The 72,089-nt window shown below is 42.3% G+C and overlaps 1 protein-coding gene across 1 annotated transcript; it reads right to left on the reverse strand.

The window, feature by feature from the left end:
* Positions 1–7,485: 7,485 nt before the first annotated feature.
* LOC129148619 (transmembrane 4 L6 family member 4) lies at positions 7,486–31,527 on the reverse strand. The gene is made up of 5 exons (XM_054714109.1): positions 31,228–31,527; positions 30,400–30,489; positions 17,160–17,296; positions 10,570–10,744; positions 7,486–7,569 (listed from the first exon to the last, which is right to left on the reverse strand). Exons 1-5 carry the CDS (start codon positions 31,399–31,401, stop codon positions 7,552–7,554), a joined length of 594 nt encoding a protein of 197 aa, XP_054570084.1. The 5' UTR covers positions 31,402–31,527; the 3' UTR covers positions 7,486–7,551.
* Between the last annotated feature and the right edge of the window lie 40,562 nt (positions 31,528–72,089).

Here is a 72,089-nt window from a genome sequence, read left to right on the forward strand (position 1 = left end):
GTATTTCTCTCTCTCCTGCATTGATTTAAAGACACAAAATACAACACAACCAGGTACAATGCACAAGGCACTGAACAGAAATGTATTCATGATATTAATAACCTCAAATAAAGGTGACCACCAGAGAAAAGCAAATTAGAGGATAGGAGAGAAAGAAGAAGAGAAAAAAGAAAGAAAGAAAGAAGTGCAAAAATGAAATTGGGAAAAGGAAAAAAAGTAAGATATTAAAGAAAGAGAATAAGAAAGAAGAGGGGAACAAACTATATATATGGGGAGAAAACTCCAATAGAACATCCACTAATCCCAACACATGCCAGCAACAGTACCTGGAGATGAATACAATCTACAAACAACAACTAATATCAAGTGAGGCAAGGGAAAACAGAAGCAAAAAACAAACAAAAACAAAACAAACAAAAAATTAAACAAAACAATCTCACAAACAAGCATAAAAAATTGATATAATCAACAATCAAGCAAACAACAAAAGGATGGAGAGAAAAAAATTTTTTTGGATAGTGAAGACAGAAGAGAGAGGTGTGTATGGACTTGGAGCAGGGGATTGGAAATTAGATATATAAGTAGGGTGAAATGTTAACAGGGGGTAAAAAGAAGGAATTGGGAAAATCTAAAGCAGGAAAAGGGTAAGAATAACAGGACAACAAAAGGGGAAAAGTTAGGAAGAGAGTGATGGCATAAAGGTAAAGTTGAGATAGTGTAAAATGATGCTAAAGGAAAGATGAAAATAGAATGTAGAACACTAATCCCAAAGTAAAATAAAGAGAAAATAAAATGACACTTTAAAAAAAAAGTAAAATAGTAGTAGTAATAATACTGATTGAAAATAAAAATGTAATAATTAAAAAGGTAAAATCAAGTGAGGAAAAAAGAAAAAAATTAGTTTCTTAAGTAAAAGATAAAAAATTAAAAAAATGTGCAGTAGTGAAGGTCATTCACTTCCTCTACTGTTCTGTTTGGCACGCCTGTTCCTAGTCAGGACAGTATTGAAGTTCCCTGTGTTCCACTGCTCCTCAGTGTTGTAAGCCAGTCCTGATTTTTAAGCAGGCAGTATGTCTTTACTTTTTATACTCCTTTATTTGTGTCTACACAACAGTAAATTTGTGATTCAACCTCTGGGTGGCAGTGTTTCTCGATTGACCTCTGGGTCTATAGGTCCTCTTTAGCTAGTGTTTAGATTTTGTTTTCCCTGTGGCACTTAATACCAGTTTAGGGGAGTGGGTTGCCCCAGAGCTGGTTCTCTGATGGTAATTCCCCTCTCTGATCCCCAGGTTCCAGAAAAACAACTTTCCAAACACTTGAACTGGAAAACTTAAAAGTAGAGTGCTCAGATTTCAGGCATCAGGTGCTATTAGCAGGATTTCTATCCCAATTAAACTCTAATTCCGAACTCTCAACAGTCTGGACAAATTTCCCTTCATTATCTCCAAAGTTTATTTGTCACTATCCCATTTTCCTCTGCTTCAAACCAAGGTAACAAATGAAACCTTTAATTCTGATCTTCCCCACACAAGGGAACAACAAACCTCAATTGAAATAATTTCCCACCAGAAGTCACGTCCAAATACTGCGAGACTGAGGACTCTAGGGCTGACTATGCACATGCATAATAACAGGCTCACATTCTAGTGGTATGCGCCCAGGCGTCCTCCACAATCCCACAATCCTCTGGTCGCATTCTTCCGGTTTTTCTAGCTCCTCCTTAAGTGGTGTTTCCTTCAGTCACGTTGCAATGTCCAGGGCCTCTAGTTGGAGATGATTTTTCTGTTCTTTGATGTTGATAGCTGTTTACTACTTGGAATCAGTGCAGTTTCGGGAGTACTGCCGCTGCCATGAACATGTTGGTCCCAAGTGCACTCATTAAATAACCGCCCATTCAGTCCATGGCTGGTGCCATTCTGGTTTGCAATGAGAAAGGTACTGTGCTTAGCTGTTTTCCAATCGGATCTTCCTCTTCCTTCCCCAGCACACTCCAAACCTACTCCAGGCCGACCACCCCAACCCCACAGACCCTTAAGACCTTCCCCCTATTTCTTCAACTTTCCCCCATCAAACTTGCATTGCCTTACTGCTCCCTGTGGGGTGGGGCCAGCCAGGGTGAGGGGCTGTGGTGTTCTGGTCTCTGGTCATTCTGGTCGTTCCACTGTTTCAGTTGCTGGCCTTTTATTATATAGGATGGGAGTCATAAACACAGTCATGAAAACCATGGCAAGAAGATCATTTCAGGAGCAGATACCTTCCTTCAAGAGCAGTCTGTCCCTGTGCTGATGGGTAAGTATCTGCTCATGCACTTCTGTGTGCATTTGCTCAGCAACTACTACGCATGTTCTACATGCAAAGCACTACTGGTTTCCAGGAGGAAAAATGAATAGTTCTCCTCAAGCAGCATATGACTCAGCCCAGCAATTCGCAGCTATGGAGGTTTGCCCCTGGGGACACTTGCAATGTCTGGAGATATATTAATGGCACAACTGAGGAGGAGAGGCTGGGACTAGCACTGGGAGGTAGAGGCCAAGGATGCTGTGAAACAGCTCTCCCATCATTGACAGAACGATCTGGTCCCAAGTGTGAGGATGAGAACCCCTGACCTACATTAAGAAACAGTACATGCACTCACAAAACTAAAACCCCATTGCCTTCTGCAAACTGCGTGTGGTGGCTTTGTAACTTGTCAACTTGGCTAAGCCAAACTCCAGTCCCCAAGTCCCCTTTCCTCTGTTTCCTGCTGGGGTGCAGCCCGAGGGTGGCTCTATGAGCTGTGGAGGCCGAGGGAAGCAGCAGCACCTCTGGCTCAGACAAGTGCTGCCCACATGCCACCTCCCTCATGGTGTCGGGCAGCAGGTGGGCCTACAGCTCTCACCTGCCCCAGCTCCCCCAGCTTCTCTAACCGCTGGGCCAGGGATAGGTTGTGCAGCTCTGTGGCAAAGTGTTTCAGCTTCTTCAGTAGCCATGCACCTCCGAGGCCATAGGCAATAAGAACTGATGTGGGTGTCAGTTCATTCTCATGGGCTTGAGCTCATGCTTGTAGGTTACTTCTTGTTCTTGCTCTTAGACTTTACATGCACCTTCCCCAGCTGATGCTCACCCTGTGGACATACAGCTCCAGTGTCAGACGAGAAGACACATCTTTCAGAGACTATGCAACTCATTCTTGCAATTACTAAGGGCAAGTCCTTGATATGTATGTGTATAATAGTGTCCTGGTGCACGGATTCATGCACACTGAAAGGAAATTAATTAGAAGGTGGCCAATGGGACGGGACTGGGTGAGGCAGGCCAGACACACCCTAAAGCCAACCTTCCACGGCGCCGGAGCTAGGAGGGCCTCTGAGGAGTGAACGGGGTCCTTCCGGCAAGTGGGATTCCTTGGCTGGGTCTGCAGGGATTGGGCCAAAACTGGCTTTCCAACATCCCCGAAGGGGTCCCGGAGTGCGAGAGTTGTTGTCACTGCATTGAGCGTCTGCCCCCTGGTGGTCAGTGCACATCATACCTACTGGCTGGTCAGATAGTCACTTAGCCTTTTATATATACAGACTTGATCTCTGATTGAAATCTTAGTGATATGTTGTGTTTAAATCAGAGTCAGCTTATTATCGTTTCTAATACAGAACAAAAGAATTTTATAGAAAGGCAGATTATTTTTTCTCCTTGAGGTCCAATCAGTGGTCCTTTCCCATGAATTGTTCTAAATCCTGGACTTATTTTGTTCTTCCTTCCCCTCTTCATCCGCTTCCACCTCTGTCACCTCTCCCCTCTTCTTACTTTTGTCCCATCTCACCTTTCGGATGAATATACCCCATGGATTACAATATGTGCTAGATAGCAGTCTCTTCCTGCATTCACAGGTGTGTGTCAAGACAGTTACCCAGGGTTTGTTGACATGGTTTGTGTGTACTTCACGTGTGTTTTGCCTGAGAGCAACACAAAGTCCTCAGTCATCTCCTGCCACTACCTGGGTCTTAGTCCATTAAAGAAGTATGGTGCCATAATTGGGATGATCCTATTTTGTTGGGATGGTCCACCTAACCATTGGTGTTCAGGTTTGTTTGGGCTTTTTGGTCCCCCTCTGGAGATCTCCAGAGTCCTAGTGTCTTCCTTGAGCTGTTAAGAGCAGAGCTGTCCCATTCCTGGGCAGACACCTACCAGGTGGGCCTCTGGTCTTGTGCTCATGGACTCAGTAGGACTGAAGCAGAGGGAGAGTTCCACGAACGGCCCAGGTTAACGCCCAGTGCCATGTGCTCAGAGTCGGGAACCACATGCAGTTGTAGGAAACACAGTTTAAACTTCTATACTCATGAGCCTGTCATGGATCTATAAGCTCATGTCAGCCCCTCATTCAATTTGTAGCTTAGATGCCCACTTGTACTTTTTTGGCTCAGTATGGAAATCTTCTTACAGCTTATTTCAGGGCCAGGGACACTACCTTACTCAGCCTGAGGGTGCAGGAGAAATGGCGTGGGCTCTGGGCACCTCCACTGACACAGCACATCTATGAATTGCCTACTATGTGCTAGGTTCCTTGTTAGGCACTGGGGTGTAGCCTCGGATGAGATACTGTTCTTTCCTTTGTGCTTTTGTACTCCAAAATGTAGAGACACCAATCACAAACTCAAGAAAGCAATACCAAGTTAGGAACTCACATAAGAAAAATTTCTGAACAGTTTTATTACCAACCTTAGTGTGTGTGTGTGTGTGTGTGTGTGTGTGTGTGTGTGTGTATGGGAGGATCTACAAAGGAAGGGCCCATTCAACCTTATCCTTTGTTTCCTGTCTCTTCCTTCCAAGTCCTTTGATCCAATCCATGGCTAGTTATTTTCCCCAATTTTATAGAATTGCATTTGAAAAATGGCTTTTTGTGTAATAATTTATCAAAGTCGTGTGTTACTTCTTGACTTATAAAATAATGAGACTGGATTTGATGATGAATACAAACCTTCATTTCTAAAATCTACTTCAATGAAAAGCCCTAAATAAGGAAGTGATGCCCCACTCACATTCTTTTTTTAAAAAAATATATATTATATTGATTCTTCAAAGAGAGGAAGGGAGAGGGATAGAGAGTTAGAAACATCTATCAGCTGCCTCCTGCACACCTCCTACTGGGGATGTGCCTGCAACCAAGGTACATGCCTTTGACTGGAATCGAACCTGGGACCCTTCAGTCCGCAGGCTGACGCTCTATCCACTGAGCCAAACCGGCTAGGACCTCACTCACATTCTTATTTCCTCATCAAAGAACTTAGGTTGATGAGTCAGTCCCAGTGTCTGCTGTCTCTGAACTTCTGAACTTGTGTGACCCTTTAGGATTTGGCATTTACTACGTTGTATTAACATTAATCTGTAGAGTGTGAGCTCCCAGTGGGGTCTGACTCCTTTTCATCCTTGGTGCCTGCCAGTCTGTGGTCTAGTCAATGGTTGCTCACAGTGGCTAGTTTTTAGTTTAGTTTTTAGTTTTTAAAACTCAGCAGCTTTAAAAAGTAAGTAACACAAAAGATAGACATCCATGCCTCATGCCTGAGATTTCAGATGCAGTAGGTCTATGCTGGGGCTCAGGAATCATAATTTTAGGACATTTCCTGGGTGATTCTGATGATCAGCCACATTTGAGAACAAGAAGTCTAAACCGATTTGAAACTTGGTGTGTGTGTGTGTGTGTGTGTGTGTATTTACAGGTCCCTCAAGGAGACCATAATGTGTAACTGCCTGCCTTTCCTCCTTCTTCCTGTTGAGGGCCAGATTTGATCTCTAATCTCAGAGATCTCATTACAGTGAGGGCAAAATCAAAAGACGTATAACTCCTTGAGTCTTCAGTGGTGATCCCCCAGTGGCCAGCACTCAGGGGTGATTGGTAATTGCTTTGTTAACGGCTATGAGAAGCCTTGTTGTCAGTGTGCCTATGAGCTTGGCAGGTGCAGAGGTGAGACTTGCTGGCTTGTAACTTCCTCTGAGGTCCTCACTGTGGACAATCCCACAGGCCTCCTGATTTCATCCTTGGGACTTCGACATTTCTTAACCGTCCTTTTACAGATGCGGAAACTGAGACTTAGAAAGTAACTTTCACAGGATTCTATGCGGTATATGATTAAGATGAGGTTTGAACTTAAATCAACACAATGGATTTAACTCTATATTATTGCCTGACCCATAAAACTAAAGTGTTAGTGTAATAATATAACACATCTATACTAATAAAAGCCGAGGTGGCCTGCTCGTCCTCGAGCAATGCCCTCAACTCATCACAGGATGGCTGCCCCCACATCGTCACAAGATCTCCGCCCCCATGTTGTCACAAGATGGCCACCACAAGATGGCTGCCACAAGAGGGCCACCACAAGATGGCCACCACAAGATGGCCGGCAGGAGAGGGCAGTTGGGAGCAACCAGGCCTGTAAGGGAGCAGGTAGGCATCAATCAGGCCAGCATGGGAGCGGTTAGGGGGGTTCAGGCAGGCAGGCAGGTGAGTGGTTAGGAGCTAGCAGTCCCGGATTGTGAGAGGGATATCTGACTGCCGGTATAGGCCGGGATCAGGCTTAGACTGGCAGTCGGACATCCCCTGAGGGGTCCCAGATTGGAGAAGGTGCAGGCTGGGCTAAGGGACACCCTCACATGCATGAATTTTCGGCACTGGGCCTCTAGTAGAATTAATAATATCTATTATCTTAACCCTGGGCCATTGGCTGACATGTTATTACCAAAATCAACTTTTTTTTAAAATATATTTTTTTATTGATTTTTTACAGAGAGGAAGGGAGAGAGATAGAGAGCTAGAAACATCGATGAGAGAGAAACATCGATCAGCTGCCTCCTGCACACCCCCCACTGGGGATGTGCCCACAACCAAGGTACGTGCCCTTGACCGGAATCAAACCCGGGACCTTTCAGTCTGCAGGCCAACACTCTATCCACTGAGCCAAACCGGTTTTGGCACCAAAATCAATTTTTAAAACATATTTTTTTGTTTGATTAAAGGAAGCAACCTTTTGCCCCTCCTTCCAGAAACACTCACTATCTTTATTATATTACCACTGAATTAGGATTTTAACTTAACATTCATAAGGAAACCCTTACTCAAAGGAGTAGTTACAATTAATTCAAACACGTTAGCCAAAAGACACCAATTAAAATTATTTTTGACAGGTCAGTCAGTCATTCTTTTTTTCCATAAATCTTGACAACAAAAATTGGTCTTAGTTGCTCATTTTAAAGTGATTTTATCTTTTCAATTATGTTAAACTTCCAAAAAAATACTATAAACACCCATAACAAAGAAGCAGTTTGGTAGTACATGTGACATCTATTTTTCATTCTTGAAGAAAAATTGGTGAAAAATTAGCTTTTTACCTGCTCTTCAATTCTAACAGGAAGCTTATTTGAAAGATTTATAAATCTAACTTATGTGGGCATTCTGGTTTTTTATTCAAAGTTAACATAAAGCTCCAAGTTGAGCTATGATGGAAACTGACAACCCCAAAGAGAGATTACGTTGAATGTCTTCCCACATGCCATCGAGTTACAAAAAGTCATCACAGAGGTTTAAACTGGTCCATCTCCCTAGAAGGTAGAAAAAGTTAAATTAATATGACATCATTTTTTTGCCTTACTTCTCCCCTTTCCCTCCATTCTCTGTCACCTCTCTTCTCTGATTACTCCTGTCCCTCATTGATTACTTATTGGACATTTTATATTCTATTCTGACTTTGTTTCAGAGCTTTATTTAATCTCTTGACTGTGTTTAGGTTATAGGAGTTGAAGCTTCATTTTATTTTGCATCATTTATTATTAAAAATAAATTCTATAAGAAGCACAGAGAGCTCAAGTGATGCCTCTAAAGCCATAGCTAAGCAGAGGAGCCAGGATTTGAATTCAGAGATTGTGTTCCTTCTCTGGATGCTATGCTGTCCCACTGATTTTCATGCTGTTAGTAAATAACAATCAGTACAGTGTACCGAGCCTTCTAACTGTTCAAATGAATGTATATTAATCACCCCATATTAGACGCTCAGTCAACAACTTGGGAAGTTAGTTTAACAATCACGTTTTACAAAGAAACAGGTGAGGGCAACTGACTTGGCCAAGACTGCTGAGCTGGCACTCATCCCAGGCCATGGCTTGGATTTTAAAGCACATTTTTATCTCTTTCCTCTTTGGAGGACTGTGCCAGACTCAGGAATCTCTCATAAATATTTTCTGCCTGGATTAATGAATCTGCTCTGCTCACTTTCTATAGAAGTTCAGTAAAGGTGGTTGGGGTAACTATGACTCTGAGAAGTTAGGCAGCTTGTGTGAGTAATTCAACTATTAAATAACTGCTGAGAGTCCACGTCTTTCTGTTTTTCTGCCTTTCCTCAGTGACTTATTGGGGAGGAATGCTGACCTGCTCTCTGAGAGGCAAGCTAGCACCAAGAGAGGAATCCTCACCAGACTGAGTTTAACGTGCACTGAAATATTTAGTAGTGAAGCTTCACGATGTCTGCAAAATACTTTCCAATGGTTAAAAAAGAGAGAGTGATCCCAAAATGAACAACTTGTATATCCAGGTGAAAAAGATCAGGTGTATATTGCAGTATTCTCCTGAAATTTATATAGATTTGAAGTTTTCCAAATAAAAAGATGAAGAAGGAAGGAAGGAGGGAAGGCAGGAAGGAAAGGAGGAAAGGTGGGAGGGAATTTCAACAGGGTTCAATTCACCATCTACTGCCTTTTGCCTATCAATGATTTATTCATTAAAATTTCGAAAACATGGTATCTGAGTAAATGACACTCACCGAAAAGAGTCTATGTATTGACATTTACGGCTATGTTGTTATATTTATAGATAATACTCAGATTTAGTAAACTACTATCTTTTATTCAAAGAGCAGTTGTATTTTCAATAAATCTTGCAATAAAAATTTTCTATCTAAGTATAAAGTGTGAAAGCAGGAAAATAAATAATATTGGTGTTTGAAATGAAATGGCTTATTCAGAAAGCAAGAATTCATTTAGGAGGAATCACAAGATTCAAGTGCTCAATATTCTCACTGCTATCATGAAAACAATTTTGATGAATAACTAACTGGTATTTTTCTCTCCAATTGTGTGTATTGACAAAAAATTAAATACAACACAATAGAATTGAAAATTTATAGAAAAAAGTCAATAACCAGTAAAATTTACTTATAATACATACATTTTACAGTAGATTTCTGGAACTTTTTGTTTACTCTTTTATATTTTAAAATATATAATTGCTATATATTGAATAATATAAAGTAGGAAGGACAAAAATGAAAGCCTTCTTATCCACAAACAACTATTATTTAACACTTTAGTTGGATTTCCTTTAGGTCTTTTTTATGTAACGTATTTGTATTTTCTTATTTACATAATTTTATATCCTGTATACATCTATTTTGCATTTTGCTCTTTTTAAATAACACTATCTCATAAACATTAGTAATACATTTTGATAAAATCCTTTTAAGGTATGGGAAATAAAGACAATAAAAAAGGAACTCTGGGAGGATATATGAGAAATTAGGTAACATTCCCTAGGTGGAGAACTGGGGGAATTGGGTGCATAGAAGACAAGGGCAGAATGCAGCCTTCCCAACGGAATACCTCTCTATGTAGCTGTATGTGACACACACACACACACACACACACACACACACACACTCAAACTTTTGACTTATAGACATATAATGCTTGCTAAATATTTAAAGAAAATTATTTGAATCATTTAAAATTAGGGAATTATTTTTACAATATTATGTTAAGTAGATAGACGTTTATTTACTTTATTTACACAATTTCCAATTAGAGGACCAAGTTGTTTATTCCCTCCCCAACTCCTCCACCCCTACTCCCCCTACACAAATCTCAGTATTTAAATAACTTTGTCTGATCTGCTTTAGTCATTAGTTGAAATAAATGCACTGTCTTACTTCCCATAGGTTTATTTTCATATCCTTGCTGATAACTTACAATCAATTTTGAGACTAAACCATTTGTACTTTTCATTTTCCCCCACTTTAGGAATATTTCTCTCTTTTATAACAGATATCTCATCAAAAAATAGTTGTTTGTTTTTAACTGACATGTTCTGTTCTTTTACAGAGAAAATAAAATATCTTGAAGTGTGTTCTGCATACTACTTGGCAACTTTAACCCTCTCTGTAGCTCTAGTTAGGAAATGGGGAGAACATTTTAGGCCAGACTATGATGTGCTATGGCGACACATGCCCACATCCTGGGGACTTTCACATGACATCATTGCACATTTCTCTATGCATACCCAGTCCTTTGCCTCCAGGACTATGGTCAACTGAGTGTGAAGCTAAAAATTTGCATCAACTTGAGCCTGGAAATGTTAACATGCACAGAGAACAGAGTTTCTGGATCCAGCAACACAATGTCACTGTTCCTGGGTTGACAGAGGGGGCTGCCAGACAGTCCAGCCTGGCTGTGGCTTTCTGTAGCTGCAACCCTCTCCACCGTTTCATTCCATTAGTGCTGGAGGCCAGCCTTGGCTTCCCATCCTGAGGAGTAAGGACAAAGACCTCAACTTACCCTGCAGCAGTCTCCACACAGGGTCCCCAGGAGGCCGTTAACCACCTGGATGGTGCAAAGAAGCATCTGGAACACTGCTATGATGAGCAGGATGGAGAAGAGGGTCAGATTCCAGGACACCACGTTTTCGGGCTTGTGGCACTTGCTCCATAAGTCTTCATCATTGAGGTAATCCCTGTCAGGGGCATGGGAAAGAAAGGAAACAGCTGTAAAATGTAGGTAATACCTAGACTAGAAAGTCACAATAGTAATTTTTCTTTTGAAATACTTTCATCCAAAAACATAAGTGCCATAAGAAAAATATCCCATAATACCAATACTTTTTAACAACAATACCTAACATTTCTATAGACTATATTAGAGAACCAGTGTACGAAATTCGTGCAGGTGTGTGTGTGTGTGTGTGTGTGTGTGTGTGTGTGTGTATGTGTGTGTCCCTCAGCCCAGCCTGCACCCTCTCCAATCTGGGACCCCTTGAGGGATGTCTGACTGCCCATTTAGGCCAGATCCCTCTCACAATCCAGGACTGCTTGCTTGCCTGCCTCATTGCCCCTAACCACTTCTGCCTGCCAGCCTGATCACCCCCTTAACCACTCCTCTGCCACCCTGATTGACGCCTAACTAACTGCCCTCCCCTGCAGGCCTGGTCCCCCCACAACTGCCCTTCCATGCAGGCCTGATCCCCTCCAACTGCCCTTCCCTGCAGGTCTGGTTCCCCTTCCAACTGCCCTCCCTTGCAGGCCTGGTCCCCCCACAACTGACCTCCCCTGAAGGCCTGGTTCTCCCCCCTTCGCCAACTGCCCTCCCTTTCAGGCCTGGTCCCTCCCCTTCTGGCCTGATCGCCCACAACTGCCCTCCCCTGCTGGCCATCTTGTGGCAGCCATCTTGTGTCCATATGGGGGCAGCCATCTTTGGCCACATGGGGGCTGCCATCTTGTGTGTTGGAGTGACAGTCAATTTGCATATCACTCTTTTATTAGATAGGATACTAAGTGTTAGACCTTATTCTAAACATTTTAAACTATTAACTATTTTATTTCTTTTTAAAATATTTAAAAATATATTTTTTATTGATTTCAGAGATGAAAGGAAAGGGAGAGAGAGAAGGAAACATCAATGATGAGAGACAATCATTGATCGGTTGCCTCCTGCACATCCTGACCGGGAAACGAACCGTGACCTCCTGGTTTATAGGTCAATGATCAACAACTGAGCTATCCATAACTATTTTATTTCTTATAGAAGCCTTAGGCTTCTTTTATTCTATTTCACAAATAAAGACATTGAGGTACAGAGAGGTTAAGTGAGTCCCCATAGGTCACAGAGCTAAGTGACAGAGTGACCTTTGTGAGCTGACGGAGAGGATGGGTAAATTCAGTATCTATTGGGGAGCCAGGAAAATGAAGACACTCCAGGAAAAGAATCTCACCACCTGGGCTTGGTCCTACCTACTGTGATTTGTGACCACTTGGACATTTGACCACAATTCAGCCACAATTCTGCCACATCTAAGTGGCCGTCTGAAGCCATGTAAAGTATAATCATGTCACATAGTTAAAGGGGAGAGCTTGACTTTTTTAAAGGCCTAATTCTAACCAAATTGTGAATTTGACTCAAGTATATTTTTGTCAACATGTGGGAATTACACTTGCAAAAAGATTTAATTAACTAAAAGCACTAAGTAATCTGCTGCCTTAATATGTATTTTATAAAAACTTTGAAATAGGAGAACTGCAATACATTTCAAACTCTGTGTATAGGGAGTCCACTGCACGACAACGGGAGTCATGCCGTGAAGGAGGAAAGTGAAGCACGCTGTCTTCAACGCCAAACACAGGAAAACGGTCAGATCTTTGGGTCATTATCCTTCCTCTCACATTCTCAGAGCCACAGATTGGTCTGCCCCTCTTCCTTTATGCCTCCCCTATCCTCCCAAGGCTGCAATGGGAAACCATCTGCATGTGGCTACTAAGGAAACACCCACCTTATTGGTTTTAGACCTTTTTGACATGATGAATCTTTTAGTAATCACTACACATTTATTTAATACACTAGTGGCCTGGTGCATGAAATTCGTATGTGGGGGGCATCCCTCAGCCCGACCTGCACCCTCTCCAATCTGGGATCCCTCTCACAATCCAGGACCCCTGTCTCCTAACTGCTCACCTACCTGCCTGCCTGATCACCTCTAACCACTCTGCCTGCTGGCTTGCTTGCCCCCAACTTCCCCCCCTGCCAGCCTGCTCGACCCCAACTGCCCCCCCCCACCAGCCTGCTTGCCCCCAACTGCCCTCCCCTCTTGGCCTGATTGCCCCTAACCACCTCTGCCTCAGCCCTGCCACCATGGCTGTGTCTGGAAGGTCTCCCGGACTAATTAGCATATTACCCTTTTATTAGTATAGATTCCATGTAAAAACTTGAAAAATGTTTGCAATGACAGAAGATATCTTGGCATTTAACAGTTAAAAGAACAAAAGAAAGGGCATTTCCTCTTGCTTTAAAGATAAAACATTGTTCATAGCATCGATGGACCTTTCCATAAAAGCACATGTTCTAGCTGCTCACTAGCTGTGCGACTTATCTGTAAAATGGGAACAACATTATCTATGAAATCATAGAATTATTGTGATTAAATGAGTTAATACTAGTAGAGTGCTTAGGACAGTGTCTGGCATATAGTACATCTCAATAAATGCTAGTATTATTATTTCACTTAATCTGAGCTGTCTGGTCTAAAGGAAAGAGTCTGGTATTTTGGATTTCGATGGACTTGGATTTGAATACAAGCATTCCTCTCACTAGCGTGTATTCCTCATACAAGTTGCTTATCCCTTTCCCAGTGGCAGTACCAGTTTCTTCCTCTAAAAAGAGGCTAAAACCAACCTCTCAGTTGTGAGAAGTCACTGGGATACTACACTGTACGTATTGTTGTATAAGACCTCTTTTCAGTACTTACTATTTTGTAAACACTCGTCTTTCTGTTCTGCATTTCTCCATGTGGTCCTATCCCTCTTTACAGTTTTCAAACTTGATGATGACAGGGAGTTACAGGGAGACAATATTTTCCGGGCACATTTGGTAAAGAGAAGACCCTGAGATAAAGTGATTGGCAGTCCTGAGTTCCTCCCTCTTCTGAAGGTGTGTGCGGTGGGCACACTCACGTCCTGCTTGTGAAGCGATGGTCCCGTACCCAGCTCTCATGCAATCACTTCAGAGAGTGGAAAAGTCCTTTTTTAAAAGTTTTTCTACAGGTAACTGTGCCTTTAGCACCTCCTGGTGGTGAGATCAGTTCACCGGGGAACTTGGAAGCAAGGATTGAGTTTGGTGCCTGGAGTAGTCCTTTCAGTCCCACTCACAAACCACCACATGTGCGCGTCCAGGCCCTTCTCCCATCCCCCAAACTTCCAGGTTCTGAGACTCTCAGAGATGCCCAACTCTCCAACCTCATATTCCTTGGACCTGGGGGCTAGTCACGTTTCCACACTCTGTGAAGCAAGGGGAGCTGAGGCAGTGTACACCCAGTTTTACAGCATCCTGCTCTTGGGAAGGGCATTCCCATGGAGCAGCAGTAATCCATCAACATCGGAATGGAGCCGCATGGAGTTCATGCAATTCACTTCTTGCAGCTGAAGGAAGGGCAGGGGAACCCCACTGCCTCACTGGCCACTCTGCCTGGTTTTAGTCCCCTTCTGTGCTTCCCAGCATTCTGTGTCATCGTCTGGGCATCTGTCTGTCTTCTCTTCGGATTGTACACTCACAAGGACATGTCCCCTGTGTCTGTCCCCAGTTCCAGCACAGGGAGTTTCCGTAAGTAACAGCAGCTTGCACCTACTGTGCCCTGCCTGTGTTCCGGGCCCAGGGCCAGCTGCTTTACATCACCTTCCCAGCCCTAACAGGACGTGCTGCTCTCCTTGAACAAGACCTGCCATAGAGTCGCCTTCAGGAAATAGTCACCGAATGAATGAACATACACCCACCGCGGATTAAAAAGTTGAGGCTAGAAATGGAAGTGCCTGGATTTGATCTGAGGTCAGTCTGACTTCAAAGCCAATGCTCTTAACCATTACGCAAATCCCTCTATTTAAGAAAGTATATCTCCTGGGGCTATTTGAAATATGATGGATAAAATACATACATATGTCTCTAATGGTATGTTAATCAAGATTTATTCATCTTACCTAATAATAGAGTAATATGCAAATTGACCATACCTTCGCTATGCCCAAGCCACGCCCACCAGCCAATCAAGGCGAGTATGCAAATAAACCCAACCAAGATGGCTACAGCCACAGAGAGCAATGTTTCCCTGGTAACAAAGGCAGCCAAGCTTTCTGCGAGCCGTTGCAGGCCTAAGCCTCCACTCAAGGCTGTAAAGTTTCAATTATAGAAGGTAAACAAATTCAAACAGAATGGCGGCAGCCACTGAGCTGGAGAGACCAGGCCAGGATTGCCCGTGGCAATGGAAAAAGCAAAGCTTTCCCCACACCCTGGCTGGGCCCAGGCCTCCACTTAAGGCTACAAAGTTTTAATTATCGAAGGTGAATTAACCCAAACAGAAATGGCTGCCGGCTGTGGAGCATGCAGGAGGCTTGGCTCCGCTCCAGGCTAAAAAGTTTCAATTGTAGAAGGTAAATAAATTCCAGATACCAGGGCCTCACTTAGGTCACCAGGGGGCGTGGCTGGCCTGCAAACCACCACAGGCCCCTCGCTCAGGCCGCTCCACGCCCCAAGGGAACCCCCACCCTGATCAGGGACACCCTTCAGGGCAAATCAGCTGGTCCCCACTCCTGCACCAGGCCTCTATCCTATCTAATAAAAGAGTAATATGCAGATTGACCATAACTCCAACACACAATATGGCTTCCCTCATGTGGTCAAAGATCCTGCCCCCATGTGGACACAAGATGTCCACCACAAGATGACCAGCAGGGGAGGGCAGTTGGGAGGCACCCGGCCTGCAAGGGAGGACAATTGGAGGCGATCAACCCTGCAGGGGAGGGCATTTAGGGGTGACTGGGCCAGCAGAGGAGGGAAGTTGGGGCAAACAGGCTGGCAGGGGAGCAGTTAGGCATCATTCAGGCTGGCAGTGGAGTGGTTAGGGGGTGATCAGGCTGGCAAAAGGCAGAAGCGGTTAGGGTCAATCAGGAAGGCAGGCAGGTGAGCAGTTGGGAGCCAGCAGTCCTGGATTGTGAGAGGGATGTCCGACTGCCCGTTCCCACTGGGATCGGGCCTAAACGGGCAGTCGGACTTCCCTCGAGGGGTCCCAGATTGGAGAGGGTACAGGCTGGGCTGAGGGACATCCCCCCCTCCGTGCACGAATTTCGTGCACCGGACCTCTAGTATCATGATAAATCTTGATATCTTCATGTGAGTGCCTCTTCATGTGAGTGCCTGAGAAGATTGAGTTAAATCACAGAATCAATAAAGGCATAGTTACCTGTAGCAAAACTTTTAAAAAAGGAATTTTCCACTCTCTAAAGTGAGTTCATGAGAACTGGGTACGGGACCATTGCTTCACAAGCAGGGCGTGAGTGTGCCAGGGGATGTGTTTGGCCCTTAATGTACTGAGACCAATGTACTGCCTGGGAGTGTGACTTTGAGTATGTTGTGTTTCCCTTTTCCCTCTTTGTTTTAAAAAATATATTTTATTGATTTTTTACAGAGAGGAAGGGAGAGGGATAGAGTCAGAAACATCAATGAGAGAGACACTGATTCAGCTGCCTCCTGCACACCTCCTACACTGATTCAGCTGCCTCCTGCACACCTCCCGCAACCAAGGTAGGTGTGCAGGAGGCAGCTGAATCAGTGTTTTCTTATTGTCAATCCTCACCAGAGGATATTTTTTTCCATTGATTTTTAGAGAGAGTGGAAGTGATGGGGAGAGAAACACAGAGAGAAACATCAATGTGAGAGAGATACATCAATTGGTTGGCTCCCATATGTGCCCTGGGATTGCACTTGCAACGGAGATATGTACATGCCCTTGACTGGAATCAAACCCGAGACCATTCAGTCTGCAGACCAACGCTCTAACTGCTGAGCAAAACTGGCTACCACAAAAAGGAAGCATTTTACAAAGCACAGTGAAAATATAAAATGCTATTTTAAAGATTTCTCTTAACATTAACTCTCATGAAGAATCTACAATGTTTCCATTGTCAGTAGCTGTAAATTTGCACCTTAAAAATCTGTTTAGTTATAGACCATTTGGGATATTAGTGAAAGCATGTAAGCCTGTTAATGAGTAATTGTTCTTGTTTTCCACTGTTATATTTGCAATGGAAGCCAGTTCTCTCTGTTTATTAATAGTATTAGTTGTCTCGTGTATCTGCTAATAAACTTTGAATGTCAGCGGAGACACCACAAATCTTCCCTCAGGCCAGCTGAGGTGCCCTCTTTCATTATTTCTGGTCTCTGTCAAAGCAGCAGTTAGAGCTGAGATCTTGGCAGCTTCACCCCAGTACACACTCCAGCTCTGCCTCACAGAGCAGCATGCCTGAGACTTGTAAATTAAGATCACAGGACATGCATATGCAGTGTCTCCCCTTTGGCCATTTATCTGACTGTGCCCCTTGCAGGGTGTATCTTACCCGTCGTGGAAGGGATAGCCCCATGTGCTATTTTCCATGAGACATTTAGGACCCTTGTTGATGGAGATAGCTGAGATGACAAATGAGTATCCAGCACCCAAGAATCCAATAACAGCAAATATTGTGGAGGAGAACATCTGAAAGATAAGGAGACAGCCAGGTTCTTAGGTTGGTCCAGAGGTTGCTCTCAACACACCTAAGCAGCCTGTTGTTGAGCATGGTAGCTACAGGAGCTTTACAGGTAAAAGCCAGTCTTCCAGGAGATGGGGCCTCTCAGGTCTCCTAGAATGATGTAGGTGTCTCATGTCCCCTTCTTTGCCTCATGCCCATATATTTTTCACCTATTCACCAATGATTGAAGTGATATTTATGATTTGACTTGAGGCCTGGTGCACGAAATTCATGCACCGATAGGGTCCCTAGGCCTGGCTGGCAATTAGGGCCGATTGGTCAATGACCAGCAGGGCGATTGGGGGGCCCCCACTGGCAACCGCCTTGGCAGGCCAGCCAGCACCCCTCCCCCCCATGCTCTTGCCAGCCAGCCCCACCCCCTGCCACCACAGCCGGTCACCTCCCTCTCTGGGGTGACTAGTGGGGACAACTGACAGGGCAATCGTAGGGCCCCCACTGGCACCCATCTTGATTGGCCTGGGACCTGCAGGCTGGAGGAAGCTCCTGCGTAGGACATCTGCCCCCTGGTGGTCAGTGCACTTCATAGTGACCAGTCGTTCCACTGCTTTCCCGATCGTCCCTCAGGAGCAGGGGGAGGTGGAGAAGCCTACAGCGGTGATTGGGGCTGGCAGCTGCTGCTCACACCCACTGACGGTGCAGAGCGATCAGGACTGGTGCCGGACACCAGCAGTGGGTGCGAGCAGCAGCTCTGGCACCAGCTGCAGGTGTGAGCAGAGCTGTTGCCAACAGCAGGTGCGAGTGGGGCCATCGATGGCATATGAGAGGCAGCTGCTGGCCCCGATTGCCCCTCAGGAGCAAGGGGAAATGGAGAAGCCCTGAGAGGTGATCAGGGCCAGTGCTGGGCACCAGCAGCAGTGAGAACAGGGCTGGTGCCAGCAGCAGGTGTGAGCACTGGGTGGGACTGCGGCGTGTGGGAGCAAAGAATTTTCAGTAACCACCAGAGGCTCGCCCCGATGACAGTGACCGGTGCCCTGCCTTGGTCTGGCGCCACTGCTCACCTGCACCACCATCCCGCCATGGCCAAGGCCTGCCACGTTCTGCACTCTGCCACCTGTTGCCAATGCCCACCATGTTCTGTGTGTGCCCCCTGGTGGTCAGCACACGTCATAACGACTGATTGTTCAGTTGTTCTGCCATTTGGTCTATTTGCATATTAGCCTTTTATTATATAGAGCTCTCAGAGGCCCAGTGCACAAAATTTGTGCATGGGGTGTTCCCTCAGCCCAGCCTGCACCCTCTCCAATCTGGGACCCCTTGGGGATGTCTGACATCCCTCTCACAATCCTGGACTGCTGGCTCCTAATCGCTCACCTGCCTGCCTGTTTGCCCCTAACTGTCCCCCCTGCTGCCCCCAACTGCCCCCCTTTGCCAGCCTAGTTGCCCTTCAATGCCCCCCTAGCCAGCTTAATTGCCCCAACTTCCCCCCATGCCGGCCTGGTCGCCCCTAACTGTCCCCCCCCCAACTGGCCTGGTCACCTCTTACTGCCCCCCTGCCAGCCTGGTTGCTCCTAACTACCCCCCCACCACTGGCCTGCCCCTCTACTGGCCTGGTTGCCCCCTTACAGTCCCCCCGCTGGCCTGGTCATGCCACGTGGCCTGCTTGTTCAGTTGTTTGGTCGTCCCTCACTAACCCCCTGCCAGCCTGGTTGTAGGCAGCCATCTTGTGAGGGTATGATGGTCAGTTTGCATATTACCTCTTTATTATATAGGATACTCTTGAACCAAGGTTTTCAATCTTAAGTATAGAATCTCCTTTACAGGGCTAATATGGAAAACAAGTCTATTATAGAATCAAAGAATATTACAATTTAAAATGATCTTAAAAGTTTTCTGGTTTAATAATTTCACAGAGACTAAGTCACTGTATGGTCTTAATGAGCCAGGAAGGTTTCTGCTTATGAGAGAGATAGTAGAAGTCTAAAAATGCTCATTGGTCACAGTTACATTCATTGAGGTTAGAAAGATTGAGTCCAATCTCTCTTCCATTTGGTAGCAGACTTTAAAATATTTGGACATTTTAGCCGAAACCGGTTTGGCTCAGTGGATAGAGCATCGGCCTGCGGACTCAAGGGTCCCGGGTTCGATTCTGGTCAAGGGCATGTACCTTGGTTGCGGGCACATCCCCAGTGGGAGGTGTGCAGGAGGCAGCTGGTCGATGTTTCTCTCTCATCGATGTTTCTAACTCTCTATCCCTCTCTCTTCCTCTCTGTAGAAAATCAATAAAAATATTTGGACATTTTATATCTTAAATAAGCATATTTTATATTTTACATCACTTTCCTCCTTCTGCCCTCTGAAAGTTTTTTTTGGGTTAAACAAACCCAAAAATTCTAGTTAATTTACCTGTTTTATATGACAAAGATTACTTTGTAAAAAGTTGATTGCACTAACAGCTTTATTTTTTTAAATGTAAAGTCAAAAAATTATACAGTATGAAAGGCATAAAAAAAAAGTCCTAGAGCTCAGTCAGGCAAACTGTCTCTTACAGATGGAAAGTATTAGGCCCGGAGACACAATGTCCATTCTAAACAGCAATAAGAGAGTAGCATGGAAATATCAATAATTTTGGAAACAGAGGTGGAAAATGATCACTTCTGTTACTTTGGTGACATGAAGGGACAGTGCCAAGTATAAGACTTTTTTCCCCTTAAAAATAATTTTTATTTACAGTTGATGTACACTATTATAATAGTTTCCGGTATACAACATAGTGATTAGACCTTTATATAGCTTATTAAGTGATCACCCCAATAAATCTTGTACCCATCTAACACCATACATAGTTATTACAATATTTTCTTTAACTCAACATATTTAAACTTTTATAATTTCAAAATATAATGAATATAAAAATTATAAATAGTATATTTTACATTCTTCTTTTTGCACTAATTCTTTGAAATCTGTAGTATATTTCATACTTATAGTACATCTCAATTTAGATTAGCCACATTTCCTATGCCCAACAGCCACATGTGGATATGGCCATTGTATTGGGCAACATAGTTTAGCAGGTGTCCTCAAACTACGGCCCGCGGGCCACATGTGGGTGTTTTGCCGTTTTTTTTTTTTTTTTTTTTTTACTTCAAAATAAGATATGTGCAGTGTGCATAGGAATTTGTTCATAGTTTTTTTAAAACTATAGTCCGGCCCTCCAATGGTCTGAGGGACAGTGAATTGGCCCCCTGTTAATAAAGTTTGAGGACCCCTGGTTTAGAACATTTGAAAGTAGATTTTTTTTGTAGTAAAAGTTAAATAAATGCATGGATATGATCGGCACTGATTTTATGACGTGGATGAAAAGGGGGCACTGTAACAAAGCTAATTGAAAGTAACCTCACAGGGTGATTTCATCATAAATTTCTAACTGGGCAGGTGATAGTGGGTAGTCCTGCACCCCTGGCCTATAAAAGGTTTATCTTCCCCTTAACCAAGCCCCACCCATCTTCATGTGCATCTAGGTTAACGCACCTTGGAAATACCTCTTTTCAGACCCTTGTAGGTGGAACCATCCTCAAGGGAGCATCTAATCTTGTTAACTAGCCTGAAACCTAATCATGGAGATTTCTCTGCCTTGCTTTCTTCTACCTTCATGCAATCTTCCTTATGTTCCCTTCTTAATTCCAAATGCATAAAAGAACCTGCAAAATGATCATTATTTGGAGCACTTGAGATCTTGCTTCCTGGCTTAAAAGAAGTCTTATAAATATTCTGTTCAGGTATGGATGTTCTCACAACAACAGTGATTATGATTACTCTCAGGAGGGAATGTAATGTAATAGAGGAGAGGAACAGTGACTCTCAATTGAATCAGTAATGATTTATTTCTTTATAAAAGTATCTAAAGAAAATAAGGCATTGAGTTATAACTTCATTAAACTACAGGTGGCATGTTCTGGTTTTATATTCCAGTTTAAATTTCTTACTTAAAATGAATAAAACAACCACCCCAAACTGACTTTTCATAATGTTTCCAGAGGAAACACATGAAGCAAGGTACACTTTATGTTATTTTGCAGTAAGTAATTCTAAGTTTAGAAGTCTTTAAAAATTGCCAAATTCATTACTCAGAGATAGAGCCAGTCTTAAAACCAGTATGGAATAACTAATTTTTCATGGGTTTCAATATACAAATTTTTTTATGTTAAAATAAAAATTATTAAGATCAAGTTGAAGGAGAGAACCAAGAAGGTGCCTTAGATAAATGCTGGTACTTGTAGCCTCCCATAAGCACATAAAATTACAACTAGAACACAGAACAACCATCATTCCAAATTACCTGAAATCTGGCTGAATAGAAATCCTACAACTACAGAAGTAAAGAAGAAAGCACATTGAGAATGGTAGGAGGGGCGGAGGGGGAAATGGGCTGGTTCAACACCCATGTGTGGTATTTTTTTTAATTAGGAGGGATGTCTAGGATGTGGAGGTATCCCATGAGAAGCAATGAGTCCCAGCTCCACACCAAACCCTCATCCCAGGTTTCCAAAGCTGGGAAGAGAAGTCCCCATAACTTCAGGCTGTAAAAACCAGCAGGGATTATGGCTGAGTGACACAGAGGTTGCTGGAAACCCAGGCAGTTCCTCTTAAAGGGCCAGTGCATGAATTTACATGGCCCCAATTCCCTCTGAGCTCCAGTGCTGGGGCAGTGGCTTGGGGCGGGGGGAGGAGACAGAAACATATGGGGAGGAACTGAACTGTCTGACATCAAAGCAAGAACTTGGGGCAGCTTTCTCCCAGACAGGGGTGCTCTCAGGGGTCATTGTTCCTGTGCTGAGACCTCCTCATAGTAGAGCTGACTGGCAGGCACCATATCCGAGTCCACATCAACCTGGCTCATACTGTTTGCTCTGCTCTGGTGATTCACTGAGACCCTGTCCTGCCCAATTTGCAGCCCTACCTAAGCTTTTTGCAGCTATTTTTCCATATGAATAGCCTGTCCTGGCTCAGGCTTCTGACCTTTATAAAAATCTCTCAAACAAGTAGCAACTGGCATCAGTGTGCCCCATACCTCTCAATAAGAGACCCCAGGCCTGACATTAGCAGCAGCCTGCCTTGCTTCACAGCTTGGCCTCTACTGGGAACTTCCAAGTCCACCAGACGTAGCAGCCATCTGCAGGTCGCTCTGAAGCTCCTGAAAGGTGACTCCAAACAGGACACAGGCAGTGGCTGACTTTTCCTTTCCAGAGGGGCCCTAGAGCCTATGTGTCTGATGGACAGCTTCAGACCATGCCAGATTATAATTCAACACACCCACGAGCAACACAGTCAAGGGACAGACTCAGTGAGCACCAAAGCCCCAATGAAGCCAGTCCTGCTCCATAGGGGTGTCTCCTGCATAGTAGCTCTTCCACTGTAGTCACAGCTGGTCTTCACAGCCAATTGGCCTGGGGGTCAATCTCTCCCAGTGATGCCAAAAGAAATCAAGGCTCAATTACAATAAAACAGTGCACAAGGTCACACCTAGAATGCCCAGCTCAGGTGACTGGGGAGGCTGAGCCACTGGGCCCTACACATAAGGTCACACTATCAATTCCAGGAGACATAGCAGCTCTACTTAATACATAGAAACAAACAGGAGCAGTCAAAATGCAGAGACAAAGGAAAAGAACAGAATGAGAGAACAGAAGCAATCTCTAGAAAAAGAACTAAATTAAATGCAAACAAGCAAACTACTAAATACAGAGTTCAAAAAAATGTTTATAAGGATGCTTAAGGTACTCAGTGAGAATTTCAAGGACTTAGTGAGAATTTCAAGGAAATTAGTGAGAACATCAAAGTTATGAAAAAAGACCAATTAGAAATGAAGGTTATACTAATTGAAATGAAGAATAATTTACAGGGAAGCAACAGTAGAGTAGAGAATGCTGAGAATCCAATCAGCAATTTGAAATATGAGGAATCAGAAAACACCCAATCAGAAGAGCAAAAGGGAAAAATGATGCAAAAATATGGAGCTAGTGTAAGGAAACTCTGGGACAACTTCAAGTGAACCAACATTCACATCATGAGACTGCCAGGAGGAGAAGAGAGAGAGCAAGATATTGAAAATCCATTTGAAAAAATAATGACAGAAACTTCCCCTACTGGATGAAATATACAGACTTACAAGTCCAGGAAGCACAGGAAGTACCAAACAAGAGGGACCCAAAGAGGCCCACACCAAGACACATCATAATTAAAATGCCATAGGTTAAAGACAAAGATGGAATCTTAAAAGCAGCAAGAGAAAAACAGTTAGTTACCCACAAGGGAGCACCCATATGACTGTCAGCTGATTTCTCAATAGAAACTTTACAGGTCAGAAGGGAATAGCAAGAAATATTCAAAGTGATGAATAGCAAGGACCTAAAACCAAGATTACTCTATGCAGCAAAGCTATCATTCACAGACAAGGAAAAGCTAAAGGAGTTCATCACCACAAAAAGAGGATTACATGAAATGCTGAAGGAAGGAAGGAAGGAAGGAAGGAAGGAAGGAAGGAAGGAAGGAAGGAAGGAAGGAAGGAAGGAAGAAGAAGGAGGAGGAGGAGGAGGAGGAGGAGGAGAAGAAGAAGAAGAAGAAGAAGAAGAAGAAGAAGAAGAAGAAGAAGAAGAAGAAGAAGAAGAAGAAGAAAGATGATGAAGATGAAGACAGGCTTAAAAATACTAGTATGAACAATAAAATGGCCATAAATACATATCAACAATTGAATCTAAAAATCAAAATAAACGAACAAGGAATCTAATGGAAAAAAAAAAAAAGAACTGATGAATAAAATAGAACCAGAGGCATGGAAACACGGAACAGACTGATGAATCTTAGAAGAAAGGGGACTGGAGGGGGGAAGAGATTAACCAAAGAACTTATATGCATATATGCATTACCTATGGACATAGACAATAGGGTGGTGAGGGTTTGGAGTGGGGCAGAAACTGGGTGGAAGGGGACATTGCGGGGAAAGAGAGGGACATCTGAATACTCTTAACAATAAAGACTTAAAAAAAATCAAGGTGAATATGTTAGGAACAGACACTTGAATTATCTTTTAAAATAAACAGGCAGCAAGCTTGGAATATCTCTGGAAGAAGACACAATAATTGACAGCAGTGGTAATCTATGTGGGCTGTGGGAGTGGAGGGGAAGCCAGAGTTGGGAGCCAGGAATGGAAGGCCTCCTTTGTAGTGTTTGTACTATGGAAATGATTTTACTCATCTAAATGAATAAATACTAAGGAGGGCCACTACACTGTAGTGGTAATGGGCATGAATGACTTGCAGACTCATCAGGATGTGAATCCTGGTTACTCCCTTATGACCTTGACAAGTTAATCTTTCTGAGGCCTCCATTTCCATTCTGTAAAATAGGTTCAATAATAAGTACCTGCCTGAGGGAGACCATAATATGTAAGATCATCTAATCAATAGTGAATGGGATATCAAAGGTACATACTCTAGAAAATCAAATAATCCCAAGTGGGCTACTGGGTAATGCCCAGTACTTTTAATGATAGGACTCCCAGAAATTTCTTTTGCCTATTTCCAAATTTCGGATAATTTCCCATGTAATTAGAAAGCATTTGATAAATGCCATTATTATCCTATATAATGAAAGGCTAATATGCAAATTGTACCCTCGACCAGGAGTTTGACCTGAAGTTCGACAGGGAATTTGACCGGGGGCTGGGCTGGCCAGCCAACCTCCCGTGCCCCTCCCCCTGGCTGTCCTGGCCTGATGGGCCCCGATTGGGGTGGGCCGGCTGGACCCCACCCATGCACGAATTCATGCTCTGGGCCTCTAGTATTGTAATATTTCTATTAACATATCCTCACACATTCTTGTTTTCCACAAATACAGAGAGAATAACTCTGGGCAAAAAAATAAAAGTAAACCAGCTCACTCTCTTATGGTTGTTCAACACACCTATCCTGTCCACATTGATAAAAATGTGTTTATGCATCTGCTGTAAACTTGAAATGGAAATAAAGATGCCTTCTAATCAGATGCTTTCTAATTCACCACTTGTCAGCTCTAAGACCTCCGTCTCTGTTGGGCTCTGGAGGCAGACCACTCAGGATCAGACCCCAGCTCTGTCCCCTTCTGTGGTGGGTCCTTGGTCAGGTGTGTACTTATGTCTGCTGAACCAGAGGGAAGAGGCTCTGGTGGCTGGGAAAGGAGGAAAAGTGCGTGGTTTGGGGAAGATGGTGTTTAGAAACTTGGGTAGTGACAACATGTTGGAGAAGCATGTCTGGTGGGCATGGAGTTTCCTCCTTAGCAGTTATTCTGAGATAGAGATTACATGAAGGTTTCCTTCCCCTGAAAACGTTAATGTCCTGCATTTTCTGACTTGCCCATGCCAGGGAAGGGAGAGGACAGGGGGTGTGATGTTGCAGTGAGAAAGTTAATGCCATGTGCCTCAGATTCCTTATTTGTGAAGTGAGATATTTAATGCCTAACTAAAAATATTTTGTGAGAATTGAGCATGAAAGTTTGGAAATCACCTGAAATCCCTCCTGAGTGTCCATTTATCCAACAAGCATTTATCAAGGGCATTTGTGTCCTCAGTACCCTGGCACTCGGTGCTTCTCTCCCCTTCCCTGCCCACTAACGCTTCATCATCTTCCTCTAAACTGTACACTGTCCCTATGAAAGGTAGCAAGTGCCATGATCCATTCTACAGCATAAAAAACATTTAGTGGAGAAAGAAGGTTCCATACTGTATTTTTTCTTTCAAGATTATTATTGGAAAAGAACTGTCTTCTTAAATTCCCCTCAAACTAGCTGATATGCTCACTCCAGGCATGCTCACTCAGGAGGTGTCCCTAGGGGGCACTGGTGAGCCAGGTATGGAAAGAAGTGCTGACTAATGAATATGCTCCTCTATGTCCTGACCAAAATCTTCCTCTCCAAACACAGGCCTCTCAGCCATCGGGCCCTGCCCATGGCTGGGGGGTGGGCCTTTATTTACCTAAGAAGGATGCTGAATGTGTGCTTGCCCCTAATATATCTCCTTCATCAATCATCTTCATTCCCATTATTAAAGATGCTCCTTTCAAGGCCAAGAGCTTCAATAGACTCTTATTAAAGCATACACTTAACATGAATGAGTTGATTGAATTAATTAGCTATCTCATTGGGTCCTGAGAGATCAATTTATTTAAAGGATTAGAGGGCAAGAGAGCCTCGGTATGGGAGGAAAAGGTTGAGACCTGAAAACACCAGGTCAATTTTTAAAGCCCACCTTGAAAGTCACCCGCCTCTCTGTCCTCAGCTCTCATTAGTCCAGTCTATGTGAAAGGGTGACTCCTGGAGCTGGCCTTCCATTGGTTGAGCCTCAGGGAGAGCTTACCTCCATTTCCCAGTTTCACCTGGAAACTATCACTTAGGTGATCTCATGATTTTTTCCAGTTCCTCAGTCTCCACATCCTGCATCTACTGCCAACTCTTAGTCCTGGTTTTACTCCCCAAGGAAAGGAAAGAATGATGCAGCTTACTTCTGGGGAATACTCCAGAAAGACATAGCAAAGGAGAAGAGAGAGGGGCCAGGAAAGGATAGAGAGCAAGGCTGTGGGGATAGCGTCAGGATTTAGGCCTTAGCCCTGGGCGAGTCTGTTTATGCCCCATGGGCTGTTTTACCCGGTAGGATTCATAAAACAATGTTCCACAGGAGTGCAGCATTCCTTAAACACCTAGAGGGGATGTTGTGAGCCTTGGCGAAAATAAAATCTCTCAGCATTAGAACAGCAATCAAATTATGCTACAGCTTCTTTCTCTTTGCCTTACATGTGTTTGTATAGAATGGTTACTGCTTTGTCCAGATTCTCAGAACAAAAGGCAACCTGGCTCCAGAGCAAGGCATGATGCAATGGCTCCTAGGGGTGGGGTGGGGCTGCTAACGAAGGGCTCAGCCTTGCCCAGTGTAGGCCACTGTGCCAACATGCAGGCCCTGTAGTACCATACTTTTTGAAAAAGAAGTAAGGTGTCTACATACTTAAGTGAACTCTATTTTGAAAAGTTGGCAGTCTATTACAAACAAACAAAACAAAAACAAATGCTTCTGGCCACTTGGAGGCTGGTGGTCCCTGGTCCAGGGCAGCTGTGGCTGGGCTTACAGACTGGCTTGGCTGTTCCCTTGGTGGGCATTGGCTTGTGGACAGCTGCACAGTCATTTGAAGGTGTCATCCTCAACTCACACCAAGGGCAGATCCCAACCCGGTATGTGGACGAGGGAGTTTAGGGAGCTCAGATGGACAACTAGAATTGGGCAGAGCAAATGTTTCAGATCATATGGACTCAATTGGACTTGTAAAAGCATGATTTCTCAGCATTCCTCTTGGACTGCACTTAAATCTAATTAAAAACAAGTTCTGTATGATACTTGAATGCTATTTCACTTTTCGCTGTGGTTGCATATAAACCAAAAATAAATAAATACATAAATAAATAAACCATGTTTTACTGGGCTAATCTTCACCTCTAGTCAACACCAGAGAATGAACTGGTGCACTCTAAGCAGTGAGGGTTTTTGCCACCAATTTCCTTAATAGCTTCTCTCTCTCTCTCTCTCTCTTTCTCTCTCTCTCTCTCTCTTTTCATATTCTCATCTTCCATATATTTCTTCAAAGTCTCCCAAGTAGAACAGGATTACATTTCAAGTAAAAACGAGTTATATATTTAATCCTATCTTAATTACTTAAAATACCATAATATATGTAAAATATAATCCTATATAATAAAAGCCTAATATGCAAATTGACCTAACAGCAGAAAAAACAGTCGCTATGACACACACTGACCACCAGGGGGCAAATGCTCAGCACAGGAGCTGCCCCTAGCCTGCAGGCCCCAGGCCAGCCAAGGCGGGTGCCAGCGGGGGGTGGGGGGGCAATCATCCCACTGGTCACCCCACAGATCGGCCCTGATCGCAGGCCAGGCCTAGGGACCCTACCATGCATGAATTTCATGCACCAGGCCTCTAGGATAATTATAAAAAATAATTTGATGTTATTTTACATTTTTTGTAAATGATGATTTTATTTTTTAAATTTTTTATTTAATTTATTGGGGTGACATTGGTTAATCAACTTATATAGGTTTCAGGTTTATCTATAATAATAAAAGTGTAATATGCTAATTAGACCAGACATCCTTCTGGACAGCCTTCCTTCCGGACAAAGCCGCAGTAGGTGGGGGCCACAGCAGAGGTGGCAGAGGCCCCTGGCCCCACTGGCAGTGGCTGGGGGCCGGAGACAAGGCCCTTGCATAAATTTCGTGCATCGGGCCTCTAGTAATCCTATATAATAAAAGGATAATATGCAAATTGACTGAACTGTGGAACAACTGGTTGCTATGATGTGCACTGACCACCAGGGGACAGATGCTTCATGCAGGAGCTGCCCCCTGGTGGTCAGTGCGCTCCCACAGGGGGAGCACCCCTCAGCCAGAAGCTGGGCTCACGGCTGGCAAGTGCAGTGGCGGTGGTAGGAGCCTCTCACGCCTCTGCTGCAGCGCTAAAGATTTCCGTCAGTTGGACATCCCCCCAAGGCTCGCGGACTGCTTAGGGCCCCGCCCTGCCCCCCCCCCCCCCGTGCACAAATTTTGTGCACCGGGCCTCTAGTTCTATAATACTTCATATGAGTATTTTCCTGCATTCTCACCACCCCAAAACAAATCTCCTGTAATTGATTATTTAAAGGTAATTTTAATAATTGATGCTTACTAGGGACTCATAATGGTGTTAAGAAGGTGAGAACGTTTTCTTTGAATGATCTTTCATCTCCCATGAAAATCTGTGTGCTATGTGCTGTGCATCAGCCTCAGCCCTTCATATGTGCTCAGTAAGTATTGTTTGATTCAATAAATGAGCAAATGTGGCGAGAAACAATGATGACATGATTTTATTTCGGAACAGATAGCTTTCCCTTGAAGAAGTTAAGGTATAGTTCATCACTGGACTCGCAAGTCTCTTAGGTGGACAACTGAACCTCAGGAGATGGGAGCAGGAGCTGGCCTTACTCCTCACCCCGCCTTCATTCCAGTTCTACCTTCATCTTTGCCACATCAATGTATTGATCTCCTATACATTTCTTTAAGTCAACCCTCTCTTTCATTCATTCATATCATCATCTGCATGAAAAGCTAGGATCTTTAGCAAACAGAGCATAATATCATTCTTTGTTAATTTGCTGGCAATCCTGGAGCTGGGGGCTTGTTCTTTTCTTAGAAAAGGAGGTCATGAGGGGTTAGGAATAGTAAGAACTTCGTTCCACCAAAATAAGATTTTCTTTTTCATGATAGACTCAAAGGACTGAAGCAAAATTGAAAAGGGGGTAACCTTCCATGCTATTGAAAAATATAGCACATCTGAATACCAGCAAAGCGTGTCCTAAATTGGGAAATTCTGATCTAGTCCAACTTCCTCATATCACAGGTAAACAAAGGGAGGCAGAGAGCAGGACAGTGACTTGGCCAGCTGTGAAAATGGGACCCGACCTTACATCCCATGATTCTTCCCACCCTGAGAGGAACAGGGAGGCCTAATCTCTCTGCCTGTCTGTGAAAATATGGATGGCTGCATGAAGGAAGAAGTCTGAGGCAAAATGCAGGGAGAAGTGGAAAGAGCTGGGCACTGAGATAGTGAACTGGCAGTGGTGTGCATGGGGAATTTAGGGGGCTAAAGGGGAGAGGAGGTTACCATTTGTTATCTTTCCAACCCCTCTTTACAGATGGACCAGAGAAGGAAATGACTTGCCTAGGGTCTCAGGGCCTCTCATGGCTGGAGGAGAGGGCCACTCCCCATCTCTGCCTTCCCAGCCTGGTTCTTTATATGGCTCCACTGCAGCCCTCCAGCTCTGACATCTCTGCTTGTTTGTGAAATCGGAGGTGGCATTTTAAACGTATCGTTATAGTTACGTTCCATCCACAGGAAGAATTACATCTTTATCCCTGCACCAGCTGTCCCCAGAGTCCTGCTTGGGGCTGGTTACTCCTCTGCACCCCTTGAGATGTCCAGCAGGAGGGGACAGTGTACCTGGGAATAGTTATGGTGTCTGCCCCCCTGGTAACTCACCGCAAATCTCTTCCCACAACTCTCGTTGCCACAGCACCCACAGCAGTCATTGTTCTTTAAGCCCAGGAACACCAGCACCGGGAAGATCATCTGTCAGCAAGAGAAGCACCTCAGAATGGGTCTGGGTGTGAAAGCAAGGCCCCCACCGGCCTGGCTCTGTGAGGAGCCACAGCCATGATGTGGGACTTGGTGGCTGAAGGTTATGGCAGGAATGACAGCGTGGCTGGTGGGGTGGACCAGTGTTATGGAGTATTTTGATGCCATTTGACTTAACTGCAGTTTCAATGGACCAAGATTGCAAACTCTGACACCCCCAGTCTCCATTTAGATGGTGGGTTAGAAAAAGAAAAAAACAACAACAAACAAACAGGTGTCCTGGATTGTCATGATAAGGATCTCTCTTTAAAGCAGAAGCTCCCAGCCTCTACTGGAAACAGGAACAAGAAAGCCTTCATGCACAAGTGGACGAATCCTCTGACACCTATTTCTCTTGGTGGTTCAGTCATTCAATTTGCTATAAAGTGTATTTACACCTCCCCCTCCTCCTCCCCATAGCACCCTCTCTTGTTTGAATTGAGAAATTCTGTGACCTTCAGTTTGGTTCCTGGAGCTTAATTGGCCCATGAGAACCACAGACCAAGTTTAAATGACCTAGTGATACAGCAAACAGGTCCTTGTAGGCCCTAATGGAGAAGGAACAATAAGGCACTGACTTTTCATCAAGCAATGCTTAGGCTTTTGTTAGCAAGTAAGCATCTTCCTGGTTAATAAGTGCCCAATTTTGGAAGAATGGGGTGAAAATCTCCTTCAGGGGATTTTAATACTCACCAAGAACCCACTTCCTAATATTCCTCCGAAAAACCAGACCTCTTCAGAAAGGTGTTCATTGTTGTCTATCACTTTTCCTCCAGGGAAAAACAAAAGGATGTTAGCCAGGATGCCAAACACAATGAGGGGAATGAGGGTGCCCCCCAGGCACTTGGCACACCCCCCGGTGCACATGTTGGGGAAGGATGGCACAGGACTGGGATAAACTTCCTTCACTGCCTCTTTCACGGGGTCTCTTCAAAGTTATGAGCAGAGGGTCCTAGTCAATGTCCCAGTTCAATCCGTATGTTGGAGCTGATGTTGGAGCTGAGAAGCCAGTCAGCCTGGGAACTGTGCTCTGGAGTTGCTTCCGCTTCTCAAATGGAGCAGAACCTTGATGCCGATGGCTATTTATACCTTCTCCCCGACCCGGAGTCCTGGGTGGTTTTTTTTTTGTTTGCTCCCATAAATGAGATTAGGTTTAGAGCAATCATTTAGTCATGGAAACCAATAACCTCTGTTAATAATCCACCGATGCAGACAAGACACTCACATTGTTGCAATAGAGCACAGGGCAGGAACAAACAGCCTTTGGAACTACCCACCTTTCCTCTGACAGTGCCTCTGCCCAAATAAAGAAATATTCTCCCAGCTCTTCTATAAATCATTGGAAAATTGAATCACCTCCTAGCTAACCTCATGTCCCTGAAGTAGTCAGTAATGGACAGTGTGTGAAAGGCTGAATGTAAGGTTATCCAGAAGAGCTTCTGTTTTCTTCAATACCAAAGTGAGAATTTGATGGTCCAGTCAGGTGTCACTGAGCTCAGGCCTATAGGATTAAATAAAATAAAATAAAATAAAATAAAATAAAATCACTGTAACTATTTGTTTTATTGCCTGATTGCTGTATTTCTATACTTGCTACTGAGTTAAGGTCCACCTCCTTCCCTATCCGAGGTGGTAGAATTAGAAAAAAGTTTTCCCAATCAGCTTGTTTAGCTACCTTTTCCATGCAGGAAGAAAAACCTCTCCATTTACACCGGTGAGTAGACTGGAGGCAGAGAGGGCAAAGTTGGAAGAGCAGGTAGAGAATGAAGGAAGGAGGCAGTAAGATGGACCTGTATGGAAACTGCCAGTGGCCAGGGGAAAGATTCAGTTACTAATTTGTGATACTTTGTGTCTCTGAAAAAGGTCCCTGTCATGCTTAGACTTGTTAACGAAAAAACCATTGAAACCTGTAAAGAATTTTAGTGAGTTTATTTGAGCCAAAATGTCGACATATGCCGGGAAGCAGAACCTCAATGAATTGAGATAATGCTCCGGAGAATGCAGGGTTACATCTATATTTATACCTTGAAATCAAAGAAAAGGGACGTAGGTGAGTTACATGAAATCCATTGGTGACAGATTAGGGAGGTGGGACAAAGCAAAGCGGGGAAACCTCTGGGATTGGGTGAAAAGTGAAATGATGGACATGTGCTTCTCTTACAGAGATAGATACAGGATACTTTAACGTAATTAACAGTTGACAATTAACTTGATAACAATAACAATGAAGGAATGTCCCGGTGCCATTTGTTGTGCCCTGAAGGGTCCGGGGTAAAAAGGAAGTTACAAGTTACCCAGACATCTCACAGATATGTTATCTTAGAGGCAAAAAGGCAAATGGGCTCAGTAAAGATCTAAGTTGACCTTTGTCAGGGAAGATATCGGCCTAGGACATGACTGCCCACTATAACCTGTTTGTAGTTAAATATTTAATTTTCAAACCATCCTTTTTGGTTATTTCAGGTCTCTGAGTTTGCAAGACTGCCACATAGGCCTCCCCTGAGCTTGTCAGGTTAGCATGTGGCTCCTTCCGTTCACACATTCCCCTTTTGGTCATAAATCAATCCAAAGGATGCATTGATGACCAACCTTTTGGTTGGATAATGGAGTCCCACGGTGCTAGGAAGGCTCATTCCTAGGATGTCTCAGTGTCAGCATGTCTCGCTGAACAGGTGGACCACTGGGGATGGGGCAAGACCATAACCTTAGATGGCATTTAAGGTCGAATTACATATATATTTTAAAAAGGCAGGTAAATGGGAGGCAGTCAGATCCTATATGTCCTTGTTAAAAAGTATTCTGGATCATTTCTAATTTTGAGCCACCATGATCCGAGTCTTTTTGCTGTTTGTCTTACATTCTGCTTTTCTGCATCTAATATAACATTTACATATCATGAACAAAAGTAACAATAGTAAACCAATAACACTGATTAGGAACAGAAAATGTCTAATACTAGACAAGGAAAAGTCTAAGGGGAACAAGCATCACAGCCAACTGAAAAACCCTTTACATGTATTATCATAATTTTTATTAAGCTAATTATATGTTTTCCTCCTTCATCCACTGTTATTCGTACCTTATGATATGTTTGGCCAAATGAATTAAGACTCCACTATTTCATTATCTAGAAGCTCTAATTTTCTTCTTGCCAATTAGTTCCCATAAAAATGGCCTCATGGGGAGGAGTTCAATTTCCCAATACATTGGTTTTTCAGTATCAATATTATCATAGGTTTTATGAACCTCAGGCAAAGTTATTTTGCCTATAATTTCAGTATTACACCATATTCCAGTATTATTTAAAGTAAACGTGGTGTTATTACAGTAAAAATCAGTTATTATAACAGAAGAGTTTTTTTAACCCTTCCCAGCAAAACGCCCCTTTCCCATATACCATATGTTGTTATTCATGGGGGTAGATACAATAGGCCAGGACTGGGTGAATTCAGTATTCCCTATGGATTGAGGGCATAACCATTCACCTTTCCAATTTTCACTGACAGTGAGATGGGTTCACATTGTTTATTATTTTTAAATATGGCCCATCAACTTCCCATTGGAAGTATTCTAGTATTATAGAGGATAGTCCTTACGCCAGCCAGTTGAACTACTGGGAATTTTAAGCTTAGGATTTAACTCACACCTGGGCTTTTAAAAACACAATATCGTAGATCACATTTCCCATTTAAATTTTTTCCAAATTCCTGGGGAACCATATGAGTCCCATTAAGTGTCTGGCCTGGGCTTCTGCAGCCATTATAGTTGGCCATTGTTGCATAGCCACTTCAGATTCTTTGCATTAACATAGACAATAGGCCCTGTTGAGTTAGGGCACAGGCACGTTCCCATTGTTGGGTTTGTGCATAAGTTTTTAGAGTCTGTTCTATCCATGAAACTAAGGCTTTATTGTCTTTCCATGCTGCTTCCCCCTGTTTTTCCTTCTTCCGGAAACAGCATTCCCTCTAGATGACCTATTTGAGATAAGAATCCTTTTCTAATGAATGATGTTCTTCATTAGCTGCAAGTTCAGCTTGTCCCAGGATACCAAGGCCAGCCCCTACTCCTCCAAGTATTCCCCTTTTGCTTCTTTTAGGGAGACCAATGTTGTTGGATCCACCAGAAATATTGTTGCCATTGGGTAGCTATGACTTGGGAGCAGTTAGGGTATACTGAGTGGAGCCAAAAATGTTGAGTTTCCCATGCCATAGTTAAATGAGTGAAGGAGACTCCCAAATGGGCTAGAGTTTGAGTATTTATAGGGCTCCTCAAACATCCAGGACACAAGGACGGTGGGGTAATTATAAACATATCTACCCACCAAATGATGTCAATAATTTCTGAAATGGGGACCCATTGATTTCTTTCTTATTTCACAGACATCCAGCCATAAGAGCATGGCTGGTGAGTCTGAGGACATGATATGCTATGACAGATAGCACAGGCTGCTGCAAGCCTTTGGCCATCATATCCAGGTGTTTTTCTTAGTTATTTATCACCCATCTCTATAGCCATACAATATTCATCCAGATTACATCCATATACAATTCTACCAGTGGAATTATCAGGGAGATATTCTTGGAGGTATTTGCCTAAGGTGGGTCCTTTATAATAGATAGAGCCAGAAAACAACAACAACCACCAAAGCTTATATTGATGGTAGGAGAAGACCAATGTATGGCTAACAAGGCATTAATTTCACGATCATACCTGATAATCAGAACATCATTGTATACTAGGTGGGAAAGATTAGCAGGTATTTAGGTTAAATTTTCATATCTAATAAAGGAAGAGGTCTGGGGAGGCAGATATTGTTTCCACTAGGGAACCATAAGGATAATAATAATATGAAAATCATTTTATATACATTCAATCAATAACAATCAGTTGATATAAAACAAGGTTCAAGCAGTATCAGTTTGTGATCATACAGGCCTTGTTGATGTCATCTTGGGATAGCTGTCTGCCTCCGTGGTCGGCGACTTCTCATCCTCGAAAGGTCCCAGCTGTTCCTTGTCCTTGAAAAGTCTTTGATCTCCGCTGCAGACGGAGATGGGGTCAGAGATGGGAGTAGACGTCCATTCATAGTCAGATGCCTTTTTTAAATGAGAAATGTGAATCCATGAGCTAACTCCTTTAAGTTTAGTTGCACATGGGTTAGTTAGTAATACCTGGTAAGGTCCCCTTCAATGAGGTTGGAGAGTCTTTTATTTGGTGTCTTTTCCAAGACAGCAAATCTCCTGGTTGTAAGCCATGATCTTTGAACCCTTCGTCTCCCGGGAGCGCACTGTGAAATGAATCTGTTACCAATTTGTTAGTTCCTACAATGCAGAATGTCTGCTCTTTTCCCTATATTCAGGAAACAAAAGATTTAAGAGTCAACAATATTTTAAATAGAATCATAAGAATAATTATCCTCAATTCATTTAGTCCCATAGTTGTTTTTGTTTATTTATTCCTTGAAGTTCTATAAATCTTCATCCAGTTCAAAATATGACCTTCTTAGAAGCCTGCAAGTTAGAGTAAATCCGAGTCCTTTTCATGGATTTTTCTAGACATATATATATACCTACAAATGCATCAGAATAAAGCGGTCCACAAATGACAAAAATTTAAAAGTAGCATGGTTATAGATTTGATAAAAACCTTGCTTTTCTATAAAATATAACATTCCAAGACAACAACTTCTTGGTAAGTAATAATCCCTGTAAAATGACATAGAGAATAATATAAAATTTGTATACCTTTAGATTCAATTATAACTTTAACATATAAAGAATAATATGCAAGATTTTAAAATGAGGCACAAGGCTTATTGCAAGCAGTGTATTGAGCATTGAAAATAACACATAAACTCCCAATATGTGAAACGCAAATTCCCAGAGTATCACTGGCAGACGCCCCCACAGGGAATCATGACTCTTGGCTTGCCGGTGTCCCTGACTGGACACATGCTATCCTCCTAAAGTTTCCTGTTTGAACTTGGCTCTGAGAATCTTTGCAAGTTTCTTTCTGAAGCAGAGTGCCTTAGCAACGCACGTGACCTGTCCTTGCTCTTGATTGGAGCTCAGGCACACAGTCTTTCCTGATTGGCTAATTCAAAGGGAGGGGTTGGCCCTTGCTCTTTCAAGGGGAGCATCAAGCCATGCGGCCAACATGGCGGCTGCCAAGTCACAGTCCAAAATGGAGGCTGTCTAAACTATTCTTAGACAGAAAAGATGATTTGTTTATTCTCACAACAAAGGAAAGAGCAAACCGAAATCCCTAAGAGATAGACAGCCACAATTATATTTCAGACAAACAGACAGAAATCTCACTAGCTGTTTTTGGAAGCTGAACCCTGAGAGGGAGAGCAAGAAGAGCCCCCAAGATTAAGAATTCTTGGCAGCTGCTGGGACGTTCTTGCAATCTCTCTCACGCTTTCAACCCCACCACACACAACTAGGCTTCCCCGAAGTGGGACTTGCCTTTTCTTTCAACAAATTAAACAACAACAGAGACACAAAAACATCAACACTGTTATACAGGCGCGCAGAAAACACACTAAGAATTTACACCAGAGAATGTCTAGCATTAAAATTACCAAAGCAGTGTCTTTGTCCCCGGTTCGGGAACTGCCCCTCTCTAGAATTTCAGTCCACTCCCAAAGGACTATTCAAAAATGGCTGTAGACATTTGTTAACTTCAGAACAGTTCTGAGACAGTCTCTGAAAATCTTTTTATTAATTTCCATCTATAGGAAGAAAAAAAAATTTTTTTTCTTAGAAGCTTCTAGTTTCCAAATCAAGATACGCTTCCCATATACTCATTCACTTTAATTTCAGAGCCGGCATTTTTTTTTTTTTTTTTTTTAATTCCTGCATGCAAAATATTAACATAGGTACCCCAAACAAACTGCATTTTTTCTTTCTGGCCATTCCTCAGCTAATATGTTCTAGTTAAATTTTCTCATTTCTGTTAAGTACTTGCAAGTAAAGGCTTCTTATCAGGAGTATTAAATGAGGGCTGGGGTCTTGGGAGCTTCTAGCCTTGGAGGCATAATTTCCCATGTTAATTTTTTTATTTTTTTGGATATCTGTAGTCTGAGCAAACTTTAGATATGTTATGTAGTAGGTCAAATGTGGCCTCAGTTTCTCTCCCGGCTGTCTAAAACCACAAAAAAGAGTTTTTTTGGGGCCCAGGCAGACCAAGCCTTTAAGGTGGCCCCCTAGAAAAGCCATTTAGTTAATTACAGTCGGAACTTCCAGACGGGGCTCCTGCATTTCTGACACTTCCACAAAATTCTTAGTCACCTAAGGACACCTCAGAATCGGACTATTCTTTAAAAATAAAAAAGTGTTGCCCCTTTATCTTCGGAGCTGAATGAGTTCAGCTCATTTATACGGCGAAGGTTATTTTTGCTCAGACTCTCAGCAATTCCAATTGAAAAGCCAAAATCAAAACCAGCCACCCATTTTTCCTCCAGTCCTGCCTAAGCCTGGGTTCTGCCAACCCTTAACCTGGGGTTTTGTCAACCCTGGTTCCACCTCGAGGATTTTAAAACACAGCTCAAATAAAGTCAGAGACCCTCTACCAAAACAAGGGGACGGTCCTGGATCCAAGAGAAAAACTCACCCACGTTCACCCAATGGGCGGAGAACCGGTGGGCTCAACGGGCCCTTTGCTGGATCCTAGCTCCAAGTCCAAGTCCAAAGGATGATCCCGGGTGAGTTTTCTTTGGAATCCTGCCACGACTACGCCAAAAATGTTAACGAAAAAACCATTGAAACCTGTAAAGAATTTTAGTGAGTTTATTTGAGCCAAAATGTCGACATATGCCGGGAAGCAGAACCTCAATGAATTGAGATAATGCTCCGGAGAATGCAGGGTTACATCTATATTTATACCTTGAAATCAAAGAAAAGGGACGTAGGTGAGTTACATGAAATCCATTGGTGACAGATTAGGGAGGTGGGACAAAGCAAAGCGGGGAAACCTCTGGGATTGGGTGAAAAGTGAAATGATGGACATGTGCTTCTCTTACAGAGATAGATACAGGATACTTTAACGAAATTAACAGTTGACAATTAACTTGATAACAATAACAATGAAGGAATGTCCCGGTGCCATTTGTTGTGCCCTGAGGGGTCCGGGGTAAAAAGGAAGTTACAAGTTACCCAGACATCTCACAGATATGTTATCTTAGAGGCAAAAAGGCAAATGGGCTCAGTAAAGATCTAAGTTGACCTTTGTCAGGGAAGATATCGGCCTAGGACATGACTGCCCACTATAACCTGTTTGTAGTTAAATATTTAATTTTCAAACCATCCTTTTTGGTTATTTCAGGTCTCTGAGTTTGCAAGACTGCCACATAGGCCTCCCCTGAGCTTGTCAGGTTAGCATGTGGCTCCTTCCGTTCACAGACTAAGCCCTATGTTTTGCAATGACCTGTTTGGTACTGGTGTTACAAAGGAGTATGGGGTTGATCAGGGAACCTACTATCTCTTCTTTGAGAGTCTAGAGGTTAGAATGAAGAACAATAAGTAGAATTTTATAGGAAGTTGAGTTTTAGCTAAATAAAAAGCATCATTATCATAATCGTGGTGAGTCCTGTCCTACAATGGAGTTGGTTACCTCTCCCCGGAAAGCAGTGAGTTGCATTCTGCCAAGGCTCAGGGACCCTTGGCTAGGGAAGCTATGGGCCAGATTCTAGAGATGTCAGTTTTGATGGATGCTGAGTTTCCTTCTAAAGATTCTATGAAATATGTACTGATTGCTCTTTAAGAGATACTTTTGGAGAGCTCAGATGTGGGGTGAGAAGAAAAACAGCAAATGTTTATTGAGTATACATAATAAACTGAGCACAGAGGAGCACTCTAACCGCCCCTCACCCTCCTGTGAAGAAGGTATCATTTCTCCTGTGGAGGTAAGGACTCTCCAGCTCAGACAAGCTAAGTATATTATCCAAGGTCATTCCAGCATAAGGGAGAGCTAAAATTTTAAATCAAGACTGTGTCACTAAAACCCAGGCTGTAGTCTGGTGGTGAGATTAATAGACTTTACCTTTTAGAAATAAAAAAAAGTCATCTTTTCAATAGAATGACACTTTGGGTGGTGACTCCATTCCCTCTCCAGAGTGAATGTCACCAAGCCTCCCTCCCTCCACAATGCCCTTTCTCTAGATTAGGTGTTCCACTTCTTACAGGAAGGTCTAAAGACACAACAAATAGTTGAACCATAAATGAGTTAGTCACCCATCAAGTGTTTCAAGTCTCAGAGGGTGAGTGTCTTTGATGCTTCTTCACACAGGAAATAAATGACCTCAGGCCTCTCCTTCACAGTTACTCACATCCCACATCATCTTAAAAACCCTGGGAGAAAACTGACTGGTTCACCATATCCTTTACTTTTATCCATTCACTCAGATAGTATAGATTGCCAACTCTAGCTGCTTGTCTAAAAAGTCTAGGACATCAAGGCTATATGTTGACCAGTGTTATTCAAATGTCATGGTAGTAACTTCTAGAAGCAGAAAAAAGGGGAGCTGCCTTGTCCCAAGATGGTATCTCCCATGGTTATCTCCACCATTACTAGTACATCCCTAGAACCTTTGTCTTCCTCCAAGGGGCTCCCCAGTAAAGCTGGGGAGTTATAAATACAGCTCATTAGCATCTGCTTGAAGTGTTGGAAACAATTGTCAGCAAAATAATAACAATTCTTATCTGCTGGTGGTGAGAACACAGCTGTGTTTTCTTTCCTTCCATCGGCTTTTCTGTATAGCTGACTTTTCTAAAAAAAAATAAAAAAAAAAATCCCATATTATCTTATAATAAGAAAAAAAATCACAATTGTTTGTTCTTCAGAAAGAAAGTGTTTCACTGTGTCCAGATACTGTGCACACGAGACATCAAGTGTGGGGATCACAAGAAGAAGTCCAGAATCTGACATGTTGTCCAGTGCCTAGAGTAGTTGGGTGGTGACTCCATTCCCTCTCCAGGGTGAATGCCACCAAGCCTCCCTCCCTCCACAATCCCCTTTCTCTAGATTAGGTGTTCCACTTCTTACATGAAGTTGACCCTCTTCCTACTTCCTTTTCTGCCCCTTTGTCCTGCCTCCCACTTCCAGCTCAGCAGTTCCTCTTTCCAAGAAGCCTTTGATCAGAAAAGTGTTTCACAGTCAAGAAGTATTTCAGAAAATCTGGATAACATAAAGTTAAATAGATTTCTGAATGGCATAACATTTTAGGGCTTTTAATTTGTAAATTGACTTGTAGTTATCGAAGGAAAGTTAGGAGATATAGCATCCAGTGTTTCCCAAACTTCAGTGTCCACAGAACTCTTCTGTTGTAGAATATTTCATAGGACCAGGATTTCCCAGCACATTCTTTGGAAAAATTGGAACTTCCTAATTTCTCAAGTGCTTGTGATGGGATGTATGATGGCAGAGAGAAGATAAAAGTCATTTGAGGCAAAGCAAGTGTAAAAGATGGGGTTAAGGATGATATGAGGAGATAGTGAGGAGCTGGGTGCACAATGAGGGCACTGAGCTGGAAGCAGGGATGGGAGCCAGACCTGGAGAATAGGTGGAACAATAAACTCTAATGCTTTACTGTTAGAAGCACTGTTAGTGCTTTGTGCTTGGATGATTTTAACATGAGTCTTCCACAAGGGGCCACTTTCCTGGGGGAGGCTGGGCCAAATGGCCTGGAGAATTAGTGGACATGGAGCCCACTCAGACTTCTCCAACTCAGAATCCAAGTAGATTTGTCATTCAAGCCAACATTTGCAGTGTACTGCTGTATGTTTGGCCCCATTCTAAGGGCTCTGTATTACTAACTAATTTAGTCCTCAGAGTAACCCAATAAATCAGTAAAACAGTAAGTACTGTCCCTATTTTAGAGATGAGGAAACCAAAACAACTAGTAAGTGTTTTTCTGCACATTTATAGATGTGTTAGAAACCATCTAAAAACTTTGTATTTCAAACAGCAACCATTTGATTACATATCATGATTTTGTGGGTCAAAGGTCTGGTAGAGATACCCTGGTGTTTCTTATAACCCAGCCAGCAGTGATTTGGACAGTTTGCTCTTGTTCAGCTAATGGCCACACTGCACTGGTTCATAGAATCCAAGAGAGCTTCACTCACATTCTTTGATGAGAAAGCTCAGAGAGACAAGTGGAAGCTGTACTTTCTAAGGCCTGGGCCAGAACTGGGACATAGTCACTTTTATATCTTTGGGGTCAGAGTTGTCACAGAGTCACATCAGATTCAGAGGGGGAGTGGCATGGCCCTCATCTCTCCATGAGAAGAGTGTCAAAAAATTTGTGGCCATCTTTAATCTGTCACAGTGGTAAAGGTAGGATCTTAACCCAGGAATCTGGTAATGCCTTGGTAATCCCAAACGGGCATCAACTCTTCAATCAACACAGGGAGGGCTGCATGCATGCAGTTAGCTTCAAATCAAGGGCTTTCTGAGCCACAGGCTGAATAATCTGGATAATTCCCTCCACTTTATATGAGTGGACACAGCCTAAGTTAAGATTTGGACTTTGGAATCTTGCAGGCACCATAAACACCTAAAAGTCAGTATCTCCAGTTGTTTTAAAAATCAGAATGGGAAGCACCAAGATGGCGACCGGCAAGAAGGTAGGGAGGGAGAGTATGTGAGAGAGTGAGGGAGTGATAGAGGAGTGTGTGGACATGTGTGGTGTGTATGAGTGAGAGCTAGGGACAGTTAGATCCTGCAGGTCTTCCAAAAAGACTGCAAAACCCCACTGCCACCACAAACACTCCGGGGAGGATACAGCCGGCACAGAGACCACGCCTTCTTGAAGAACGGAACTGCTTGAGACTAGGATCCTAGTCTCACCACTACCCAATCTGGTCTCAGTCGCAAACCGGGACCCTACAGCCACTCAGATAATAGACCTGCGACCACAGTTGCAGACCCACGGACACCAAGACTCCAGGCACCCTGGCCGGCCGCAGATTTCTGTGAGTCACAGAGCCAATCCCCCTCCCTGCCAACCCCGCAGCAGTGGCATAGGAACTGCCAGACCCTCTCCGCTCAAACAGGCCTCCTGTCCACACACAGCAGTGGTGGCTCTACCTGAATCTGAGCCTGGGTGTGTGGACACAGGAAGTTTGTTTCCCGCGATCCGACCCTGTGCCCACACAGGGAAGCTGTGCTGAATTTGAGCCTGGGTTCATGAACTCAGGGAGTTTGTTTCCGGTGACCAGAACCCATGCCCACGCTGTGAGGCTGCACTGAATTTGAGCCTGGGTGCACGAACACGGGGAGTTTGTTTTCCGCAGTGCATACCTGCTTAACCAAACCCCACGCCTACACAGGGTGGCAGTGCCACCTGATTTTGATTCAGGGCAAGCACACATGGAAGGCTGTTTTCCACAGGGCAGGAGTGGACCTCCTGCTGACATAGTGTGACTGTGCAACCCGGTCCCCCGCAGACCGGGGACCCTGATTCTCGATACGAGAGGCAGCACTGAGCACCAGTGATTGACTCTGTTTCTCATTGCGCGTGCCTGGGATCCCTGATTCCCAGTGCATTCACACTAAGAGCCAGTGACTCCGATTCTTGGTGCATTTGCACACAAGGACCTTGATTCTCTGCATGAGGCCGCACTAAGCAACACAGACTCTGATACCCAATTCTTGTCACAGACACAGGGAGTCTCTGACCCCTGACACACGCTAGGGGACTCTGATTTTTGGCACACACCAGTGGGGTCTCTGTTTCAGCATGGAGCAGGCGGGGTCCCTGATTCTAGGTGCGCACAAGAGGCCACACTAAGCACGTGTGACTCTGATCCTGGGCGAGTGTGGCTCTCACCAACCCATGGCAGTCACATATCTTGGTGTAGGAGCTCTTCAGTGACACTCAGGGGTGTGAAGCTCCCACTGCACATGGCCCAGGCCCCCGCAACTCAACATTTGGACCTTCTGGTGATAGTCAGAATGGGGTGACAATGAAACAATCCCCAGAGGAAAGAAAATGAGGAATTGCCAAGAAAGGAAATAAGTTAAATGGAAGCATGCAACATGACAGAAAAAGAATTCAGAGTAATGGTCATACAGTTCATACACCGGATGGATGAGAAAATGAACAACCTATGCAAAAATGAGGAATAAGTCAAAAGTGATATAGCTACAATCAAAAACATCATGGAAGGTTTCAATAGTAGAATAGAAGAAGTGGAGGACCAAATTAGTGAGTTAGAGAAACAAGCCCAATCTGAACAGCAACTAAAGAAAAAAATTAAAAAGCAGAAGGAGAGCCTAAGGGAGCTTTGGGACAACGCAAAATGAAGTAACATATATATAATAGGGCTGCCAGAAGGATAAGAAGAGCAGCAAGGATTAGAAAATCTATTTGAAGAAATAATAACAGAAAACTTCCCTGATATGGGGAAGAAAAAGGTTATGCAAGTACAGAAAGTCCCAAGCAAAATAAAACCCAAAAGACCCGCACCAAGACACGTCATAATTACAATGGCAAATGTTAATAACAAAGAGAGAATCTTAAAGGCTACAAGAGAGAGACACAGAGTTACCTACAAAGGCTCCCCCATCAGATTATCAAATGATTTCTCAACAGAAACACATCAAGCTAGAAGGGAATGGAAGGAGGTATACAAAGTGATGCAAAGGAAAGGACTGAATCTAAGAATACTCAATCTAGCAAGGCTATCAATCAAAATTGAAGGGGAAATCAGGAGCTTTGCAGACAAAAAAGGCTAAGGGAATTTATCACTACCAAGCCAGCAATGCAAGAAATGCTAAAGGGAATGCTGTAAAAAGAAGAAATAGAAAGGGAGGAAGAAACAGAGGCATAAAACTATAGAATATACATTCTTCTCAAGCACACATGGGATATTTTCAAAGATAGACCACATATTGGGACACAGGCAAAGTCTCTCCAAATTCAAGAGGATTGAAATCATATCAAGCATCTTCTCAGATCACAATGGCATAAAATTAGAAATAAACTACAGTATAAACAATCACAAAAAGTCAAACACTCGGAGGCTGAATAGCACACTATTAAATAATGAGTAGGTTACCAAAGAAATCAAAGAAGAAATAAAACACACTCTGGAAACAAATGACAATGAAAACACAATCCAAAATCTTTGGGGGAGAAACCAAGATGGAGGCATAGGTAAACATCTGAACTTGCTGCCTTGCACAACCACTTCAAAACTACAACTAAAAGACAAAACGAACATCATCCAGAACCACAGGAAGGCTGGCTGAGTGGAAATTCTACAACTAGAAGGAAAGAGAAAAGCACACTGAGACTCATGGGAGCTGTGGAAGTAAAGTGCAGAGGTATGGAGGCACGCAGGCAGAAAGGGCTGGCAACTGCATATGTGGCTGTCTTTCTCAATTGGGAGGGAGACACAGCTCCCGACTGCTCTGAACTCCAGTTATGGGCGAGACTCTGGGGACCCAGACTCATACAGAAAGAAATTGGACTGTCTGGCATCAGGCAGAACTTGAGGGCGGCTTTCTCTCAGAGGTGATTGCAGCTATTACTGTGGGATACTGAGATCTGGGGGCCTCTTAGGGCAGGGCTGACGGGAAGCCATTGCTGTTTCCTTTGCCCTGAGACCACGCCCCACCCAAGCTGTGTGCAGAGGCTTTTGCATATGAATGGCCTGGTCCTTTGAAATCTATAATTACCTAACAAACTGCAGCTGAGTCAGAGAGACCCAGAACATCCAAAAGAAGGCCCAAGGCCCCACAGCAGCTTGCACTGCTTCACAGTTGGGCCTCATTTGGGCACCTCCAAAACCCAAACAAAGAAGAGGAATCTGCAGATCTCTCAATAGCTCTTGCTGGGTGGCCTCAGGCAGAGGCTAAATTAGCACCTTATTGGAGATCCAAAAGCCAGTGTACCCAGTGGTCAGAGTGGAACCATCCAGATTACAAATCCTCAGATCCATAAGGGACACACTCAGGAGGCAGACTCAGTGAGCACCAAAGCCCCACTGAAGCAAGTCTTACCTCATAAGGGTGTCTCCAGCACAGAACTTCTCCCATCATAGACACAGCTGATCCTCACAGCCAATTGGCCTGGAGGTCAATTCCTCCCAGTGATACCAACAATAATCAAGCATAAATACAACAAGACTGTGCACACAGCCCACAAAGGGGTGCGCCAAGAGTGTTCACCTCAGGTAACTGGGGGAGGCTGAGCCACTGGGCCATATAGGACAACTAGCACACAAAGCCACTCTATCAACACAGGGAAGCAGCCAAAATGTGGAGACAAAGAAACAGGTCACAAATGAAAGAAATGGAGGATATAGAGTTCAAAACCACAGTTATAAGGATTTGCAAGAATTTTCTAGAAACCACCAATAAATTTAGTGAGACACCTGAAGATATGAAAAAGGACCAACTAGAAACTAAGCATACACTGTCTGAAATAAAGAATAATATACAGAGATCCAACAGCAGACTAGAGGATCGCAAGAATCAAGTCAAAGATTTGAAATACAAAGAAGCAAAAAACACCCAAGCGGAAATGAAAAAAGAAAAAAGAATCCAAAAATATGAAGATAGTGTAAGGAGCCTGTGGGATAACTTCAAGTGTATCAACATCCGAATTATGAGGGTGCCAGAAGAAGAGAGAGAGCAAGATATTGATAACCTATTTGAAGAAATAATGACTGAAAACTTCCCCCACCTGGTGAAAAAAATAGACTTACAAGTCCAGGAAGCACACAGAACCCCAAACAAAAGGAATCCAAAGAGGAACACACCAAGACACATCATAATTAAAATGCCAAGAGCAAAAGACAAAGAGAGAATATTAAAAGCAGCAAGAGAAAAACAGTTAGTTACCTACAAGGAGTTACCCATACGATTGTCAGCTGTTTTCTCAACAGAAACTATGCAGGCCAGAAGGGAGTGGCAAGAAATATTCAAAGTGATGAGTAGCAAGAACCTACAACCAAGATAACTCTACCCAGCAAAGTTATCATTCAGAATGATAGAGCTTCACAGATAAGAAAAAGCTAAAGGAGTTCATCACTGCCAAACCAGTACTATATGAAATGCTGAAAGGTGTTCTTTAGGAAGAGGAAGAAGAAGAAAAAGGTAAAGATAAAAATTATGAACAACAAATACATATCTGTCAAAAGTGAATCTAAAAATCAAGTGAATAAAAAATCTGATGAACAAAATAAACTGGTGAATATAATAGAATCAGGGGCATAGAAATGGAGTGGACTGACAATTCTCAGGGGGAAAGGGGTGTGGGGGGTGCGGGAAGAGACTGGACAAAAATAGTACACCTATGGATATGGACAGTACGGCAGTGGGGGGTAAGGGCATGGGGAGGGGTGGGAACTGGGTGGAAGGGAGCTATGGGAGAAAAAAAGAGGAACAACTGTAATAATTGGAACAATAAAGATTTTTTATTATTAAAAAAAAAAAAGAAAGTATTCCAAGCAAAAAAAAAGGAAAACATAATCTTTGGGACATGATGAAAGCAGTACTGAGAGGGAAGTTCATAGCATTACAGGCCTACCTCAAAAAACAAGAAAAACTGATAATAAACCATCTAAATCTGCAACTTGAAGAATTAGAAAGAGAGCAATAAGAAAAGCCCAGAGTGAGCAGAAGGAAGGAAATAATAAAGTTCAGAGTGGAAATAAATGACATAGAGACCAAACAAACAAACAAAACAACCCAATACAAAAGATCAATGAAACCAATAGCTGGTTCTTTGAAATAATAAACAAGATTGATTAACTTCTAGCCAGGCTCACCAAGAAGCAAATAAACAAAATCAGAAACGAAAGAGGTGAAATAACAACTGATCCCACAGAAATACAAAGAATCATAAAAAAATACTATGAGCAACTCTACTCCAACAAACTGGTCAACTTAGAAGAAATGGACATATTCCTAAAAAAATATGACCTTCCAAAACTCAACCAGGAGGAATAAAAAAATCTGAATACTCTGATAACTTTGGAGGAAATAGAAGTAGTCATCAGAAAGCTTCCATAGGGACTACAAATAAAAGCCCTGGACCAGATGGATTCACAGGGGAGTTTTATAAAACATTCAAAGAAGAAATAAAACCTATCTTCCTCAGACTATTCCAAAAAACTCAAGAGGAAGGAGCACTTCCAAACTCCTTCTATGAAGCCAGCATTACCCTAATCCCCAAACCAGATAAAGACAATACAAAAAAGAGAATTACAGGCCAATATCCCTCATGAACATAGACACCAAAATCCCGTCCACCCCCAATTCTACAAATAGAATCTAGCATTACTTTAGAAAGATCATACACCATGACCAAGTGGGACTTATTCTGGGGATGCAAGATGGTACAATATCTACAAATCAATAAATATGATACATCACATAAACAAACTGAGAGATAAAAACCATATAATCATATCCATTGATGCAGAAAAAGCATTTGACAAAATCCAACACCCTTTCTTGATAAAAACTCTCAGCAAGGTGGAAATAGAAGGATCATACCTCAACATCATAAAAGCCATATATGACAAACCCACAGCCAACATCATACTCAATGGGCAAAAACTAAAACCATTTCCAATAAGAACAGGAACAAGACAGGTATTCCCACTCTCACCACTCCTTTTCGACATAGTACTGAAAGTACTAGCCATTGCGATCAGACAAGAAGAAATAAAAGGCATCCAAATTGGAAAAGAAGAAGTAAAACTGTCCTTATTCACAGGTGACATGATATTGTACATAGAAAACCCCAAAGACTCTATAAAAAAACTGCTAGACTTAATAAATGAACTCGGCAATGTAGCAGGATACAAAATTAACACCCAGAAGTCTATGGCTTTTCTATACAACCATAATGAACTCACAGAAAGTGAAATTAAAAAAGCAATCCCATTTACCATTAGAACAAAAAAAATTAAGATACCTAGGAATAAACTTAACCAAGGAGATAAAGAACTGTACTCAGAAAATTTCAGAATGCTGAAAAAAGAGATAGAGGAAGACATGAATAAATGGAAGAATATAACATGTTCATGGATTGGTAGAATCAATATCATTAAAATGTCCATACTACCCAAAGGAATCTATAAATTCAATGCAATCCCCATTAAAATACCAACCGCATACTTCAAAGACCTAGAACAAATTCTCCAAAAATTCATCTGGAATAAAAAAAAAGACCCTGAATAGCTTCAGCAATTTTGATAAGAAGAACACAGTTGGAGGGATCACAATACCAGATATTAAGGTTACTACAAAGTCATTGTTCTCAAAACTGCCTGGTATTGGCACAAGAACAGACATATAGACCAATGGAACAGAATAGAGAACCCAGAAATCAACACAAGCCATTATGCTCAATTAATATTTGACAAAGGAGGCAAGACCATACAATGGAGTCAAGACAGTGTCTTCAATAAATGGTGTTGGGAAAACTGGACAAGTACTTGCAAAAAAAAATGAAACTAGGCCACCAACTTACACCATACAGAAAAATAAACTTAAAATGGATAAAGGACTTAAACAAAAGATGGGAAACCATAAAAATCTTAGAAGAAGCCATAGGCAGCAAAATAGCGGACATTTGTCATAGCAATATATTTAATGATACTGCTCCTAGGGCAATGGAAACTAAAGAGAAAATACATAAATGGGACTACATCAACATAAAATGCTTCTGCACAGCAAAAGAAACCATCAACAAAACAATAAGAAAGCCCACTGCATGGAGAACATATTTGCCAATGTTATCTCTGATAAGGGTTTAATCTCCAACATTTACAGGGAACTCATACAACTTAACCAAAGGAAGATAAACAACCCAACAAAAAATGGGCAAAGAACCTAAATAGACACCTTTTGAAAGAGGACATTCAGAAAGCCAAGAGACATATGAAAACATGCTCTAAGTCAGTATTCATCTGAGAGATGCAAATCAAAATGACAATGAGGTACTACCTTACACCTGTCAGAATGGCTACCATCAACAAATCAACAAACAATAAGTGCTGGAGAGATGAGGAGAAAAGGAACCCTCGTGCACTGCTGGTGGGAATGCAGACTGGTGCAGCCATTGTGTAAAACAGTATGGCGTTTCCTCAAAAATTTAAAAATGGAACTGCCATTTGACCCAGTAATACCACTTCAAGGAATATATCCCAAGAAAACAGAAACACCAATCAGAAAGGATATATGCACCCCTATGTTCATAGCAGCACAATTGACAATAGCTAAGATTTGGAAACAGCCTAAATGCCCATCAGCAGATGAGTGGATTAGAAAACTGTGGTACATCTACACAATGGAATACTACGCTGCTATAAAGAAGTAGGAATTCTTACCATTTGCAACAATATGGATGGAACTTGAGAGCATTATGCTAAGTGAAATAAGCCAGTCAGTGAAAGAAAAATACCACATGATCTCAGTCATTTATGGATAATAAAAAACATTATAAACTGATGAACAAATATAGGCAGAGGAACATTGAACAGACTATCAAACTACAGCGGGAAGGGTGGGGTAGGTTGGGGAGGGAGGTAAGAGATCAACTGAAGGACATGTATACATGCATATAAGCATAATCAATGGATGCAAGACACTGGGAAGGGAGTTAGGGTTTGTGCCTGGAGGTAGGGGAGGCTGGGGGAAGGTTAAAAAAAAAAGGAGACATATATACTACTATTTGTAATACTTTATTTAAAAAAAATTTTTTTGTTAATCCTCACCTGAGGATATTTTTTTCATTGACTTTTAGAGAGAGTGGAAGGGAAGGGGAGAGACACACAGAGAGAAACATAGATTGCTTGCCTCCTGCATGTGCCCCAAGTGAAGATAGAGCCTGCAGCAGAGGTATGTGCCCTTGATGGGAATTGAACCCAAGACCCTTCAGTCCACTGGCTGATGCTCTATTCACTGAGCCAAACTGGTTGGGGTGGTGTTAAATTAAAGTTATATGTGAGCAGAGTTATTTTTTTCATTTTAATTTCTTTATTAGTTAAGGTATTACATATTTGTCATCATTCCCCCCATTACCTTTCCACCCACCCCCACTCATGCCCTCACCCCCCTAGTGTCTATGTCCACTGGTTAGGCTTATATGCATGTATACAAGTCCTTTGGTTGATCTCTTCCCCTTATCCCCACCCTCCCCTACCTTCCCTCTCAGGTTTGACAGTCTGATCCATGCCTCCCTGTCTCTGGATCTGTTTTTGATAACTAGTTTATGTTGTTCATTATTTCCCATAGATGAGTGAGATCATGTGATATTTATCTTTCTCTGACTGGCTTATTTCACTTAGCATAATGCTCTCCAGTTCCATCCATGTTGTTGCAAATGGTAGGAATTCCTTCTTTTTTAGCACAGCGTAGTATTCCATTGTGTAGATGTACCACAGTTTTTTAATTCACTCATCTGCTGGGGCACACTTAGGCTGTTTCCAAATCTTAGCTATTGTCAATTGTGCTGCTATGAACATAGGGGTGCATATATCCTTTCTGATTGATGTTTCTAGCTTCTTGGGACATATTCCTAGAAGTGGGATCACTGGGTCAAATGGGAGTTCCATTTTTAGATTTTTGAGGAAACTCTATACTATTTTCCATAGTGGCTGCACCAGTCTGCATTCCCACCAGCAGCGCACAAGGGCTCCTTTTTCTCCGCATTCTTGCCAACATTTGTCGTTTATTGATTTGTTGATGATAGCCATTCTGACAGGTGTGAGATGGTACCGCATTGTCTTTTTGATTTGCATCTCTCAGATAATTAGTGACTTTGGGCATGTTTTCATATGTCTCTTGGACTTCCTTCTGTCTTCTTTCGAAAAGTTTCTATTTAGGTCTGTTGCCCATTTCTTGATTGGATTGTTTATCTTCCTTTTGTTGAGTTGTATGAGTTCCCTGTAGATGTTGGAGATTAAACCATTATCAGTGATAACATTTGCAAATATGTTCTCCCATGAAGTGGTCTTTCTTGTTGTTTTGTTGATGGCTTCTTTTGCTGTGCAGAAGCTTTTTATGTTGATGTAGTCCCATTTGTTTATTTTCTCTTTATTTTCCATTGCCCTAGGAGCAGTATCAGTGAAGAAGTTCCTTTGGCATATGTCTGAGATTTTGCTGCTTGTGGATTCCTCTAGTATTTTTATGGTTTCCCATTATGTCCATTTTAAGTTTATTTTTCTGTCTGGTGTAAGTTGGTGGTCTAGTTTCATTTTTTTGCATGTATCTGTCCAGTTTTCCCAACACCATTTATTGAAGAGACTGTCTTGATTCCATTGTATGTTCATGCCTCCTTTGTCAAATATTAATTGGGCATAGTGGTTTGGGTTGATTTCTGGGGTTTCTATTCTGTTCCATTGATCTATATGTCTGTTCTTGTGTCAGTACCAGGCTGTTTTGAGAACAGCGGCTTTGTAATACAGCTTAATATCTGGTATTGAGATCCCACCTACTTTCTTCTTCTTTCTTAGGAGTGCTGTAGCTATTCGGGGTCTTTTTTTTATTCCAGATGAATTTTTGGAGAGTTCTAGGTCTGAAATATGCCATTGGTATTTTAATGGGGAGTGCATTGAATCTGTAGATTGCTTTGGGTAGTATGGACATTTTAATGATGTTGATTCTACCAATCCATGAACATGGTATGTTCTTCCATCTGTTTACATCTTCCTCTATCTCTTCATTCAGTGTCCTGTAGTTTTCTGCGTATAGGTCTTTCACCTCCTTAGTTAAGTTTATTCCTAGGTATCTTAATTTATTTGGTATGATAGTAAATGGTATTGCCTTTTTAGTCTCTCTTTCTGTAAGTTCACTATTGGTGTATAGAAATGCCATAGATTTCTTGGTGTTAATTTTGTATCCTGCTACCTTGCCAAATTCATTTATTAAATCTGTTAGTTTTTTGATGGAGTCATTAGGGTTTTCTATGTACAGTATCATGTTGTCTGCGAATAAAGACAGTTTTACTTCTTATTTTCTAATTTGGATTCCTTTTATTTCTTCTTCTTGTCTGTTCGCAATGGCTAGTACTTCCAGTACTATGTCGAACAGGAGTGGTGAGAGAGGGCATCCCTGTCTTATTCCTGTTTTTAAGGGAAATGGCTTTAGTTTTTGTCCATTGAGTGTGATACTGGCTGTGGGTTTGTCATATATGACTTTTATGATGTTGAGGTATGATCCTTCTATTCCCACTTTGCTGAGAGTTTTTATCAAAAAAGGATGTTGGATTTTGTCAAATGCTTTTTCTGCATCAGTTGATATGACTATGTGATTTTTCTCTCTCAATTTGTTTATGTGATGTATCATTTTTATTGATTTGCGGATATTATACCCTCCTTGCATCCCTGGGATAAATTCTGCCTGGTCATGGTGTATGATCTTTCTGATGTACTGCTGGATCTGATTTGCTAGAATTTTGTTGAGGATTTTGGCATCTATATTCATGAGGGATATTTGCCTGTAATTCTCTTTCATTGTGTTGTCTTTATCTAGTTTTGGTATTAGGGTGATGCTGACTTCATAGAATGAGTTTGGAAGTGTTCCTTCCTCTTGAATTTTTTGGAATAGTCTGAGGAAGATAGGTTTTAGTTCTTCCTTGAATATTTGGTATAACTTGCCTGTGAAGCCATCTGGCCCTGGGCTTTTGTTTGCTGGAAGCTTTTTGATGACTGCTTCAATTTCTTCCATAGTTATTGGCCTATTGAGATTTTTAAAATCTTCCTGATTGAGTTTTGGAAGGTTGTGTTTTTCTAGGAATATGTCCATTTCCTCCAGGTTGTCTAGTTTGTTAGAAGAGAGTTGTTCATAATATTTTTTAACAATTCTTTGTATTTCTATGAGGTCTGTTGTTATTTCACCTCTATCATTTCTGATTTTGTTTATTTGAGTCCTCTCTCTTTGCCTCTTTGTGAGCCTGGCTAAAGGTTCATCAATCTTGTTTATCCTTTCAAAGAACCAGCTCTTGGTTTCATTGGTCTTTTGTATTATTCTTTTTTGGTCTCTATGTCATTTATTTCTTCTCTAGTCTTTATTATCTCCTTCCTTCTGCTCACTCTGGGCTTTTCTTGCTGCTCTCTTTCTAATTCTTTGAGTTGTGTTAGATGATTTACTATCATTTGTGTTAGATGATTTACTATCATTTTTTCTTGTTTTTTTTTTTTTTTTGAGGTAGGCCTGTAGAGATATAAACTCCCCTCTCAGGACTGCTTTCATTGTGTCCCATAGGTTTGGATTGTTGTGTTTTTATTTTCATTAGTCAATATTTAATAATATGCTATTCAGCTTCCAAATGTTTGAGTGTTTTGGATTGTTTTTATTGTAGTTTATTTCTAATATTATGCCATTGTGGTTTGAAAAGATGCTTGGTATGATTCAATCTTCTTGAATTTGGGGAGACTTTGCTTGTGATCCAGTATGTGGTGTATTTTTGAAAATGTCCCATGTGCACTTGAGAAGAATGAATATTCTGCAGCTTTGGGGTGAAATGTTCTGAAGATGTCAATTAAGTCCATCTGATCTAGTGAGTCATTTAGTATTGTTGTTTCTTTGCTGGTTTTTTGTCTAGAGGATTTATCCAGTGATGTCAGTGGTGTATTAAAGTCCCCTACTATGATTGTATTGCTGTCGATCTCTCTCTTGATATCTTCCAGGAGATTTTTTATGTATTTGGGTCCTTCTGCATTGGGTGCATATATGTTTACCATGGTTATATCCTCTTGTTGTATTGATCCCTTTAGTATTATGAAGTGGCCTTCCTTATCTCTTGTTATGGCCTTCACTTTGAGGTCAATTTTGTCAAATATAAGTATTGCTACCCCAGCTTTTTTTCATTTCCATTTGCTTGAAAAATATTTTTTCATCCCTTGACTTTAAGTCTGTGTGAGTCCCTTGTTCTGAGGTGGGTCTCTTGTAGACAGTATATATATGGGTCATGTTTTTTTATCCATTCAGGCACTCAATGTCTTTTTATTGGAGCATTTAGTCCATTTACGTTTAAAGTTATTATTGAAAGGTACTTATTTGTAGCCATTTTTATTTTTTGAGGCTGTGTTCCTTCTTACCTTTTTGTTTCTTCTTTTTACAGCATTCCCTTTAGCATGTCTTGCATTGCTGGCTTGATAGTGATAAACTCCCTTAGCCTCTTTTGGTCTGTGGAGCTCCTGATTTCCCCTTCAATTTTGATTAATAATCTTGCTGGATAGAGTATTCTTGGATTCAGTCCCTTGCTTTGCATCACTTTGTATACCTCCTTCCATTCCCTTCTAGCTTGGTGTGTTTCTTTTGAGAAAGCATTTGATAATCTTATGGGGGATCCTTTGTAGGTAACTTTCTGTCTCTCTTGCAGCCTTTAAGATTCCCTCTTTGTCAATAACATTTGCCTTTGTAATTATTGCGTGTCTTGGTGTGGGTCTTATGGGATTCATCTTGCTTGGGACTCTCTGTACTTGAGTAACTTTTTTCTTCCCCATATCAGGGAAGTTTTCTTCATTATTTCTTCAAATACATTTTCTAATCCTTGATGCTCTTCTTGTCCTTCTGGCAGTCCTATTATACATATGTTACTTCATTTTTCATTGTCCCAAAGCTCCCTTAGGCTGTCCTCCTGCTTTCTAAATTTTTTTCTTTAGTTGCTGTTCAGATTGGGCTTGTTTCTGTACCCGATCTTCTAACTCACTAATTCAGTCCTCTGCTTCTTCTAGTCTACTGTTGAAGCCTTCCATGATGTTTTTGATTGTAGCTATATCATTTTTATTTCTTCCTGATTTTTGCATAGGTTTTTGATTTTTTTCATCCATCTGGTGTATGAACTGTATGACCATTACTCTGAATTTTTTTCTGTCATGTTGCATGCTTCTATTTCACTTATTTCCTTTCTTGGCAATTCCTCATTTTCTTTCCTCTGGGGATTGCTTCATTGTCTCCCCATTCTGACTATCACTAGAAGGGTCAAATGTCAAGTTGTGGGGGCCTGGGCCATGTGCAGTGGGAGTTTTGCACTCCCCAAATGTCACTGAAGTGCTCTGACACCAAGACGTGCGGTTGCTGTGGCTTGGTGGGAGCCACATTCGTCCTGGGTCAGAGTCACAGGTGGTTAGTGTGGCCTCTTGTGTGCACCTAGAATCAGAGACTTAGTGTGGCCTGTGCCACATTGAAACAGAGGACCCTCTGGCATGTGCCAAAAATCAAAATCCCCTATTGCATGTCAGTAGTCAGAGGCTCCCTGTGTCCACGCTGAGAATTGATTATCAGAGTCTCTGTTGCTTGGTGTGGCCTCGCATTGAGAATCAGTGTCCCTGTGAGCACATGTGCCACGAATTGGAGACACTGGTTCTTAGTGTGAATGTACTGGGAATCAGGGATCCCAGGTGCATGCAATGAGGAACAGAATCTAGTCACTGGTGCTCATTGCTGCCTCTTGCATGGAGATTCAGGGTGCCCAATCTGTTTGGGAGACTGGGTTGCTCAGTTGCACTGTGTTGGCAGGAGGTCCACTTCTGCCTTGTGGTAAATAGCCGTCTGTGTGCGCTTGCCCTGAATCAAAGTCAGGTGGCACTGCCACTTAGTGTGGGTGTGGGGTCTGGTCACGTGGGTGTGCACAGTGGAAAACAAACTCCCCGTGTCCATGCACCCAGGCTCAAATTCAGCACTGCCTCCCTGTGTGGGCACAGGGTCTGGATGTGTGGAACAAACTCCCCAAGTCCACCCATCCAGGTTCAAAATCTGCACAGCCTCTCTGCTAAGGTGCAGGGTCTGGTCATGGGAAACAAACTCCCTGGGTTTGCACCCCCAGGCTCAAATTCAGCGCTGTCTTCCTGCATGGGTACAGGATCTAGTCGCAGAAAACAATCTCTCCAAGGTCGTGGACCTATGCTCAAATTCAGGACTGCCTCCCTGCCTGGGCTTGGAGACTAGTCGCGGGAAACAAATTTCTAGAGTTCGTAAGTCCGGGCTCAAGTTCAGCGCTGTCTCCCTGCCCTGCGTGGGCGCGGGATCTGGTCACAGAAAACTGCCTCCCTAGGGATGAGCAGCTAGGCTCAAATTCAGCTCAGTCTCCCTGCCTGGGTGCAGAGACGAGTTGCAGGAAACAAACTTCCCGTGTCCGACATCAAAGCTCAAAGTCAAGCAGAGTTGCCACTGCTTTGTGTGTGCAGAAAGCCTTATTGAACAGCTGGGGTCTGGTAGTTTCTATGTCACTGCCGCAGGAATGGTGGGGGAGGGGGATTGGTTTTGTGACTCACAGAAATCTGCAGTTGTGGTGCCTGGAGTCTTGGTGTCCCTGGGTCTGCAGTAGTGATCGCAGGTCTTTTACCAGTGTGGCTGAAGGGTCATGGTTTGCTTCTGAGTCCAGACTGGGTGTTGGCGAGTATAGGATTCTAGTCTCAAGCAGTTCTGTTCTTCAAGATCGCGTGGTCTCTGTGCCACTGGTGTCCTCCCTATAGTGTTTGCAGCGGCAGGGGGATTTTGCCATCTAAGACTGCCCAGATTGGCAGCCCCCTGGAAGAACTGCAGGGTCTAACTGTCCCTATTTCACTCACACACATCCCCACACACGTCCACACACACCTCTATCACTCCCTCACTCTCTCACACACTCTCCCTCCCTCCCTTTCTTCCGGTCGCCATCATTCCTCTTGTGGGCTATTTGTAATACTTTAAACAATAAAAAAAATCAGAATGGGCAAAAGCAAGCATGTTCAACCTTATGACTCAGATGGGTGCTATGTGGCTGTGTCTAATGCAGGTGTTAGTACAAAAGGGCACAACTTGACCTCTCAAAGTGGCATGAGCCCTGCTGGTAAATCTGTCCCAGGAGATTGGCCCAAATATTGATTTGTTTTAGTGTTCTTTCATGTTGCTATGGTTATAAGGTGAAAAGTTAACTTTTGACAGAAATTCAGCCCCCACCCACTATTCATAAAGTAGAACATCACTAACTGAGGTTTCTCATCCTTGTTTTATTTTTTAGATTGAATTTATTGGTATGACAGTGGTTAACAAAATTATATAGGTTTCAAGTGTAAAATTCTACATTACATAATCTATATATTGTATTTTGGATTCTTCACCCAAAGTCAAATCTCCTTCTGTACCCATTTAACCCCCTTTAACCCTTATCTACCTGCTCCCACCTCCCTTCTCCTCTAGTAATCACCATACTGTTGTCTGTGTCTATGAGTTGTTGTTTTATCACTAACTGTGTAATAAAATATACTGACACTCTAAAACAGATTTCTATCATCACTTATATGATGGGGAAGGAACTGTTGGTTTTTAAACGAGGAGCTTCTTTGATACTCCTGAAATCATATCCCTTGGTTGGCTGCCTTAATCTTGGACATAACAGCAGTTCTGGTCTCCAACAAATGACTCTCTGCTGCTCATTTCCTCCATGAAACTCAGAATCAGGGTTTAGACAAGTGGTTCATCTGAACTGGCTGCCACTGCTGGTCATTCATTCATTCATTTCACAGTCACTGAACACATAAAATATGTCAGGACCTTGTTGGATGGTGGAGATTGGCAGGCAAGTTGTGCAATGACACTACTTTCAGAGCACACAGTTGTGTTTGTGTGTGTGTGTGTTTGTGTGTGAAGGGGGGAAGGAAGTAGAGAGAGGAGGAGAGAGAGAGGGGAATGGAGGAAGAGAGAGAGAGGTAGAAAGGGAGAGAGAGAATGAAATAAAGTGAGAGGGAAATGGTAGCTACATTAGTCCAGGTAGGAAAGGTCAGGTCAGTCTTTTTTTAAAATTTCTTTATTAATTAAGGTATTACAAGTGTCCTTATTCCCCCATTACCCCCCACCCCCCGATTGCCCTTACCCCCCTGTTGCCTGTGTCCATTGGTTAGGCTTATATGCATGCCTACAAGTCCTTTGGTTGATCTCTCCCCCTTACCCCCACCCTCCCCTACCTTATCTTAGGTTTGATGTTCTGATTGATGTTTCTCTGTCTCTGAAGTCAGTCTTATAGCTAGAATTTAGAAAGAACTTTTTAAAAATTTAATAACTCTTATTGTTTAGATTATTACAGTTGTTCCTCTTTCCCCCCCCCCCATAGCTCCCCTCCACCCAGTTCCCACACCACCCTCTGCCCTTACCTCCCCCGCACTGTCCTCATCAATAGATGTACGATTTTTGTCCAGTCTCTTCCCGCACCCCCACACCCCTTTCCACCCAAGAATTGTCAGTCCGATCCCTTTTTATTCCCCCGATTCTATTATATTCAACAGTTTATTCTGTTCATCAGATTTTTTATTCACTTGATTTTTAGATTCACTTGTTGATAGACATGTATTTGTTGTTCATAATTTTTATCTTTACCTTTTTTTCTTCTTCCTCTTCTTAAAGCATACCTTTCAGCATTTCATATAATACTGGTTTGGTGGTGATGAACTCCTTTAGCTTTTTCTTATCTGTGAAGCTCTTTATCTGACCTTCAATTCTGAATGATAGCTTTGCTGGGTAGAGTAATCTTGGTTGTAGGTTCTTGCTATTCATCACTTTGAATATTTCTTGCCACTCCTGTCTGGCCTGCATAGTTTCTGTTCAGAAATCAGCTAACAATTGTATGGGTGCTCACTTGTAGGTAATTAACTGTTTTTCTCTTGCTGCTTTTAATATTCTCTCTTTGTCTTTTGCTCTTGGCATTTTAATTATGATGTGTCTTGGTGTGGTCCTCTTTGAATTCCTTTTGTTTGGGGTTCTGTGTGCTTCTTGGAGTTGTAAGTCTATTTCTTTCACTAGGTGGGGGAAGTTTCCAGTCATTATTTCTTCAAATAGGTTTTCAATATCTTGTTCTCTCTCTTCTTCTGGCACCCCCATAATTCAGATGTTGGTATGCTTGAGGTTGTCCCAGAGGCTCCTTACACTATCTTCAACTTTTTGGATTCTTTTTTTTTTTTTTGCTTTTCTGGTTGAGTGTTTTTTGCTTCTTGGTATTTCAAATCTTTGACTTGATTCTTGCGGTCCTCTAGTCTGCTGTTAGGTCTCTGTACAATATTTTTTATTTCAGTCAGTGTATGTTTAATTTGTAGTTGGTCCTTTTTCCTATCCTCGAGGGTCTCACTAAATTTATTGGCCTTTTCTAGGAAATTCTTGAAAAACCTTAAACCGTGGTTTTGAACTCTATATCCAGTCATTTGCTCTCTTCCATTTCTTTCATTTGTGATCTGTTTCTTTGTGTCTGCATTTTCGCTGCTTCCCTGATTTGGTAGAGTAGCTTTGTGTGGTAGGTGTCCTATATGGCCCAGTGGCTCAGCCTCCCCCAGTTACCTGAGGTGGACACTCTTGGTGCACCCCTTTGTGGACTGTGTGCACAGCCTTGTTATAGTTAAGTCTTGATTGTTGTTGGTATCACTGGGAGGAATTGACCTCCAGGCCAATTGGCTGTGAGGATCAGCTGTGTCTATGCTTTGAGAACTTTGGAGACACCCTTATGGGAGAACACTTGCAAAAGCCTCTGTGCTCAGCTTGGATGGAGCAGTCTCAGGGCGGAGCAGACAGCCTTAGCTTCCCGTCAGCCCTGCCCTATGAGGCCCCTGGGTCTCAGTGTCCCTCGGTAATCGCTGCAAGCACCTCTGAGAGAAAGCTGCCCTTGAGTTTCGCCCGCTGTCAGACAGTCCAGTTTCTCCCCAAATGAGTCTGGTTTCCCAGAAACTCACCCGGAACTGGAATTCAGCGCAATCGGGAGCTTCCGTCTCCCTCCCCTTTAGAAAGCCAGCTGCACACTCAGCCGCCCGTGCACTCAGCAGTCAATCCTCTCTGCATGTGTGCACCTCCGGACCTCTGCCTTCCGCAGCTCCCATGAGTCTCAGTGTGCTTTCTCTTTTACTGACAGTCCAGATTCCCCCCGAATGAGTTTGGGTTTCCAGAGTCTCACCTGGGACTGGAGTTCAGTGCAGTTTGGAGCTTCCATCTCCCTCCTGCTTTAGAAAGCCAGCCTCGCACTCAGCCATTCGAGCAGTTAGCCGCCTGTCCTCTCCGCCCGCGCGCCTCCATACCTCAGCCTTTTGAAGCTCCTCTGAGTCTCAATGTGCTTTCCTCTTTCCTTCTAGTTGTAGAATTTCCTCTCAGCCATCTTTCCTGTGGTTCTGGATGTTGTTCGTTTTGTCTTTTAGTTGTAGTTTTGATATTGTTGTGAGAGGCAGCAGTTTAGGTGTTTACCTATGCTGCCATCTTGGTTTATCCAGAAAGGACTTTTTATAAGAATGTTGAACAGGGCACGTGGTACTTTAAATAAAAAAACAGAGCTGTAAATATTAGGGATATTACAATATTATTAAAGTCAAGAAGCTGCTCTTCCATAAAATGTGAAGTTTTGATGCTTAAAACAATTATATAAATAGGTTTAAAATGTGGCCAGTCTACCAGATTTAATTGTCTTTCATTTTTCTTTTTTGATTGTGTTTTTTTAGGGCCATATTGTACTATACTTTTTTCATATTTATTTATTTATTTTAAAAATTATTTATTGTTGAGAGTATTACATATGTCAGCTTCCCCCTGCCCCATTGAACTCTCCCAGTTTGCCCCCATCCCCACTGCCCCAGTCCCTCACCACCCCATTATCTGTGTCCATGGGTTATGCATATATGCATACAAGTTCATTGGTTGATCTTTTGCCACCTACTCTCCCCTGCCTTTCCTCTGAGTTTCAACAATCTGTTTATGCTTCTATGACTCTGGGTCTATTTTTGGTCATCAGTTTACTTGATTCATTAGATTCCACATATGAGTGAGATCATGTGATACTTATCTTTCTCTGACTGGCTTTTTCTGCTCAGCATAATACTCTCCAGGTCCATCCATGCTATTGCAAATGGTAAGGGTTCTTTCTGTTTTATTGCCACGTAGTATTCTATTGTGTAAATGTATCATAGTTTTTTATCCACTCATTTGCTGACAGGCACTTAGGCTGTTTACAAGTCTTAGTTATTGTAAATTGTGCTGCTATGAACATAGGGGTGCATATATTCTTGCTGATGAGTGTTTGGGGTTTCTTAAGATATATTTCAGGAAGTGAGTTGACTGGGTCAAAATGAGGAAACTTCATACAGTGAATGCACCAGCCTGCTTTCCCAAGAGCAGTGTATGAGGGTTCCATTTTCTCCACAACCTCTTCAGCATTTTTCCTTTGTTGATTTGTTGATGATGCCCATTCTGACAGGTGTGAGGTGATAGCTCATTGTTGCTTTGATTTGCATGTCTCAGAGTAATAGTGACTTTGAGCATTTTTCCGTATGTCTCTGGGCTTTCTGTATGTCCACTTCAGAGAAGTGTCTATTTAGGACTTTGCCCATTTGTTTTTCCTTCTTTAATTTTTAAAAAAATTATTTGTTTTTTAAAGTATTACATGAGTCTCCTTTTTCCCCCATTGACCTCTCCCTGGCTGCTCCAAACACCCAGCACCTGCCCTTATCCCCCTACTGTCTGTGTTCATTGGTTTTGCTCATATGCATGCATACAAGTCCTTTGGTTGATCTCTTACCCCATCACCCCCGGCCTTCTCTCATAGGTTGAACAGTCAGTTCGATGCTTCTATGTCTCTGGTTCTATTTTTGTTCATCAGTTTATATTGTTCACTATATTCCACAAATGAGTGAGATCATGTGATATTTATGTTTCTCTGACTGGCTTATTTTGGTTCGCATAATGCTCTCCAGTTCCATTCATGCTGTTGCAAATGGTAAGAATTCCTACTTCTTCACAGCAGCATAGTATTCCATTGTGTAGATGTACCAGTTTTCTAATCCACTCATCTGCTGATGGGCACTTAGGCTGTCTCCAAATCATAGCTATTGTAAATTGTGCTGCTATGAACATAGGGGTGCATATATCCTTTCTGATTGGTGTTTCTATTTTCTTAGGATATATTCCTAGAAGTAGGATTACTGGGTCAAATGGGAGCTCCATTTTTAATTTTTTGAGGAAACCCCATACTGTTTTCCACAGTGGCTGCACCAGTCTGCATTCTCATAGCAGAGCAAGAGGGTTCCTTTTTCTCTGCATCTTCTCCAGCACTTGTTGTTTGTTGATTTGTCGATGATAGCCATTCTGACAGGTGTTTTGATTTGCATCTCTCAGATGATTTATGACTTTGAGCATGTTTTCATATGTCTCTTGGCTTTCTGAATGTCCTCTTTCAAAAATTGTCTATTTAGGTCCTTTATCCATTTTTTTTATTGGATTGTTTATCTTCTGTTTGTTAAGATGTATGAGTTCCCTATAAATTTTGGAGATTAAACCCTTATTGGAGATAACATTGGCAAATATGTTCTCCCATGCAGTGGGCTTTCTTGTTGTTTTGTTGATGGTTTCTTTTGCTGTGCAGAAGATTTTATTTTGATGTAGTCCCATTTGTTTATTTTTTCCTTGATTTCCATTGCCCTAGAAGCTGTATCGGTAAAGATATTGCTATGACAAATGTCTGCTATTTTGCTGCCTATGGGTTCTTCTAAGATTTTTATGGTTTCCTGTCTTACGTTTAAGTCCTTTATCCACTTTGAGTTTATTTTTGTGTATAGTGTAAGTTGGTGGTCTAGTTTATTTTTTTGTATGTATCTGTTCAATTTTTCTAACACCATTTATTGAAGAGACTGTCTTACTCCATTGTATGCTCTTGCCTCCTTTGTCAAATATTAATTGTGCATAAAGTCTTGGGTAGATTTCTGGATTCTCTGTTCTGTTCCATTGGTCTTTATGTCTGTTCTTGTGCCAGTACCAGGCAGTTTTGAGAACAGTGGCTTTGTAATACACCTTGATATCTGATATTGTGATCCCTCCAACTTTGTTCTTCTTTCTCAGGATTGCTGAAGCTATTCAGGGTCTTTTTTTATTCCAGATGAATTTTTGGAGAGTTTGTTCTAGGTCTGTGAAATATACTGTTGGTATTTTAATTGGGAGTGCATTGAGTACATTGGGAGTACATTGCTTTGGGTAGTATGGACATGTTAATGATGTTGAATCTACCAATCCATGAGCATGTTATATTCTTCCTGCTGAGAGTTTTTATTAGAAAAGGTTGTTGAATTTTTTTAATGCCTTTTCTGCATTGATTGATATGATTATGTGATTTTTGTGTCTCACTTGTTAACCTTTTGTACTCGGATGTCGAGTGTGACTCGACACAGTAAGCATTAGAATAAAGGAATCGAGAAAAAAGCAAGTGAGTGCAAAGCGTTAATGTGATATATCACGTTTATTTATTTGCAGATATTGTATCAGCCTTGCATTCCTGGAAAAAATCCCACTTGGAAAAACAGCCATGTCAGATGCTAGAGATAGCGACTGGCAGGATGGAGGTGAGGAAGAGGAAGTGAGTGAGTTAGGGGATGAAAGGAGAGTGTGTGGATGTGTGTGGTTGTCTGTGCATGAGTGAGGAACAGTTAAATCCAGCAGGAGCAGCAGGGGCTGGCATACCAGGCTCTCTTGGGCAGGGAGAGACTACCACCACTGCGGGCACTCCCTGGACTGCAGGAGTCAGGCATGGAGCCCATGCCATCTTAAAGGGTAGAGCGGCCTTTTCTAGGAATTCATCCGCACCACCACCCAGACAGGCCTTGGACACTGCCTCTGACCCAGCACCCACTACAGCCAAAATCCTGCTGTACCACTTGCAGACCCGTGGACCCTGGGACCTCCACCTCCAAAGGTACACCACTCCTGCAGCAGTAAGTGCAACTTTCCCTGTCCCCAGCAGCATAACTCCAGACACCACATTCGTGTGTTCCCAGCTCACAGGCATCCAGGGCACACCACTCCATAGGAAGAGCCTGGGAGCCACTGGGAGCCCCTGCTGGGTGTGAATTTGTACAGATGGGGGCTTGCTACCCCACAGTGGAGATTCTGAATTTCCTCTTCCTGAATAACTGCTCACAGACAACCCAGCTGCGCAACTTCAGTGCCAGGGCCCCTCATAGTGTGTCAGAGCTCTGTGCCGGCAAACATACCACCACGGTCACGCATTTTCAATGGGCGGGCACCCTGAGCCCATCTATCTACAGGGCGCTCTTGGGAGCCATTGTGAGCTCTAGTTGGGTGAGATTTTGGGACAAACAGGGATGCACTCCTTCCCGGCAGTAGAAATTCTGAATTCACTCATTCTGGATACCTGTCCACGGATGCCTCAATTATGTGGCTTCAGTGCCAGGACCCTTCAAAGTGCTTTAGTGTGCCTCGCTGGCAAACACACTGTGGGTGTCCCTGTGAACTGCTACTGGGAGTGTGTGCCTATCCATCACAGGTGCAGCAGCAAAAACTGACTCTTCCCACCCCACAGCTGCAGAACTCTGGACACTACAGTTGCACGCTTTTCCAGCGTGCAGGCCTCCTAAGCCCACCACTACACAGGCAGCCCTTGGGTGAACCTGTGAGCCCCCTCTGGGCATGCACTTATACAAACAGGGTGCACTGCTGGGCAGTAGAAATGCTGAATTCCCCCTTCTGGGATATCTTCCCACAGACACCGCAATACCATGGCTTCAGCACCAGGGCCCTTCAGAGTGCATCAGTACACCCTGCTGGCAAACACACAGTGGATGACCCTGTGATCCACCACTGGGGCCATGTGTACCAAACCACAGAAGCAGAAGCAAAAGCTGAGTCTGCTCACCCCACAACTACAGAACTCTGGACAACACAGTCACGCCTTTCCAGAGCGCAGGCCTTCTGAGCCACATCACCCCAACAGATGGTTCCTGGGTGCCACTGTGAGTCCCTGCTGGGCACACATGATTTCATCCAAGGGTGCGAGACAGCAAAAATTGGGACACCCTCCCTCCATGGCTGCTGACTTCTAGACACTGCAGTTGTGACTTTCCAGCTCGCTGGTCTACATCAAGGGAACCCAAATAGCTCAAGTGGGGAGCTATGATAGAATACCAAACCCAGGAGATCTGAGAGATCACACCAGTAGCACCATCCCTAAAAGAACCTGGGTTGCAAAGCAATCAGATCTACAATGAAAATGTTATAGCAAAACATGGAAAGACAAAAAAGCAATCTCCAAAGGAAAGAAAAAGAGCAATCACCAGAAAAGGAGTTAAATGAAATGGAGGCTAGCAATATATCAGAGAAAGATTTCGGAGTAATGGTTATAGGGATGCTCAAATGGCTGGATGACAAATACACACAACTCAATGAGAATTATAAGGAGCTGAATGAGAATGTCACCAACGTGAAAAGGCACCAAGAGGAGATGAAGAATGACATAGCTGCAATAAAGAACACAATGGAAGACTTAAAGAGTCGCTTAGAAGAGGCTAAGGACCACATCAGCGAATTAGAAGACAAGGTAGGAAAAAACACACAAACACAGCAGCAACTGGAAAGAAGACTTAAAAAGCAATAGGAGAGCCTAAGGGAGCTTTGGGACAACACAAAATGAAACAACATTCGCATAATAGGGGTACCAGAAGGAGAGGAAGAGGAGCAAGGAATAGAAAACCTGTTTGAAGAAATAATGACAGATAACTTCCCTGATATTGGCAAGAAAAAAACCATGCAAGTCCAAGAAGCACATAGAGTCCCAAACAAGATGAACCCCAATAGTCTGACACCAAGACACATCATAATTAAATTGGCAAATACCAACGACAAAATAAGAATCTTAAAGGTTGCCAGACAGAGACAGAAAGTTACCTACAAGGGATCTCCTATTAGAATACAACTGATTTCTGAACAGAAACACACCAGGCCAGAAGGGAATGGAATGAGATATACAAAGTGATGCAAAGCAAGGGACTGAATCCAATCCTATACACAGCAAGGCTATCATTCAAAATTGAAGGTGTAATCAATCAGGAGCTTCACAGACAAATAATGGCTAAGAGAGTTTATTACTACCAAGCCAGCAATGCAAGAAATGCTAAAGGACTGCTATACAAAGAAGAAACAGAAAGGCAAGAAGAAACACAAACATTAAGAATAAAAATGACAACAAACGAGTACTTATCAATAATAACATTAAACATAAATGGATTAAATGCACCAATCAAAAGACAAGGGTAACTGAATGGATAAATAACCCATATATTTGCTTATTCAAGAGACCCACCTCAGAACAAAGGATTCATACAGACTGAGAGTGAAGGGATGGAAAAACATTTTTCTGGCAAATGGAAAAGAGAAAAAAGCTGGGGCTGCTATACTTATATCTGATAAAATAGACCTCAAAGTAAAGTCCTTAACAAGAGATAAAGAAGGCCACTATGTAATACTAAAGGGAGTAATTAACCTTTACTATTAATTAACCTTTACTCCTTTTAGTATTATATAGTGGCCTTCTTTATCTCTTGTTAAGGACTTTACTTTGAGGTCTATTTTATCAGATATAAGTATCGCAACCCCAGCTTTAGTTAATGGTAAAGATACATACACAGTATCTTTACCATTAACTCTGGTAAAGATACTGTATATACTCCCAATACAGGAGAACCCAAATATATAAAACAGCTTCTGGAAGATATCAAGGGAGAGATCAATAGCAATACAGTCATAACACCCCACTGAAACCACTGGATAAATCCTATAAACAAAAAATAAGCAAAGAAACAGCAATCCTAAATGACTCACTAGATCAGATGGACTTAATTGACATCTTCAGAACATTTCACCCCAAAGCTGCAGATTATATGTTTTTCTCCAGTGCACATGGAACATTTTCAAAGATAGACCACATATTAGGACACAGGCAAAGTCTCTTCAAATTCAAGAAGATAGAAATCATAACAAGCATCTTCTCAGATGATAATGACATAAAACTAGAAATGAACAACAATAAAAACAATGAAAAAAATCAAACAATTGGAGGCTAAATAGCATGCTATTAAACAATGATTGGGTTACCAAAGAGATTAAAGAAGAAATTAAAAGTATCCTGGAAACAAATGACAATGAAAACACAACAATCCAAAATCTACGGGACACAGTGAAAGCAGTCCTGAGAGAAAAGTTCATAGCTCTACAGGCCTACCTCAAAAAACAAGAAAAAGAATGTTTATAAATTATCTAACTTTGCAACTTAAAGAACTAGAAAGAGAATAACAAGAAAAGCCCACAGTAACCAGAAGGAAAGAGATAATAAAGATTAGAGCAAAAATAAATGACATAGAGAAAAAAAACAACAAAACACATAAAAAACACAAAACAAAACAAAAACAAAACAAAACAAAACAAAACAAAACAAAACAAAACCCAAAAACAATATATAAGATCAATGAAACCAAAAGCTGGTTCTTTGAAACCAAGAAAACTTATATCTGGTTCTTGGAAAACAAGATTGAGGAACCTCTAGCCAGGCTCACCAAGAAACAAAGAAGGAGGCCCATATAAACAAAATCAGAAATGAAAGAGGTGAAATAACAACAGACCCCACAGATATACAAAGAATTGTAAAAAGTACTATGAACAACTCTACTCCAACAAACTGGACAACCTGGGAAAATGGAAACATTCCTAGAAAAATACAAGCTTCCAAAACTCAATCAGGAAGATTCAAAAAGCCTGAATAGGCAGATAACTACGGATGAAATTGAAACAGTAATAAAAAATCTTCCAGAAAACAGAAACCCTGGACCAGATGGCTTCACAGGGGAGTTTTACCGAACATTCAAAAGAAGAACTAAAACTAATCCTTTTGAGACTATTCCAAAAAATTCAAAAGGAAGGCACATTTCCAAACTCTTTCTATGAAGCCAGCATTATCCTAATGCCAAAACCAGATAAAGACACCACCAAAAAAAAAAAAAAAAAAAAAAAAAGAGAGAGAATGACAGGCCAATATCCCTCATGAACATAGATGTTAAAATTCTCAACAAAATTCTAGCAAATCAGATCCAGCATTACATTAGAAAGATTATACACCATGACCAAGTGGGATTTATTCCAGGAATGCAAGGCTGGTACAATATCCGCAAATCAATAAATGTGATACATCACATAAACAAAGCGAGACACAAAAATCACATAATAGTATCAATTGATGCAGAAAAAGCATTTGACAAAATCCAACACCCTTTTCTGATAAAAACGCTCAGCAAAATGGGAATAGAGGGATCATAACTCAGCATAATAAAAGCCTTATATGACAAACCTACAGCCAACATCATACTCAATGGGCGAAAACTAAAACCATTTCCTCTAAGAACAGGAACAAGACAGGGATACCCGCTTTCACCACTCCTGTTCAACATAGTACTGGAAGTGCTAGCCACAGCAATCAAACAAGAAGAAGAAATAAAGGTCATCCAAATTGGAAAAGAAGAAGTAAAATTCTCATTATTCGCAGATGACATGATATTGTACATAGAAAACCTAAAGACTCCATCAAAAAATATTAGACTTAATAAATGAATTTGGCAGTATAGCAGGATACAAAATTAATGCCAAGAAATCTATGGGACTTCCATACACCAACAGTCAACTTATAGAAAGAGAGACTAAGAAAACAATTCCATTTACCATCGCACGAAAAAATATTAAGATACCTAGGGATAAACTTAACTAAGGAGGTAAAAGACCTCTACTCAGTAATTACAGGACATTGAAAAAAAAAAGATAGAGGAAGACATAAATAGATGGAAGAGCATACTGTGTTCATGGATTGGTAGAATCAACATCATCAAAATTTCCATACTACCCAAAGCAATCTATAGATTCAATGCAGTCCCCATTAAAATGCCAATGGTATATTTCACAGACCTGGAACGAACTCTCTAAAAATTCATCTGGAATAAAAAAAGACCTCAAATACCTGCAGCAATACTGAGAAAGAAGAGCAACATAGGAGGGATCTCAATACCAGATATCAAGCTGTATTTCAAAGCCACTGTCCTCAAAACTGCCTGGTACTGGCACAAGAACAGACATATAGACCAATGCAACAGAATAGAGAACCCAGAAACTGACCCAAACCACTATGTTCAATTAATATTTGACAAAGGAGACAACAGCATACAATGGAGTCAAGACAGTCTCTTCAATAAACGGTGTTGGGAAAATTGGACAGATAAATGCAAAAAAATGAAACTAGACCACCAACTTACACCACACACAAAAATAAACTAAAAATGGATAAGTGACTTAAATGTAATACAGGAAACCATAAATATATTAGAGGAATCCACAGGCAGCAAAATCTCAGACATATGCCAAAGCAATATCTTCACAGATACAGCTCCTAGGGTAATAGAAACTAAAGAGAAAATACAGAAATGGGACTACATCAAAATAAAATGCTTCTGCACAGCAAAAGAAACCATCAACAAAACAACAAGAAAGCCCACTGCATGGGAGAACATATTTGCCAATGTTATCTTCAATAAGAGTTTAATCTCCAAAATTCATAAGGAACTCATACATCTTAACAAACAGAAGATAAACAATCCAATTAAAAAATGGATAAAGGACCTAAATAGACAATTTTCGAAAGAGGACATTCAGAAGGCCAAGAGACATATGAAAACATGCTGAAAATCACTAATTATCTGAGAGATGCAAATCAAAACGACAATGAGGTACCATCTCACACCTGTTAGATGGCTATCATCAACAAATCAACAAATGACAAGTGCTGGTGAGGATGCAGACAAAAAGGAACCCTCCTTCACTGCTGGTGGGAATGCAGACTGGTGCAGCCACTGTGGAGAACAGTATGGAGTTTCCTCAAAATACTAAAAATGGAACTCCCATTTGACCCAGTGATCCCACTTCTAGGAATATATCCCAAGAAACTAGTAACACCAATCAGAAAGGATATATGTACCCCCATGTTCATAGCAGCACAATTTACAATAGCTATGATTTGGAAATAGCCTAAATGCCCATCAGCTGATGAGTGGATTAGAAAACTGTGGTACATCTACACAATGGAATACTATGCTGCTTTAAAAAAAGAAGGAATTCTTACCATTTGCAGCAGCATGGATGGAACTGGAGAGCATTATGCTAAGTGAAATAAGCCAGGCAGTGAAAGAAAAATACCATATGATCTCACTCATTTATGGATAATAAAGAACATTATAACCTGACTAGAGGCCCAGTGCATGATTGAATCATGTACGTGTAGGGTCCCCTACACGATTTTCCTTTCGATCACGGGGGACCTGGGTGCCTGTCCGCTGGTGCACCAGGCCTTTCAGAAGCCTCCAGCGTGGTGGAGGCTTCTGAAAGTCCTGGTGCCTGAGTGGACAGGCACCCAGCTCCCACGCTTTTGCTTTGAATCACGGGGGAGCTGGGTGCCTGTCTGCTGGTGCACCAGGCCTTTCAGAAGCCTCCAGTGCGACGAAGGATTCTGAAAGGCCTGGTGCCTGAGTGGACAGGCACCCAGCTCCCACACTTTTGCTTTCGATCACGGGGGAGCTGGGTGCCTGTCCGCTAGTGCACCAGACCTTTCAGAAGTCTCCGCCCCGCCAGAGGCTTCTGAAAGGCCTGGTGCCTGAGCGGACAGGCACCCAGCTCCCCGGCTTTTGATGGTCCGCGGTGGGACGTGAGCTCGCTGCCCCAGAGGCCCCTTCTGTGCCGCAGCACAACCATGGCTCAGATGCTGCAAGCCGCCGCTGGCGACGCGAGCTCAGCGACCCGCTGGCCCAATCGGCTACCCCGGCCACCCCGAGTCCTGCCCCCCCACGCCTCCTGGCCAATCACGGGCATAGCAAAGGTATGGTCAATTTGCATATTTGTCTATTATTAGGTAATATGAACAAAAAGATAGATATAGAGGCAGAGAAGCATTGAACTGGCAGTCAAATTACAGCGGGAAGGCTGGGGTGGGCGCTAGGTAAGTGATCAACCGAAGGATTTGTATGCATGCATATAAAACATAATCAATGCATGCAAGTCACTGGGGGGTGAGAGCATGTATGGGAGTGGGGTGGGAAGACAATAGGGGGGTAAGGACACATGTAATACCTTAATCAATAGAAAAAAATTGAAAAAATAAAACAAAACCAAACAAAATCCCACTTGGTCATGGTGTACAATCTTTCTGATGTAATGCTGGATCTGATTTGTTAGAATTTTGTTGAGGATTTTTATCACCTATGTTCATCAGGGATATTGGCCTGTAATTCTCTTTCTTTGTAGTGTCTTTATCTGGTTTTGGGATTAGGGTAATGCTGGCTTTGTAGAAAGAGTTTGGAAGTGTTCCTTCCTATTGAATTTTTTGGAATAGTATGAGAAGGATAGGTTTTAGTTCTTTGAATGCTTGGCAAAACTCCCCTGTGAAGTTGTCTGGTCCAGGGCTTTTGATTGCTGGAAGTTTTTTGATTACTGTTTCAATTTTATCATATGTTATTGACCTATTCAGGTTGTTTTATTATTCTTGATTTAATTTTGTAAGCTTGTATTTTTCTTGGAATATGTCAATTTCATCAAGGTTGTCCAGTTTGTTGGAGTAGAGTAGTTGGTAGTATTTTTTTCCCAATCTTTTGTATGTTAATGGGGTCAGTTGTTATTTCACCTCTTTCATTTCTGATTTTGTTTATTTGGGTCATCTCTCTTTGTTTCTTGGAGAGCCTGGCTAGGGCTTCCTCAATCCTGTTTATCCTTTCAAAGAA

This window comes from Eptesicus fuscus, chromosome 3, assembly GCF_027574615.1.
Source record: "Eptesicus fuscus isolate TK198812 chromosome 3, DD_ASM_mEF_20220401, whole genome shotgun sequence".
Taxonomy (NCBI): domain Eukaryota; kingdom Metazoa; phylum Chordata; class Mammalia; order Chiroptera; family Vespertilionidae; genus Eptesicus; species Eptesicus fuscus.

Excerpts from the sequence above, each read along its gene's own strand:
- LOC129148619 (XM_054714109.1), bottom strand. The coding sequence starts at position 31,401 with ATGTGCACCGGGGGGTGTGCCAAGTGCCTGGGGGGCACCCTCATTCCC. Across the intron at positions 30,490-31,227 it reads TATTAGGAAGTGGGTTCTTG|ATGATCTTCCCGGTGCTGGT; the intron begins GTGAGTATTAAA and ends TCTTGCTGACAG. Across the intron at positions 10,745-17,159 it reads GGCTATCCCTTCCACGACGG|GGATTACCTCAATGATGAAG; the intron begins GTAAGATACACC and ends TGCCCCTGACAG.